The sequence below is a fragment of the Halichoerus grypus genome, chromosome 1 (assembly GCF_964656455.1).
Source record: "Halichoerus grypus chromosome 1, mHalGry1.hap1.1, whole genome shotgun sequence".
In the NCBI taxonomy this organism is placed as follows: domain Eukaryota; kingdom Metazoa; phylum Chordata; class Mammalia; order Carnivora; family Phocidae; genus Halichoerus; species Halichoerus grypus.
Genome location: NC_135712.1, coordinates 201,098,797 through 201,170,127, shown reverse-complemented (window position 1 = coordinate 201,170,127; position 71,331 = coordinate 201,098,797). Strand labels below are relative to the sequence as shown.

At 46.0% G+C, this 71,331-nt stretch overlaps 2 protein-coding genes across 6 annotated transcripts; one reads left to right on the top strand and one right to left on the bottom strand.

Annotated features, from left to right (window-relative positions):
• Positions 1-20,068: 20,068 nt before the first annotated feature.
• On the bottom strand, positions 20,069-28,586 carry LOC118545425 (C-C chemokine receptor type 1). Of its 4 annotated transcripts, XM_078078905.1 has the most exons (4): positions 28,241-28,586; positions 27,674-27,765; positions 26,644-26,808; positions 20,069-24,829 (listed from the first exon to the last, which is right to left on the bottom strand). In XM_078078905.1, the coding sequence occupies exon 4, from the start codon at positions 24,779-24,781 to the stop codon at positions 23,699-23,701; it is 1,083 nt and encodes a 360-aa protein (XP_077935031.1). In that variant the 5' UTR covers positions 24,782-24,829; positions 26,644-26,808; positions 27,674-27,765; positions 28,241-28,586; the 3' UTR covers positions 20,069-23,698. The 4 variants fall into 4 exon arrangements, with proteins under 4 accessions (XP_077935031.1, XP_035963530.1, XP_035963533.1 ...); XM_036107637.2 differs by lacking the exon at positions 26,644-26,808; XM_036107640.2 differs by lacking the exons at positions 26,644-26,808; positions 27,674-27,765 and having other exon boundaries at positions 28,241-28,585.
• Positions 28,587-51,960: 23,374 nt separating this feature from the next.
• Positions 51,961-71,131, top strand: LOC118545426 (C-C chemokine receptor type 3). 2 transcript variants are annotated; one of them, XM_036107641.2, is made up of 2 exons: positions 51,961-52,094; positions 68,142-71,131. In XM_036107641.2, the coding sequence occupies exon 2, from the start codon at positions 68,152-68,154 to the stop codon at positions 69,229-69,231; it is 1,080 nt and encodes a 359-aa protein (XP_035963534.1). In that variant the 5' UTR covers positions 51,961-52,094; positions 68,142-68,151; the 3' UTR covers positions 69,232-71,131. The 2 variants fall into 2 exon arrangements, with proteins under 2 accessions (XP_035963534.1, XP_035963535.1); XM_036107642.2 differs by lacking the exon at positions 51,961-52,094 and adding an exon at positions 52,713-53,387.
• Positions 71,132-71,331: the final 200 nt, after the last annotated feature.

Sequence of the window (71,331 nt, the reverse complement as noted above, 5' to 3'; positions counted from 1 at the left end):
CCATCTTCATAGCAGTGTTATTCATAATTGCCAAAGTAGAAAAAACCCAAATGTCCACAGGTGGATGAATGGATAAATGAAATGTGGTATATACATACGATGGGATATCATTCAACCTTAAAAAGGAAGGAAATTCTGACCCAGGCTACAACATAGTTGAACCTTGAAAATATTATGCTGAATGAAATTAAGTCTGACCACAAAAAACAAATACCATTTGATTCCACTTAAGTGAGGTCCCTAGAATAGTCATTTTCATAGAGACAGAAAGTAGAATGGTGGGTGCCAGGGGCTGGTCATGGGGACTTTTAAAATTTTACTCGTCAGTGTTTAATGGGTATACAGTTCATCAGGAAGATGAACAAGCTCTGAGGATGGATGGTGGTGATGGTTGTAGAATCGTGTGAAGGTACTTAATGCCACTGAACTCTACACATAAAAATGGTCAAGTGGTAAGTCTTATATATGTTTTATCACAATTTCTAAAACCTGAGAACTTGGGGCATTATGTTAGGAGACTCTGGAATTTATTTGAACCTTCTGTGTGAGCTGGCTTTGGCAGGGGGAGGGAGAGCACAGCCTGGTTTCTACCAAGTAGTGTGGAAGCCCAGGTTCCCCATTAGGCCTCTGTGGATACTAGAGGGGGTGAGGCTCCTCATTAGTGGGCAGAGGTGGGAGTTCCAGCCCCCTGAGAGGCTTCCACTGATACCCCTGGCCCAGAGGAATAGAAGTGCCTCCTTATTGCCCCATGTGGCCTCCACTGACAGCAGGGAGGATGGGGTGGTAGCCTCCTTACCCCTGGGCAATGATGAAAGTCCTGACTCTCCAGGAGGCCCCCTTTGTCAGGGTGGTGGGGAGTGGAAAGGCCACCTGGATCCTGTCAGATAGGGTGGAATTCCAGGATCCCCACATGGTCTCCACTGACACCTAAGGGAGGGGGGTCTCATGACAGCCCAGTGGGGATGAGAGCCCCTGCTCCCTGCTTGGCCTCCTCTGACCCCACCCCAGTAGGGGAGTTAGGGAGAGCAGACTTTGGCCAGGACTTTTTTTTTTTTTCCCTCCTTGCCTGTTGGTGTTTCCTGGTTGCCAGCTTCTTCAGCTTTAATCTGGGGATATATGAGTCAAAAAGAAAACCCAAGAACTCACCACCATGTCATTCCTGGAGTCCTGGCCTCCCTGGTCAGTCTGCCTTCTTCTCTACACCTTCCAGAATCTTCTGTCTGTCTTATACACCACGCCCTGGCCTTTCCATTGTACTTAGAAAAGAGAATAGGAAAAAGTATATTGACTCCATCTTCATAGACGTGGAAATCTCTTTAGGTGTTCGCTTTTTGTTAGGAGAGATGTGAGCCCACTCCGCGTGCTAGAGGGAGAGCTTGAAGGCACAAGACACTAGGGGTCTGCTGCTGGAGCCAATGCCGGGGGAAATGGGCAGGTTGGATCTGCAGACCACGAGAAGGGATTAACCTTGGGCAGGGGAAGGATAAACCCTGAAGGTGGAGATAAGAATGGGCAGAGGGTGCAGGGAAACGGAACGAGACAGATTGCCAAGCCTTGCTTTAGTGGCTCTGTCTCCTCCATGAAGGCAGAGGCTGACGGTAGAGGATGAAGGCAGAGACGGGCTGAGGGGCTGAGGAATAATGATGAAGCTTTGAAACAGCTGTGAGGAGTTTCAAGGAGACCTCTGCTTGCTCACATGTAGCAGGCTGGCCAGCCACGGTGATCACGGTGTCACGGATGCTGACATCACCAAAGGTGGGCTGTGTGCCAGGCCCTGATCCAGAGAGGAGCACGTCTGGGGGATTCCCACTTGGCGGTGAGGAAACCAAGCCTTCAGAGATGAGGTAACAAGCATTTCATGGCCTGAAATGGCAGAGCTGGGACTTGACCACATGGTTTCTAATTATAGACCCAGCTCTCTTGGGTGCTGAGGGCCCAGCTGACATTAGACACCGTGAATCTGTGGTGTCCTCACACCTGGGTGAATTTCTCTAGGAAGCTGGGCATAAAAACAGAGGTGGAATTGCTAGACAGAGTCCAGTTGGGGTTCTTCCAGGCAGATGTGTCAGAAGGACAGTGTGCAGAGGATATTGGCAAGAGATGGACTGAGGTAGTGATCGTGTGTCCCGGTTGGATCAAGAATTAAGTCGAGACAGTGAGGGGATGATAATAAGGAAAATGGCAGGTCCGAGTGGCCAGAACTCCTGATGGGGTGGAAAACAGGTGGGAGGATAAGGGTACGGGTATGAGAGAACAGGAACCGTAGGAAGTTGTGGTTAGAGTAGAAGAGGTTAAGTTAAAGATTTCTTGGTAAGGCAGATCCTGGAGGTGACAAGGTTTAAGAGTGTGGGTGGCTGAGGGTGGGGGAGGCACAGGATTTGAGGTCAAGAAGCTCAAGGGTGAAAGGTAAAGTCACTTGCCCAAGACGACACAGCCGTTCACTGGGAGAGGTGGGATTTGCTGAAGAGGATAAAGAACATTCGATGACTCTTATTCGAGCATAGTGAGGCAGACTTTACTCCAGGGGAGGCTATCCAGACAGATGTGATGGAATTTTGCAGTGAGGGAGAAAGATAGGGCTCAAGTCCAAATACAGCATGGGCAAGTGGGAGTTTAGAGTGGAGGAGCAGGGCAGGGGCAGGTGGGTGGAAAGTTACAAACAGGATACATCGGCCGGGGGGGGTTCTTGCTGAGGCAGTTCAGGGTAATCAGATGCCACCTGGGGAATGATGCAGCAGAGGGGCTCAATCAGATGTGGGAGGGTGGAGGTCTTTACTCAAATGACTTTGCAGTTCTTGCTCAAACTGGATCTTACAAGGAAAGGCACAGATGGGCCTAGGAGAAGGTCCAGGAGCCTGGCAAAATCCAGTCAAGCAGAGAGAGAGAGTCTTTGTCAGATTTAAACCCCACTGGGAATCCAGAAAAAGCTGTCGAAGAGTGAAGAGCAGGTGGGAATGATGGAGAGCAGGGGAGGGAGGCACAGGCCGATGGAGATTCTCAAAAGTGAGGCGTGTTTGTAAGCAGCGCTGGGTAGTGAAATCAGGATGGTACCGGGACTGGACCTCACATCTGTACCATTCAGTCCCAGCGCCTCTGTGGGCTGTGCCCTGCGCAGGAGCCACGTGCTGGAGGATGAGGACAGGCCGTCGCAAGCCACCTAGGTCATGTCAGCACCTTAGCCTGAGTGTTGGGTGTGGAGGGGAGGAACAGGGAGCAATGTGCATTTTAGAAAATGTAAAAAAGCAGACAACAACAACGAAAAAGCACAGGGACCAACTATATAAAATGCAAGACCAGTTGATAGAGGAGGATTATGTTCTCTTTCCTTTTCAGGAAGTTTCCTTCATCATGACCAGCTTACTGTTTTTACAACAAAATGTGGTTAAAGTAAAAAAGGAACAAGCATAGGGTTACCAAAATCACATGTTCCTGGCGGAAAAAAGTCATAGCAAAATGCAGAACACTTGGGTCTGTATCTCTCCTCTCACCCCAAGGGGAGCCTGCTAGGTGGGACTTCCTGCCATGCCCCAAGAAAGATTAGGGGACTAAGAAGGTGCATCAGCTCTAACTGGGGCCAGCCGCAGGTGTGGCAGGAAGGTGAGGGGCTCTGAGCACAGAAACCCATCTGCCTGAAGACAAGGTGTGAGCCAAGAGAGGCTCAGGGCTCTTCCAGATGGACATTAGCTGCAGAGACAGGGCAGCTTGACATGGTCAAGCTGGGACATGGTCCCAGATCAGATCTGGATAGTGGGGAGATGCCCGTCACAAAGCAGTGTTTTAGGGCAACTGGCAAAATGTGAATATGGACTATGGGTTGGGAAGCCACATTGGATGAATGTTAAATTTCCCGATTTCAATCATCAGTCTGTGCCTACGTAAGAGAATGTCCTTGCTCTTCAAAACTACATGCTGGAGTGGGTAGAAAGTCTTTGGGGATGCGATGTGTGCAACGTCCTCTCAAACGGTCCAGGAAAATCCTATGCCTATCCAATATGGAGGAGGAGGAGAATGAACACACAAAGGGAGGCAGAATATTAACAATTGGTGGACCTGGACCCAATGTTCTTTAAACATGAGTTTTTTGATCTATTCTTGCAATTTGGGTGTAAATGTGAAATTACTTCAAATGTAAAAGTTATGAGGAAACAAAGCAAGGCTCGGGGTTGGGTTGTTTATGGCTGGGGCTTCAACTTCGGGCTGAGAATAAGCTAAATTTATGAGGGGACAACAGAACCAATGCTGTTTTGTTTTGTTTTGTTTTGCTTTGTTTTCTTAAAAATCCTCCTCTGTGGAAGATCAACTTAAATATATTCTGCATCGAAAACTGGTGATGTATGGCGACTAACATAACATAATAAAATAAAATAAAATAAATAAATGTATTCTGCAGATATTAATAATTACTGACTACCATGTAGTTTTGTTTATGCTATCGTTTTCACAAAGTTTACATTATGTATTAGTTTTTGACCAGAGGCTTCCAGAATGATGAACTGGGAGCAGTTTTTCTGGAGTGTCCCTGTTTAATCAGGCAAACTTGTGCTCACAAGGAGCATTGCTTTTGGAGAAGGTGCAACCTACATGTGCTTTGTAGGCCTTGATGAAAGCAGCCCGTTCTGGGACTCCTTGGTGGGACTCCTTGGTGCCTGGAGCTGTAGGGAGTACATATAAGGAGCCAGTAGTCCTGGGAGGGGACGAATTGCAGATTTTGAAGGTTGAGAAGATCTGGCAGAGTGGCCCAGGATGACAGGAAAGGACAAAAGCTCCAAGGTCAAAGGCAAATTCACCAGGGGGAAGGAGATCGGAGGTTAATGCAAGAGCCGAAGGCTCTGGGGTGTGTGTGTGTGTGTGTGTGTGTGTGGTGTGTATGATTCTGGAATAGCATGCCGCTGAGACTAGCAGCCCTGGGGACCAGTGACCGTGGCATGGTGACAGTGTCATGTGTTGGGAACGATGGCTGAGCACGTGTGAGTGGAAGGAGCCACAGTCTTGGAGGCCGGTGTGTGGTACCTGTACAGCGGTCTAGATGGACCCAGAGCAGCCGGGACATCCCTTCATGGACAGGCAGGTGTCCCGGGGCTGAGCCCACTGGGCTCCCACAGTGACCTGTGGGGTATCTCTAGAACAGAGATGCGGCGTGGCCAGTGTGACCCTTTCAGCTCTCTCCCAGCCTGGGTTCGGAAGAAGGACGAAAGCCTTTCAAGTCCTCAGAGTTCGTGCCTGATTCGAGGGGGAGCCTCAGACAGGAGACACTGTGTCTGAGTCTTCTTGACTATTAATGGGGGAAATGCATATGTCCCAGGTGGTGGCTCATCCTCAAAGGAGGTCAGTTATCAGTTCTGTCCTTCCCCGCATGCATCAAGGGCATGGAGCGTATTTCCCCCACCTCCACGTAGGCTGGCCCTGTGACTGCTTTGACCAAACGTGGTGGGACTTCTGGGCCCTGGGTTGCAGGTCTGGCAACTTCTGCTTTCGTCTTCCTAGAACATTCGGTCTTAGTTGCTACCTCTGGAAGCCAGTGCCCTGCTGTGAGAAGCCCAGGCTAGCCGCACAGAGAGGCCACGCGGGGGACCGACCTCCTGGTGGACAGCCAGCTCCAACTTGCCAGCTATGTGAGGGAGGCCAGTTTGGACCTTCCAGCCATCCCCGCACCCTGGCCCGTACCTCATGAAGCAGAAGAACCCCTCGGCCACCTGCAGGATCCTGACAGATAATAGTTTGGTTATTTTAAGCCACGAAGTTTTAGGGGTTTTTTGTTGTTGTTGTTTTAGCACAGTGACTGCCAACACATACTGTAAGTGGGTCAGGTGAATGAGACCGAGAACGTAAAGAAGCCTAACTGAAGAGGTCAGTAAGAGCCGCTTAAGGCTCGGTGACAGATTGTACCAGTTTACTTACGTGCAAGGGCTCAGGACACCCCTGATCTCTGTTCCCTCGTCTGCAGCTTCCCGAACCTGGGGCTCAGAGACCCACAGGTGTCAGTGCTGGGTCCAGCTGCTTCCTCGTGTAAATGAAGAAACGGGGGCCCAGGGCAGGAAAGGGAACCCCTCAGGTCACAAAGCTGTTGTTAAAGCTACACGAGGGCCAGGCCTTCTGAAGTCCCCCTTTCCTGTCTCCATATCATAATCCGAAACATCAGCCTTATTATTGACTGCCACACGCCGTGCGCTCCAGGACCTTTGAACCTCCCTGTACGCTCTATAGTCAATACCCCGCGGTCAATACCCACCTCCCAGATGAGGAAACCCAGCCTCAGACCAAGGTCACACAGTTAAGAAAGTGGAGCTGGAATTTGACCTTGGGGTTCCCAGTGCCGACAGCACCCTCCCGTCTTTTCCTATGTCACAAGAAGGGGGTGTTCAGAATTCTGATTTCACAGGGTAGCTTGGGATAACTCGGGTTCATCCGAAGCCTAACATAGCTGGCTGCGGCACATCGCTTGTGGCATTTACACACCCCTTTCACCTGTGCCCCCCCACCTTCTCTGCCTTACAACGCCATTGTGAGGTGAAATGGGAAAGTCGTTGCTACAAGATCTGTGTGATTGTCAGTAAGTGTGACCACTCTCATTAAAGCAAAGAAATCATGGAGGCTCCTCGAAAAAGAGAGAAATACCATCAGTTCCACTTCTGGGCATCTATGCCAAGAAAATGGAAACACTAACCCAAGGAGCTATCTGCACCCCCATGTTCACTGCAGCATTATTTGCAGTAGCCAAATTATGGAAGCAGCCCGAGTGTCCATCAATGGATGAGTGGATAAGGGAGATGTGGTATATACACCATAAAATATTACTCAACCATAAACAAGAATGAAATCTTGCCCTTTGTGACAATCTGGGTGGACCTAGAGGGCATTATGCTCAGTGCAATAAGTCAGGCAAAAACAAATACTGTATGATTTCACTTACGCATGGAATCTAAAAATAAATGAATAAGCAAAACAAAACAGAAACAGACTCACAGATAGAACAATCTGGTGGTTGCCAGAGGGGAGGGTTTTGGGGGGAATGGGCAAAATAAGGGAAGGGAATTAAGAGCTGTAATCTTCCAGTTATAAAATAAATTAAGGGGCGCCTGGGTGGCTCAGTCGTTAAGCGTCTGCCTTCGGCTCAGGTCATGATCCCAGGGTCCTGGGATCGAGCCCCACATCGGGCTCCCTGCTCCGCGGGAAGCCTGCTTCTCCCTCCCCCACTCCCCCTGCTTGTATTCCCTCTCTCGCTGTGTCTCTCTCTGTCAAATAAATAAATAAAATCTTTAAAAAAAAAAATAAATAAATAAAATAAAATAAAATAAATTAAGTCCCAGGGGTGTAAAGTACAGAGTAGGGAATATAATAAATACTACTGTAATAACTTTGCATGGTGACAAATGGTAGGTATACTTACTGTGATGAGCATTTCCTAATGTATGTTAATGTTGAATCACTATTTGTGCATTGGAAACTGATATAATACTGTATGTCAATTATACTTGAATTACAAATAAATACATACAAGCAACCATTTGTACATAGGAAGACCAATTTAAAAGATATACAGCAAACTGAAGAAAAATGATGAGCTACTTGGCAAATGATAAATTGGAACTCATGTTTAATTGCATTGGTTTTAAGGCAAGATTTTAAGAAGGCTCCTTCTGCTTTGCTTTTCTTCTGCTTTTTAAGTGGTAAACATAGCACATTTCAAAGAAAGAACTTATATCTCCTGTTCTGCTGAAAATTCTGGTTGGAGTATGCGATTCAAATGTTTGTGTTGGCCAAGAACTCTGACTTCCTACCAGTTCACGTGTACAGTTTCCCTGGAGGGAGGGAGGGGAAGACGGTCATGCCTCGGTGACTCTCAGGTTCCTGTCCACCATGCCCAGGCTGCTCCCTGGGCACAGGGGAACATAGAGAAGGCCAGAAGAGTTGGAGTCCCCATGAGCCACAGCCTCCAGGCTTGGTGGACTTCTCAGAAGTCCCAGCAACGCTTCTGAGTTTCCCCATTCTGGGTCACATGTGTCTCAAACCTTCTCAGTCTAGAATTCTCCAGCTGTCCCCCTGCCCTCATCAGCAGGCGGCCCCATCATTTATTTCACCAAGAAATTAGAAGCCATCAGGATAAAACACTCTTAACTTTTGCTAGAAATCCTCCCACTTCACCTGAACCTTCACCCCTCCCAGCCTTGTTCTCACCGGGCTCATGGTGAGGGCGAGTCCTGCCTGTCCCTGTCCCCTCTGCAGACTCCGCCCCATCAGCTTTGCCCCCCACCTTCCGCCTCTCCCTCTCCGGGCTCAAGCCTCTCCCATTTCATGAAGTCTTTCCCTCGATCCCTCCAGGTGCTTCCCCATCTCCTGCCCTCCTCTTCACAGCTACACTTCAAGCCACCTGTTCCCCAGCCCAGTCCAATCTGACATCTGCATTCCCAGTTTTCCGCATCCCAGAGAAGCTCATGGCCCCACACTCCCTCTGCAAGCCTCCCCCAGCCCAGCTGCTCCGCTGACCCTACACCCTGTCTGCCACTCGTGTCCTGAAATGCTCTAACTTCTTACCTAGGAAACCCTCCTAGTGTTCCTCTGACCTCTCTGACTGTTCTTTCAGGCTTCTCCCTGCCTACTTCTGGAAAGTTGTTTGCCTTGGCTTCTGGCCCTATTCTCACTTGTCACAATACCTTAGTCAGGGTCCAGCGGGGGGCCAGGAAGAAACCGTACACGAGTGAGTCAGGCTGGATGGGAGTGATAGGGAGCAGTGGGGACTGAGGCAATTGGGGAGCACGAGAGCCTTGGAAAGGTGGTGTCGGCAACTTAGCATGAGCAGATGACTGCCAAGAGCAGGGTAGGCAAACATTTTTCTAAAGGGCCAGAGAGCAAGTACTGTAGGCTGTATGGGCCACGTGTCACCTCTGTCACTGTTCTTTGTTTTAACAACCCTATATATATAAAAAAATCTTAGCTCTACAAATCATACAAACACAAGCCAAGGTCAGATTTGGTGTGCAGACTGTAGTTTGCTGAGCCCTGGTAAAGAGTGAATGCAAGCCCATGGTGGCTAGACCTTCTGATTTTCCAGAGAAGCCAGAAATCCAGTTTTTGTTTGAAATCTTTTGGTTACCAAATGCTGACATTTAGAAGATCTTCTGGGAGCGTCTGAGCATCTTGCAGCCACTGGAAATGTGTCCACCCAAAACTCAATTCATCAGTACAGCCCCCCCCGCCCACCCAGCTGGGTTCGCAGTCTCAGCAAATGGCGACACCCTCCACTAGAAACAGACACCTGGGGGTCCCTGCCCTTCACACCCGCCTCATCAGCACTGTGTTGCTGATCCTTCCTCCTAAATTCCTATCTATCTGGCTCTATCCTCAGTGCCACTTCCCTATGTCGGACCACCATCATTCCATCCCTTGGGAACCACAAACTCCTCTTGATAAAGAGTTCCCGTCTCCTGTCTTACCCTCTCTTAATCCTTTTACAACCAAAATGTCTTTCTAAAATGCAAATCTGGTCAAGGCACTCCCAAGCTTAAGACTCACTTGCTGACTGGATAAGGTCCTAACCTTCAGTTGGTCTACAAGACTTTGGTGGTCAGGCTCCTGCTGGACCCCTGGTCCCCTCTCTCTCCTGGCTCATGCCATTCCACTGTGTGCTTCTGTCTTTGTTTGCTACTTCTAGTTCCTGAAATGAGCCAAGCTCCCTCTCACTTCCAAGTCTTTGCATCTGCTGATGTGACACATCCTTCACTCCACCCCACTTACTGCCATGTTCTTCCTTAATCTCAGCTCCTGCCAGCTGGTGCCCTTTCCTTCCTTCCTTCCTTCCTTCCTTCCTTCCTTCCTTCCTTCCTTCTTTCCTTCCTTCCTTCCTCCCTTCCCTCCTTCTTTCCTTCCTTCCCTCCTCCCTTCCCTCCTTCCTTCCTCCCTTCCCTCCTTCTTTCCTCCCTTCCCTCCTTCCCTCCTTCCCTCCTTCCTTCCTGCCTTCCCTCCTTCCTGCCTTCCCTCCTTCCTCCCTCCCTCCCTTCCTTCAATATAACAGCTTTATTGATATATGACTCACAGCCATATAATTCATCCATATGAAGTATAAAGCTCAGTGGCTTTTAGTATATTCAATGTTGTGCCACCATTTCCACAATTTTAGAACATGCTTATCATCCCAAAGAGAAGCCTTGTACCTATTAGCACCTCCTTTCTCATCAACAACCCTCCACCCCTGCCCAAGCCTTAGGCAATCACTTGTCTACTTGCTGTCCCTATAGATTGGCCAATTATTCTGGACATTTAGCATAAATGGAATCATACGATAAGTAGTCTTTTGTGACTGCCTTCTTTCACCTAGCATATTTCAAGGTTTCATGTATCAGAACTTCATTTTTGATTGCTGAATAATATAGCTTTGTATAGACATACCACATTTTATTTATCAGCTCATCATCCACAATGTTAATTTTATCTGCTGTTTCCTTGTGTTCTGGTATGTAATAGTCTTTGGAAAGGAGTCTGGTTTTTTTCAGGTCCTGTAGAGTGAAGGAGAGGAGGAGCTCTGCAACTCAGATATCCTTTGCAGAGAGATCAACTCAGGGAGAAGGGGAGGTAGAGGCTTGAAAGTAGATGTGGGTAAATCCAAATCAGTCAAGGGAGGAAGGGGACCCTTGGACCCCCAGCTCAGACCCTGTACCGCACAGGTGAGATGCATCCTTCTCAGAAAGGGAGGCAGCAGGATAGAATAAGAAGCAAAGGGCTCCACACTTTTAACTAAAGGCTCCTGTCAATAACCTGAGCAGATACCTCTTCCATATGAATATTCCTGTTGCTATTGAGTTATATGGGTTCCTTGTATATTTCAGATATTAACCTCTTGTCAGTTAGATGATTTGCAAATATTTTCTCCCATTCAGTAGGTTGCCTTTTCATTTTGCTGACTACTTCTTTTGCTGTGCAGAAGCTGTTTAGTTTGATGTAGTTCCACTTGTTGATTTTTGCTTTGCTGCTTGCGCTTTTCATGTCATCCAAAACATTTTTCCAAGGTCAACGTCAAGGAACTTTTTCCCTATGTTTTCTTCTAGTGGTTTTACAGTGTCAGGTCTGACGTTTAAGTCTTTAATCCATTTCAAGTTGGTTTTTGTGAGTGGTGTAAGGTAGGGGTCCAGTTTCATTCTTTTGCACGTGAATATACAGTTTTCCCAGCACTACTTATTAAAGTATTGACTATTCTTAACTCCCTTGTCAAATATTAGTTGATCATATATATGTGGGTTTATTTCTGAGCTCTCTATTCTGTTCTATTGGTCTGTGTATCTGTTTTTTTGCCAATACCATACTGTTTTGGTTACTATTGCTCTGTAATAAAGTTTGAAATCAGTAATTGTGAAGCCTCCAGCTTTATTCTGCTTTCTCAGGATTGCTTTGGCTATTCAGGGTTTTTTATGGTTCCGTACCAATTAAAAAATTTTTTTTTCTATTTCAGTAAGCAATGCCATTGGGATTTTGATAGGGATTGCTTTGATCAATCTGTAGATGACTTTGGGCAGAATGGATATTTTAATATTAGTAATTCTTCTGATCCATGAACACAGGATATCTTTCCATTTACTTGTGTCTTTAGTTTCTTGTACTTTTCAATGTACAGATCTTTTACCTCCTTGGTTAAATTTATTCCTAAGTATTTCATTCTTTTTTGATGCTATTGTAAATGGGATTATTTCCTTGGCCTAGCCCAAAGTGTGAAGATTTCCTTCTGTGTTTTCTTCTACAAGTTTATTATTTTAGCTCTTACATCTAAGTCTATGATTCATTTTGAATTAATCTTTGTGTATAGTGTGAGGTGAGGGTCTAAGTTCATTTTTTTTTTGCATGCACATACTGTTTTATGATGAGACTTTTTTTTCCATAATGTGAATATCGATATCAGCTTAATATTCCATTTCACAAACATACTACAAACACTGGGGACCTGGGGTGTGTTTAACAACTGGCTTTCAAAATAAGTCCTGACTGTAGCATTTGCCAATTTCCCTGGTGTAAGTGCTCCAACCATGTCTGATTTCAAGGTACTGATGTTACATAACTCATCACAGAATTGGGAAGAGATCGCACAGTTGGTTCTTATGAACTGTTACAAGTTCACTTATAGCACATTATGGGGTGGGTTTTTTTGTTTCTGTTTTTGTTTGCTTCTTGTTTGTCCCCTTGTTTACCATCAATATACAAAAGGTGTCCCCCCAAAACAGGAAGAAGCAGTCTATTTTATTCACTGCTATACATGAATGCTGGCCCTCCAGGGAGTTTCTAGTTCTCCCTCATGATGAGCACAGCTGTGGACAACATCCTTGCAGTTTTTCTGTGGTCACATTTAGTGATGCCCATTATATTTACTTTCAGGACAACTCTGAGCCTTGCTTCCTGGTGAAGATAAAGAAAATTGAGTTTTGACAAAACAGAAGAAGTACGAAGCTGCTTGAACTTCTGCAATTTTATAAAGACACGTGTTCAAAATTTAAATTACGGGAGTGACCTTCTCCTTTTTTTTCTCCCTTTTGGGAACCAAGTAAAGCAAATGCTGCAGGGTGAAAGAGTTGTCTTGACAAGGCACCAGGGTGAGGTCAAGTGTGAACGCCACAGTGCCTGGGCAGCTTCCTGAAGGTGTCTCAGGCATCAGAGTAACAGGAGGAAATCACTGGAGTGTGACATTGTTTCAGAGAAAATGCACCAAGACTTCCTTCTGAGGAAAACTTGTAAGAAGTGCAAAGAAAAGAAGGGGACGCTCTGGGGCAGATGTCTTTCATAGATGATTGTTAAACACCGTTTGCCACATCCTTACCTGCATTGGGTATTTTCATTTAACGGAATGAAATAAATTCTCTCCACTGCCTAATCAGGCAAAAGAAATATCTCATTTTCATTAACATTTCTCTTGTTACTATTGTGATTAGTATTTTCATATTAATGGCTATTGAATTTCTTCTATGACCTTTCTATTTATAGCTCTGTTCATTTCATAAAACAGTTGGGTATACAGAGTAATTATATGATAGGAAAATCTCAATGGTTTTCCTATCGATTTTGTAAGATTGCCTTATGTGTTAGGGGTTTTGACCTTTGGCATCTTTGTCTTAATTTTTAGTTTTGGTGAGTTTGTTTTTGTTTTTGATTTTTGCATAGCATCTTTGTATCACATGCTTTGCATTGTGTGTCATTCTACAAGCAGGCACATTTCTCCCTCAGTAAAATACTTCTCTTTTTTGAAATTTACTTAGACTGTCTCACACCTTGTATCTCCAAGTGAATTTTAGATTTGTTAAATTAAGAACCAAGACAAAATGCTCTGGAGGTTGAACAAAAGCTACAAAGTAATTTGGTGCTGGCTTTCCAAGTCTCTGGCCAAAATCATTTCACTGGGCCTGTTTTCCCCCTGTTGAACTGACCACACCATGCAGCTCCTGTCCCATCCTGGCCCGTGGAAGGCTCCAGTGCCTGTGGGAGTAGCAGGTGCTTCTTCCAGTGGTCTATGTACCCCAGGGGTCTGGCTCAAGGAGCTTGTACTGAACGAAGGGATGAATGAATGCATGTATGAGTAGTGGCATTTGGATGAATGAATAAACACATAAATGGATAAATGAAATTTACTGGGAGACCTTCTTTTCCCCCTTCAGTGCCCTATTCCAGGGATTGTTTCTTCTTGCTTTCCTACGAGGACGGGTAGCAAAAGAGACTTACAGGGTTTCTATAATTTAACTGTGTCCAAAACTTCTGCTGATGGCTAACATCTCACAGCTCCAGGTTTCCAGGGTCCCTGTGATCCCAAAGCCTTGTCACAAGGCAAGCAAGCCCACCCACCCATGGCGGCTGGAGGATGGAAATGCTCCAGAGGGAGGGGGCAGGGTAGCAGCTGCATGAAGCTAAAGCTGGAAGGAAACTCTAGTTGAGTAAGTGCACATGGGCAGGTGCTCCCTCCCATAGGGCATGGCAAAGGGATGGGGGAACCTGAATAACCCCCTCCTTCTTCCAAGAAGAACAGTGCCCAGGAGTGGGAACAGAATGGAAGCTCCACTGGATCTCCTTAGACAGTCATGACCCTTGTTCCTTTATTGCCATCCAGGTATCAGTCTTTACACCATTTCTTAGCTCCTACCACAGAAAGTGGGAATGGGAAATGAAGGACAAATAAAGATTGGACAACTTCAGAGCAGGAAAACCCTGCTCCATCCAGATTCTTGCATGACAGAAATCTGATTGCACTGAACTATGTCTGAACAGAGTGACAGATATGGACTTAAAAATCCATTTTCTTTTTCAAAATCTTATCCAGAGAATTTCATGGTAGAAGGTGTTAGTTATTGCACTGAGTTTGGGGTGCCTCATTAAGAGGAGGAGTGAGTGTGACAGGGAGAGAAATGTAAAATCAGCCAATATCAGGGTTTCTATTTGCCCCTGCCAATACTTAGTCCTCTACATATGGAAAAAATCAAAATGTATTCCATCTTGTTGATGTTTCTCACCAACACTTAGTTAATCACCTTTTAAATTTTTACTACATTTTCACATGTTGAATAACTTACTAAATGTGGCAAATAAATAAATAAATAATAAATGTATTTTCATTATAATAGCCATCCCTTATATGGTACTATGTGACAGGTACTATTCTAAGCACTTCAAAGGCATTGACCCATTTCATCCTCATTTCTACCCTATTAGCTAGATACTACTATTATCTCCATTTCAAAGGTGGAGTCTCTGAGACATTAAGCAACTTGCCATAGTCACACATCTGATTAAAGACCTAAATAAGAAATGGAATACTATTATGCTAAGAGGAAAAAATATATAGGAAAAAATGGAAAAACATTGGTACTTAGGGGAGAGAAGGAGTTCTTAAACTACATGTAAATGGCATAAACCAGAAGACAAAATTTCATGGATTTTATTACATCAAGATTAAGAATTTCTATTCAGTGGAAGATGCTATACATAAAGTAATACAGCTGAGACAATGATAGGAGTCATTTGCAAAGTCTAAAGCATAAGAAATTAAAATCCAGAATATACAAAGAACTTCTGCAAATCAACAAGAAATGACAGCAAACCCAATTGAAAAAATGATAAAAACAAGGAATTTACAGAAGAAACCCATAGCCTAGCAAGCATATAAAGAGATATTCTAATTCATCAGTGATTGGAGAAATGTAAAATGAAACAATTGTGAGTGTCCCATTACTTAGACTAGCAAAGATTAGAAAACAGTATAACACAGTATTGGTAAGGATGTGGGGAGAGGAACTTTCAGGCACAGGGAGTAGCAATGTAGACCAAACTCTTTTATGTCTCCCTTATGATCCAACATTTCAAGTCCAAGTCTGTATGAAGATATTGCAGCTTTATTTATGAGAGCACTGAGTTGGAGGCAATCTTGGCACCCATCTCTAGGAGAGTAGATCAGTAAAACATGCAAGTTACACTCTATGGAGAACTGTGTAGCAAATGAAAGAAATGGACTGGATATTCTACATAGCAACATAGATGAACTTGCAAACCACATACTGTGTTGAAAAACGATAAACATATCATTTGCCTAAATTAAAAATTGCATATAAAAACCAAAAATACCTATTCTTAATACATAAAAAAAAAAAAATGACATAGAATTACCAACCTTTCAACTTCAGAGTATATAGCTGAAAGAATTGAAAGCAGGGTCTCGAAGTGATATTTGTGCATTTGTGTTCATAGCAGCATTATTCACAATACTTAAAGTGTGGAGGCAACTCAAGTGTCTGTCAACAAATGAATGGAGGGGTGCCTGGGCGGCTCAGTTGTTAAGTGTCTGCTTTTGGCTCAGGTCATGATCCCAGGGTCCTGGGATCAAGCCCTACGTTGGGATTCCTGCTCAGCGGGAAACCTGCTTCTCCCTCTCCCACTCCCCCTGCTTGTGTTCCCTCTCTCACTGTGTCTCTCTCTGTCAAATAAATAAATAAAATCTTTAAAAGAAATGAATGGATAAGCAAAAGAAGTCCATCCATACAGGGAAATATTATTCAGCCTTAAAAAGGAAGGAAATTCTGACCCAGGCTACAACATGGATGAATTTGAGGACATTATGCTGAGTGAAGTAGCCAATCACAAAAAAGACAAAATACAGCACGATTCCAGATATATGAGGGTTTGGAGGTAGGGAGGAATAGGATGCTGTTGTTTAATGGGTTTGGAGTTTCATTTTTACAAAATGAAAAGAGTTCTGGAGATGGATGGTAGTGATGGCTAACACAACATTAAGAATGTATTTAATACCAGGGAACTGTACACTTAAAAATGGTTAAGATGGTAAGTTTTATGTGTATTTTACCACAATTTTTTAAATGGGGAAGAAAAGAAAATGATACATACTAAAAACTTTACCACCAGACCTACCTTATAAGGAATACTAAAAGAAGTTCTTTTGGTGAAGTAAAAGAATGCTAATTGACATCATAAAAACATAAAAAGGTAACATAAATTTCATGGTAATGGTAAAGATATAGTTAGATTCTGCAATATGGTAATAGTGGTGCATAACTCCCCTACAACTCTAGTTTAAAAGTTAAAAAAAAGTGTAGGGAAAAAAACTATAACTACAATAATTTGTTATTAGTTATACAATATAAAAAACATGTAAATTCATGTAAATTGTAACAGCAATAACCTATAATGTGAGGGGGAGGAGAAGTAAAAGTGCAATGTTTATGAATTCTATTGAAGTTAAGTTGTCATCAGTTTAAAATGGGGTGTTATTAGGTTAAGATGTTTTATGTAAGCCTTATGGTAATCACTAGGGAAAATCCTAAAGTAATTACACAAAAGAACACGATAAAGAAATCAAAGATACTGATACTCAAGGACATCAAACCACAAAAAAAGACAGCAGTATAAGAAACAAGGAACAATGGATCTATAAAAAAAACCCAGAAAACAAAGTGGCAATAGCAAGTCCTTACCTATCAATAATTAAACATAAATGGATTAAATTCTCCAATTAAGAGACATAGAATGGCTGAATGTATAAAAAAAAGGATCGAACAATATACAGCCTGCAAGAAACTCACTTTAGCCTTAAAGACATTCACAGACTGAGAGTAAAGGCACAGAAAAAGACATTCAAACAAATGGTAACCAAAAAAAAAAAAAAAAAGGCAGGAGTAGCTATCCTTCTATCACACAAAATAGATCTTAAATTAAAAATGTCAAAAAGAGACAAGAAGGTCATTATATAATTACAAAGCGGTCAATACATCAATAAGATAAAACAATTGTACATATTTATGTGCCCAACATCAGAACACCTAATTATGTAAAGCAAACATTAACAGAGCTAAAAGGAGAAATAAACAGGAATACAGTAATAGTTGGGGATTTTGTTGCCCTACCCTGAACAATGGGTAGATCATCCAGACAGAATCAATAAGGAAACAGCAGACTTGAACGACACTGTAGACCAAATGGACCTAACAGACATATACAGGACATTCCATCCAGCAACAACAGAATACAAGTGTATATGAAACATTTTCCAGGACAGACCATATGTTAGGACACAAACAAGTCTTAGCAAATGAGAGAAGATTGAAATCATACCAAATATTTTCTCTGACCACAATGGCACAGAACTAGAAATCAGCAACAAGAGGAAAACTGCAAAATTCACAAACATATGGAAATTAAATAGCACTGTCCTGAACATCCGATGGATCAAGGAAGAAATTAAAGGGAGAAATATAAAAGTTTCCTGAGACAAAAATGAAAACAACGTACCAGAACTTATTGGATATTACACATAAAAGGATGAAACAGAATCTCTATCTTACACCACTCACAAAAATTAACTCAAAATGGATTAAAGACTTAAATATAAGACCTGAACCATGGAACAGAAAACACTGGAATAAAGCTTTTTGACATGGGTCTTGGTAATGATTTTTTTTAATATGATACCTAAGCATAAGCAACAAAATAAAAAATAAACAAGTGGGTCCACAGCAAACTAAAAAAAGATTCTGCACAGCAAAAGAAACCATCAACAAAGTGAAAAGACAAGCTACAGAATGGAAAAAAATATTTGCAAACCATATGTCTGATAAGGGGTTACTATCCAAAATCTATAAAGAACTCATGGAACTCAATCACAAACAAAACAAAACAAAACAAGACAAAAACAAAAACAACCCAATTAAAAAATGGGCAAAGTACTTGAATAGATATTTCTCCAAAACAGATGTATGCGAGGCCAACAGGTGTATGAAAAGATGTTCAACATTACTAGTCATCAGGGAGATGCAAATTAAAATAACAATGGGATATCACCTCCCACCTGTTTTAAAAACCATCATCAAAATGACAAGAGATAACAAATGCTAGTGTGGATATGGAGAGAAGACAACATTTGTGTACTGTTGGGATTGTAAATGGGAACAGCCACTATGGAAAACATTATGGGAATTTCCTCAAAAAATTAAAATGGAACTGTCATATGATCCAGCAATTCCACTTCTCGGAATATATCCAAAGGAAATGAAAACACTAGCTCAAAAAGATATCCACACCTCCATGGTCATAGCAGCATTATTTATAATGGCCAAGGCATGGAAACAACCTAAGTGTCCATCAGTGGATGAATGGATCAAGAATTGTGATATATATATATTTCAGCCATTAAAAACAAGGAAATCCTACCATGTGTGACAACAAGGATAGACCTTGAAGGCATCACAATAAGTGAAATAAGTCAGACAGAGAAAGATAGATACTGTATGATCTCACCTATATGTGGTATCTAAAAACAACAGCAACAACAAATTCATGGAAAAAGAGATGAGACTTGTGGTCACCAGAGGCAGAGGGTGGAGAAGAGGGAATCGGAGGAAGGGGGTCAAAAAGTACAAACTTGCAGTTAAAGGGTTAATGAGTCCTAGGGATGTGATGTATGACATAATGACCACAGATAACACTACTGTAGGATATATAGGAAAGGTGTTAAGAGAGTAGATCCTAAGAGTTCTCATCACAAGGAGAAAATTTTTCCCTCTTTTCTTCTTCTTTTTTTTAAATTGTATCTGTATGAGAGGGTAGATGTTGGCTGAACCTATTGTGGTCATCATCTCACAATATACATAAATCAAACCATCATGCTGTGTGCCTTAAACATATACAGTGATTATATATCAATTATTTCTCAATAAAACTGGGGGAAAAAAACCATTAGAATGGGACTTCTGCTTTGGGTCATTCCATTTTCTTTACTCATCTGTTGATGGAGACTTCTGTTGTTTCCATGCCTTGGCTATTGTGAATAATGCTGCAGGGAACAGGGGAATACAGATGTCTCTTTGAGATAAGGATTTTGTTTCCTTTGGATATATATCCAGAAGTGGAATTGCTGGATCATATGGTAGCTCTATTTTTAATTTCTCGAGGAACCTTCATACTGTTTTTTATAGTGGCTCTACCAACTGACATTCCCACCAACAGTACACAGGGTTCCCTTTTTCCCACATCCTCACCAACACTTGTTATCTCTTGTCTTTTTGATAATAGACATTCTAATGGGTGTGAGGTGATATTTTACTGTGGTTTTGACTTGCATTTCCCTGATGATGATGTTCCCTGAGTGATGTTGAGCACCTTTTCATGTACCTGTTGGCTATTTGTATGTCTTCTTTGGAAAAATGTCTATTCAGGTTCTTTGCTTATTTTTAAATTGGGTCATTTGGTTTTTTACTTTTGAGTTGTATGAGTTCCTTGTATATGTGGGATATTAACCCCTTACGGATATGTGGTTTACAAATATTTTCTCCCACTCCATAGGTGGCCTTTTCATTTTGTTGATGCTTTCTTGTGCTGTGCAGAACCTAGTATCTTATGTGCCAAAAAGTAAGAAAGGATTCAAAAACTGGTAGAAAGAACCGCAAAAGGACATAGGATCCAGCTTGAAGGGCTCCCACTAGATAAATCTGGGACAATTTGTGCATCAAAGCAGTAAAGATAATATCAGATTCTATCCCATTAAGTAAAAAGGGAATCTATGAGGTCATGATGATATAAATAAATAAATGAATAAATACATAAGTGAAGGAGAAAAGATGCTTTTATTATACAGTGAAATGCCCACTAATAATGGGCACTTATAAATTCATAAGTACAATATACTTTACAGTGGAGAAACCTGGTGGAGACTTTCTAAAGCAAGCGATAAAGTTTAACATCGTTTGTGATGGGACAGGTTGGCACCAAATGCCTCCCCACATGATGCACTGAGAACAACACAGCATCACTTCTGTGAGATTCCTGCTCTAGTTGCATAACCTGACCCTAATCATCAGGAAACATCAGGAAACCCACAACAAGGAACCATCTGCCAGGTAACCGTGGCATTCAAGATGTTGAGGTCAGGAAGCACAAGAAAAGTCTGAAGAAGTGTTCCTGATTGAAGGAAGGCATCACAACTAAGTAAACGATTCTAGGTCTTGGGACTATGAAGGACATTATTTGCAGAGTGGGCTAAATTGGAAAGAAGGCTACAGATAACCTGGTGATATTGTGTCAGTTAGTTTCTGCTTGGATTATATGGGAGAGCATCCTTGTTGCTAGTAAAATCATTCTGAACTACAAAAGGCTGATGAGACATCATATTTGCACCCTGCTCTCAAGTGGTCCTGGAGAAAAATAGTACATTTATAACTATCTGTCTGCCTGTCTATCTTTTGAGACAGAAAGGGAGGGAGAGAGAGAATGATGAATTAGAGCAAATGTGGTAAGATGCTGACAGCTGGGGAATCTAGATGAGATATGGAAGTTCTTTGCACTCTTCTGGCAACCTTTCTGAAGGATGAAATGCTAGAACCAGCAATAACAAGGAGGCGTGGCGTGGCTCGCATACACAGGAGCAAGGAGCGGAGCTGGAGGCAGGAAGGCAGCTCAGGAAGGGCTGGAGGTATAACTGAGGAAAGGCTGGAGTAACTGAGGAGAGGCATTGTCAGGGGGCATCAGATCTCTTATCTGATAGACTTGGAGGAAGATCACCCAAGAAACAGACTTAACTACGGAAAACACACTGCTGGGGAGGATGGTTGGGGGATGGATGAAATAAGTGATGGGGGATGAAGGAGGGCACTTGTTGGGATGAGCACTGGGTGCTGTATGAAGGTATGGAATCACTCTATCGTACACCTGAAACTAATATTACACTGTATGTTAACTGACTGGAATTAAAATAAAAACTTAATAACCCACTTTCCTTGCTTTGCTTCATTTAATCTTCAGGTTAAATCTGCCCCACAGGGGTAGATACTTGTCTTATCCTCACTTTATAAAGAAACTGGGGGCTCAGAGATTCATCCATTCAACCAGCATTTACTAAGTGCTTACTGCAGTCCAGTTTTACCATGGCTACACAAAAAATGTTAAATGTGATTGCAGATGTGTGTGTGTGATGCACACAGGAAGGAGATGCACAGCAACATTAGTGTGCTAAGAGAGGCTGCATGAGGGTAGCGGCTAGTGACTACAAATGCTTCCAGTTTCTTCTTTGGCCTTTTTATCTGTTTTCAGTTTTTTGTGTTTTTTTTTTACAGTGAACATTATTGCCTTTGTGACAAGTTAAAACATAAGCATTATTTCAAAAATGGACCTGGAGGACATTATAATGACAATCTTTCTCATTGGGATATTTTTGGGGATCAAAGTGTTTCTTGATGCAGTCTTATTTGACCAAAGTGGTAGACAAATGCTTCTTAATTCCGTTATGCCTTTTCGCCACACCGCAGAGACGAACTGGCAGGTTTTCGAGTGGAAAGCTGACTTCCCCCTTGACTCCCAAAGTCTGGATTTGTCGCCATGTTCTGTGTGGAAACGTAAGCCCAGGGCAGTGTGACCGCCTCCTTCCCCAGACAAAAACTGTCCAAACCTTCATGATACCAGCCTCTTTACACAAAGAAAGCGTGCACACATAGTAGGTCCCTGACTGAAGGGGAGGGTGGCTGGATAAAAGCACAATTCTAGGGTCCAAAAAGAGAACAGTCAGCCCAATGATGTCACTATGTGTAAGATGGGACACCCACTCACTAAGGGTACTTTCTGACTGATGGGGTCCTTCCTCCCCTTTGCTGCCCAGGGCCACGGGCTCCAATGCAGCTCCATCCATCCCGCCTGGGGTCTCCGTGCGTCCCTATGCCTGCGTGCCTCCCAGGGCTCAGAGAACTCAGAGAAGTTGACACTGGTCACTGCTAGATTGAATTGATTTGTGCAAGCAATAATGGGGAAATGGGTAGAATAAATGAGGCTGTAATTCAGCACAGCCTTCAGAAACAGTGCTTTAATATGATTTATTCACCTGGGAAAGAGACCCCAACATACTGCTACTCAAAAACAAAAACAACAAGAGTACAGTCGAAGTCCATCTTTGTCATCGTTGTAAATACACACAGAAGAAAACAAACACCAAACTAAAAGAGAATACATAGAAGAGCGCACAGTCGTTGTCTTTGGGTAGTGAGAATTGGGTGCTTTGGGTGTTCTCTTTTTCCCTTTGAGTTTTTAAGCTGTGTTTTTGTTATTGGGAAAATGATTTTTAAAGAAATACACATCCTAGGGAAAAGGGAAGAAAGACATGATGACCAGGAGGTCCCTGGTGAGAGATCAAGTGTTAAGGACATTTAGGGGAAATATGTTTCTTTTAATTAAGGGTCCTCTCAACCTTCCACATTAAGGTGGGTGAGTCCCCACCTCACCCCCCCTCCCTCTCAGCCTCAGACACTGTCAGCTTGCACACCAGGTCATTTTTCCTGCGGATGGGTCCAACATAACAGCCAGAACTCTGATCCTTAAAACCAGAAGGCTTCGGTGGGGAAGCAGAACAGGGACATAGACCCTGTCTCCTTTTGCCTGATATTAATTTCTGCAATAAAGCCATCAGAATGTACTCCCGCCTCATCCAACTTACAAGCAAGGAAGATTCTGGAAAATACTCAGAAAGAAGAAACTGGTAAATGGAAATAAAGACTCCCTCCCCTCTGCAGCTATTTCAAGAAATCAAACGTATTATTCGCCCGATCTGTGTCTAGCCCACCACCTGAATTGTTTTGATTTTTGCAAATATAAAAATTCTCCCCAAGGGCTTTCTCCGTTCCACTGCCAAGGGCAGTTCCCCAATCCTATTTCGCACTAGGGCTCGAGTTGTTCCATCATAGAGTTCTCGGTTCCTCAGGGTTTCCAAGAGCCTAAACCCTGCAGTGGGGGTGGGGGTGGGGGAGTGGGGGGGAGGTGAGGTTGGGGAGGAGACTGCTGGCTCCTGACTGGCTCCCCGCTCAGAGTGGAGTCAGCAGGAAATCACTACTTCCAAGTTCACTAATGGTGGGGGCAGGGGCGGGGGCCCCCCGGGAGGCTCGGTGGTTCTATTTACAAATGGTAATGCTCCCAAGTCTGAACTCCCCTTTGGGCCCAAGCTCTTCCCTGGCACCCTCCATCCCGGTCTTCTGGAATGTCCCATTCCACTCCTTCACCTCCTTTCTACCACGGAGGAGTTCTTGGAGAGGACTCAATCGCCGCGGAAGTGATTTAGTCTAGACTGCCATTAAACTTCCGCACCCCCACGCGTCTGCAATTCCGTGCTGCGCCAGGTGTCCCAACGTGCCTCGGCTTGGGTCAGCGTGCCGGGCAGGTCGCCCTTGCTGGGTCCCGGACCGGCCTCCAGGGGCCCGAGTCAGAACCCAGCGGAGAGTTCATGCTCCGCCGTGGAGGGGGACACGGAGCTAGCCCTCTCGAGCCTGTCGGTGGAGAGGAAGGGGAGCGCTTTCAGCAGGCGCACGGACAGCAGCCGGCGGAACAGCTGGCGCAGGTACCTGCGGAACCTCTCCCCGACGAAGGCGTAGATGACGGGGTTGACGCAGCAGTGCGTGTAAGCGATCACCTCCGTCACCTGCATGGCCAGGTCCAGCTGTTTGCTCTGCCTGCACTCATCGGTGAAGAGGCTGTCTTGGAAAGCAGAGACCAGCACTGCCAGGTTGTAAGGGGTCCAGAAGAGAAAGAAGACGATCATGATGACAAAGATCAGACGGACGGCTTTGGCTTTCTTCTCGTTGGGTCGTTTGAGCAGAATCCGTATGATCTCTGTGTAGCAGATGATCATGACCAACAGAGGCAGAACCAGCCCCAACATGTTCAGTTTCAGAGCCTGGAACTGTTTCCAGGCTTTGAGGCTTCCGTGAGGGAAGTGGAGGCTGCAGGTGCTATGGGAGAACTCCTGCTGGATCTTGGAAAAGTAGAAGCCTGGGATGGAGGCCAAGATGGCCAGGCCCCAGGCGCCAATGCTGGTGATGATCCCAAAGATGACAGTCCGAACCCGCAGGGCAAACACAGCATGGACGATGGCCAGGTATCTGTCGAAGGTCAGCAGGATGATGAAAAAGATCTCACTATACAAGCCTGTGTAATAAAGCCCCGAGAGCAACTTACAGGTGCCATCACTGAAAATCCAGTCATCCTTTAGCTTGTAGTCAATCCAGAAGGGCAGCGTGAAGAGGAAGAGCAGGTCTGAAATGGCCAGATTGAGGAGGTAGATGCTGGTCATGCTCTTGAGCCTCTTGTACTGCATGAGGACCAGGAGCACCAGGATGTTGCCCACCAGGCCAATGATGAACACCAGGGAGTACAAGGGGGGCAGCAGCTGAGCTCCAAAGGCCCTCACCTCTCCCTTCTGGCATGGGGTTATGCCCTCATAGTCATATTCTGTTGTCATGTCATAGTCCTTTGTGGGGGCTGAGGTTGCCATCCTGGCTTCTTGCATGAGTCAAGGAAGATGGTTTCTGTGTACTTTGCCGGGAAAGGCAGTGGGCTGCGGACAACAAAGATGAGGCAGTGATTATAGGTCCTCAACCACCTGACAACTGTCTGCCGAGTACCGACTGTGTACCAGGCCCTGGGACGCAACCTTGAGCAAGGGAGATCTGGGTCCTCTCTGCCCTCATGGACCCTGTAGTCTAACAGAGGGCATAGGCAGTAAGCATATGAGCCCACCGATCGTTAAGTCAATTACTTTGGCACAGACGGAGGGAGACCTCGCCACACTGCTCCGAACCAGTCCTGCCCACGGTCTTCGCATTGGACTTAGTGCTAGACAACTTCCCCCGCCCCCCCCGCCACAGAGGGGGTGCCACTGTTGTTCCCCAGTTTAGAGGTGATGATGCGGGAGTTTGAAATGGTAAGGACACATATCTTTGAGAATGAGAGCTGGAGTTTCTTTTCACGTGCATCCCTGCCGCCAATAACGGAGCAACGATTTTGCACTGTGGGGTCTCCAGAAGGAAGCTGAGAGTCCAAAACTTACAAATGGATCTTCAGGGCTAGGGAGGCTAAAAAGGTTCTTAGCCAGGGATGACGGAGCATGGTGGGGGCACATGTAAATGTGTAGGGTTATTTTATTTTATTTTATTTTTTGGTTGCCATAGAGACTAGGGGATGCTACTGTCCGGTCATTCAGTAGGCAGGGCCAAGGATGTCCTGTAATGCAAAAATTATCTTACCCCAAAGACCCATAGTGCTGTCATAGTGAAATTCTAGAAGGCTAGCCCCATCCCTTAGTAGATGAGGACCCTGAGGGCACCAGAGTGGGTCAGCTTGGCTCATGCCATACACGTGGATCTACAGGTCACTCAGTAGACCTCCCGTGAGGGCCATGAGGAGGATTCAGAGGACAGTACAGTCTGGGAGGAGTGGGGTGACCTGATGGGAAGAAGAAGGGATGGGGGGGAAGGGGAAGAGCTCGGGACAGCCTCAAGCCATGAGGTATCGTGAAGCAACCAGGCGGTAGCTGGAGTTCTGCTGAAATATGCTCTTAGATATTTTTAACCAGGGTTCCCTTGAAACAAAGAAAAACAAAAAACAACCACTAGAGAGCTTGCCTTCAGAGGACTTCCCCAGCCCCCCATTTTCAGCGCTCCTTTTCAATCCTTTCCACTTACTACAGACACCTCCCCGAAGGGAGCATGGGCTTTCGTGCAATCTACCAGCTGTGTGACTATGGATGAGTTAACCTACCTCTCTGAGCCTCAGTTCCTCATCTGTAATGTGAGAAAGTAACGCCTTGCAGGGCTACGTAATGTATGAGAAAAACCACCCCCTAGTACCTGCTGGGCCCTCAGTAAATATTGGGGTTCCTCCTTCCCTGCACTGACCCTTCTCTGAGGCCAGTCCCCGGCTCTGATCCTATTCTGGCTGATGTACCTGCTCCCCCAAGTCCCCCCACCAGTTCTTTCTATAGTTAATCTGGAAAACGAATTCTGCTCGACAGTGGTGGACCGGGACAGTCCCTTCCACGCGAACTGCACTTGGAAATTTTCAGTAGGTTGCCGCCAGTTGGAAAAGTAGCCGGTACCTACATCATAATTCCCACCCTGAATCTGGAGTCTCTAGCACTCTTCCTTCTAAATTGCTTAATGAATGTTTCCTTCCTACAAAATTCACATTTCTGCAGTGGCCATTGGAAAGTAAGGCACCCGGGGTGGGGGAGGGGGGCAATGTCATACACCCTGGCTGGGGGACTGTCATTTCCAGTCAAATCCATCCCTATGGCTGACTCCTCCAGCTCTGGACTTGCCTCTAGCCCCCCAGCCCTCCTTCTGGAGGAACCCAGGCTGGCAGTTACTTAACCAAACTGTGTGGACAATTTCTGATTTCCGCTGCTACTGTCGGTGTGGACGGGTCGGCTTGGCAGACAGCATTTTTGGATGGGCTGGCAGGTTTATAGCAGAAGCTCCAAGCAGCTTAGAAGCACAAAGAGCAACTGGTGCATGACTGAGCCCAGGAGGCCGGTTTCTGGGGAATTTTGGCAAAGGTGAAGACAAACTGAGTCAGCATTGCTCGCGCCATTTGAACAGAGAATCGCCTTCACCAGCCCCCTCCCCCCATCCACCTCCAACTCCACTGACTATTTTGCCAACTTGCCAGGCACCACCTAACAACTCTGGGAGAGAGATGGCCTGGTGTGGGGCCATGGAGGGAGACAGAAGGACCCTGTTGCCACCTAGCCCCGCTGAAATCTGCTGCAAAGCCTGCCCCAAGGGCATAGGTCAGCTGGAGCCCTGGCGCCCCCCAGAACCTTGCAGTGGCAGCGTCCTCTAGCCTGGGAGTTGGTGAAGTCTTTGAGCGGAAAAAGCACAGTCTGCAGTGATAAGACACCCAAGCCTGGTGGTGTACAGGGGGCCGGTTCATCCTGGTTCATAGAGACCAATCCTGTGCATCTCTCCCCAACTCTGCATTCCGCTGGTAGGTAGGTTGAAATCAACCATAGTGCGGATATTTACACCATAGAAATCTACAAACATGAGAAATCAGGGCTCTTTTTTTTTTTTTCAAGAGAGCCAGTTGTTAAACATTTATTGGCCCTTCACTCCCCACAGTCTGCATAGCCTAGAGCTGTCCTGCTAGTCAGAGTGGGGACTCAAGGGTGAGAAAGTGATAACACAGCCTGGTGACAAGCTATGCAAACTTCTGAGAGTTTCTAACTCTGAAAATCTGGGCCACTCCAGAGTTTATGAGGAACAGTTGAAACAGAGACCTCCAAGTAGCCCCCATGCCCCTCTCTCTTCAGAGCAAATTCTGACCTGCCTCTTTGTTAGTAGAACAGAATGGTTGCATCCCAAGAGGACATCTCCCTGCCTTCGGGAGGGTAAAATCCTACCTCCTCCAAAGACAAATCATCAGGCCTGATTGTAAGGCTCTTCGGTTCTAGTCTTCTCAAGAAATTGGTCCAGTATCAAATCATCCTGGCATCTGCAACATTTTTTCTAATTAATATTTCCCTTTTGCTATAATTTCTTCATACACCATGTTTGGTTTTTGTTTACACAGGGCAGTTTAGCAAGTGATTTCCTCTTGAATGGTTTTTCACAGAGATCCTCTTGTTTCTTAACTGACTTTAGAAAGGCTGATTTTCTCAATCAGTCACCAACAACCATTCAGGAAAGCTTCCCCTCTTTAGCAAAAAAACCCATTTTACATCTGAGCACCCAGTCTTATAAATTCACCCCTTGTCAGTATTGCTATACAATTAATTACCTTACAGATGCATCGATGGGCTACTTAAGTGTTTGCTTGGGCCTTGAAGAATTCCTCACCTTTGAGGAGACAGACAGGTAAAGAATGTCCTGCAACACGAGGACCACAGTCCCACCTGGCTGCGTGCATGTCTGCAAACCAGCTTGCCCTCACAGTAACCAACAAGACAGAAAAGACAAGTGCCACTTACTCTGGTCCCTAGGGATTTTGTCCACGAAGTCTTTGTTTCTGGAGCTTTTAGAATCTTTATGAATTCAAGGTTCAACGTCCTGATTGAGCAGGAAATCCTCAGCTTCCTGTGTGATGATTGAGGACTCCAGGGTTCACAGTCTTTCAGAATGACAAGAAGGGGACAAAGTTCTTCGTTTTGTATCTAGTTGGGTGTCCGTGAGTGGCCACAACACCCGCCAGTGGCTGTTCCTCGAGGCTGGGTTTGCTCGAAGGATTTTCTCTGCTCACTCAGCTGTGCTTCTCCCTGGGGAGCTCTGCCTTAAGGGGACTGGGGTGGGTGGGGTTGGGTGGAGTTGAGTGGGGGAGAGGTGGTATGAGGTGTTCCCAGAATTTGTGAAGCAACTGAAGGCTGAGATTATGCGTGTGTGTTGAGGGTTGAGGGAAGGCGGGGCATGGAGGTCTCGTGGTCACTGAGTAGCCTTTTTTTCTTAAAGCTTGCAAATGGAAGGGTTTAAACCAGAACCCCAGATCCTGTTCCTCAAAATGAGCTGGCTGATAGCCCAAGAGAGGCGACATTTTCTCTTTGGCGCCTCCTAAGTCCTACACCTCTGACCGTTTGCTGTCTCTCTCTGCACCCCATTCTCTGCCGCACCAAACGCCACTGAACAGTTTCACCTCAAGGAACCTCCAGCCTGGAGTGAGCCCAGGTCTCTGGGTTGGGTTTCAGCCATTCCTTTCTTTCTTTTTTTAAATTTTTTATTGTTATGTTAATCACCATACATTACATTATTAGTTTTTGATGTAGTGTTCCATGATTCATTGTTTGTGCATAACACCCAGTGCTCCATGCAGAACGTGCCCTCCTTAATACCCATCACCAGGCTAACCCATCCTCTCACCCCCCTTCCCTCTAGAACCCTCAGTTTGTTTTTCAGAGTCCGTCGTCTCTCATGGTTCGTCTCCCCCTCCGATTTCCCCCCCTTCATTCTTCCCCTCCTGCTATCTTCTTCTTCTTTTTTTTTTTTTTTAACATATAATGTATTATTTGTTTCAGGGGTACAGATCTACGATTCAACAGTCTTACACAATTCACAGCACTCACCATAGCACATACCCTCTCCAATGTCCATCACCCAGCCACCCCATCCCTCCACCACTCCAGCCATTCCTTTCTGATCGCAGGTTCCTGTTTTATGCTCTGGTCCAACCAGGGGCCATGGCCGAATCCCAGCTCTGTCCTGGAGATAAGAGCAGATCACTCTGCCTTCATAAGTCTGGGCTCCCACTCCAACAAATGAGAATGCTGAACACTTTTTTTTTTTTTAAGATTTTATTTATTTGACAGAGAGAGACACAGCGAGAGAGGGAACACAAGCAGGGGGAGCGGGAGAGGGAGAAACAGGCTTCCTGCGGAGCAGGGAGCCCGACGCGGGGCTCGATCCCAGGACCCTGGGATCATGACCTGAGCCGAAGGCAGACGCCCAACGACTGAGCCACCCAGGCGCCCCATAGAATGCTGAACACTTCCGCTCGTATGCCCAAGGTCAGCTTGTAGGTGAAGGGCATCACAGAGCGCCTGGCCCAAGGGAAATTGTCTGATAAAGGATGCTTCCTGTGATTCTCCCCACGGCCGCCCACACCTGCTCTGCCACTTGCGTACCCCTCGGATTCCACTTCTTTTCCATAACGTGGGACCCCGCTAGTCTTCTTCACAGATGGTGCAAAGCACCGTTTCAGAAAGGAATGCCCATGTGCTTTGGAAACGTCACTTGTGCCTTCAAGGCTGTTTCCTCACCCGTAAAATGAAGACTTTAGACAAGGTCTTCAAAGGAACATCCCGTGAGTTTTCTGGGCTCGGGTCTCCACAGAGAGATGGGGGAAGAGGGAGGCCAAAGGTGACCAGACCAACAAAGAGGGATACGGGCCTAAGAAGTTGCTGCTTTTATGCAGAGAGCAGGGCGCGAGGAGAGCGCTGTGATGAGCCCGGCAAATCAGATGGTCCTGCCTCACGTCCTGGGTCCACCTCTTGGTAAATTTGGGTGTATTACTTACGCTTTTGATCGTCTCCTTCCTCTTCTGTAAAACGACGCTAATGATGCCAGCTTTATAGAGGATTAAATGAAGATATGTACATGCCTATGAATGAATGATTTGGTGGAGTGCTTGAGACGTTATCGATGCCTGTCTTAATTTGGGTTTCCCCGTCAGGGGTAAACCCTGGAGGGGAATGCAGATGCAAGTAGTGTATTTACAGGCGATCCCAGGAAGCACTGCAGGGGAGGGGAAAGTGGGCCAGGGAAGGGAATGTGGTGATGAGGGGAGCATTGTAGAAGGCAAGTGGCACCCAGGCCTACTGGGGAGCTCAGGGAGCCCCCCCGAGACACCCCCACTGTGGGGCCAGAGGTGAGGAGACCGGGCATGTATCTATCAAATCTCTACCTGCCCACCATCGGCGGCGGGCTGCTTCTCGCTGGTTTGTGTCACTGAATATCATCCCCAGGAGATCCTTCTCCACCAGCGCGCAGGGCTGGCCATTCAGGCAGTGGCCGTAGCCCTAGATGTAGTGGGGACAGGTGGAAGTATCAGTAAAGCGCATACCCCAAGATTCTAACCTTGACTTCACCTAGGTCTCTGATTCCTTCATTTGGCACCCCCTTAATTTGTGTCAACCCCTGACCTAGCCTGCTGACCCTCTGCTTTCATCTCTCACGCTTCCATTGTGTGGAATTTTGACATCTGATGCTGACCTGGCCGTTCCTGCCGCTCCCTTCCTGTCTCAACCTCAGTATCCCAGGAATCTCATGCTTTGTTTAATCAAGACAGGGCAAGGCCAGGCTCCTTGACCGCGTGGAGCCTGGTTCTCATGGAGGCTCACCCTTCAGGTTCAAGTGCTACACCTGTAGGTGAATTTCCAAGAGGGAATAGCAGTGCCAGGACCACGGAGCTCTCTCTGCTGCCCAACGTGTCGTCTTCTCTCCCCTCTGTTCTGCTTGGCTGCCCCACTGTGCTGGGTCATGTCCCAGTGCCAACGAGGGTGTTGGGCACACCCATGACCCTTCTCGTCCTGCCTGAGTCATCCAAGACGTCACCTCCTCCCTGAAGCCTTCCCATTTTGCAGCAAGAAGTCATCCAGAAGGGGCAGATGCTCGAGCTCTGAGAGTTTTATGTTTTTTTGGGGGGGGGTGGAGGTCCCTTTATTTACACCTAATTGCATATGTTGGATACTTTTGACAATAAACAGCAAGGCAGTCCCCTCAAAATAGCTCAAAAAAAAAATTAAAAAAAGAATAGAAACTATTCTTTTCTCACAAACCTAGATCTTAGCTCTGATTTGTTATTAGTCTCTAACATTCCCTTGTAACAATTGTCAATGATTTCACAATCCACACGTCTCTGTCTGCAGCCCGATGCCCTCACACTTAGGGGCTAAACATCACGATGACATTGTGGTGTGAATCTGTGGGTCTCATGGGTGTCCCCTTGTGGCAGTAGGTGCTGGTGCTCCATGGGGGTGCCCCAGTTTTCCACACGGCCTCCCGTCCTCTGGCTTCCTTGCATGGGGGGAGGGGGGGTCTCAGGCATATGCAGGGACTGCTGAGCGTCTTCAGGCACAACATCAGAAGTTACCTGATGTCTCCTCGGCAGGCACCTGCCAGTCACAGCAAGTCACAGAGCCCAGCCGCCAACCAAGGAGTCGGGGAATGGAAGGACTGTTTCAGCTGGAGTCGTCGGGTCACGCTGTAGAAGGCCGTGTGTGCCCCAGAACCAGGAGGGCCTGGAAGCCCTGTTTTACCTTCCTCCGAAGTGCGGGTTTCCTCTAGCTCTGGGGCCAACGGGTTCCTTGAACTCCTCCCCCCTCGGCCATGTCTTCCACGTTCCCCAGCCGCTCACCCCCGTGATCCTAACTCCTGGCTCTCACCATCACACCATCCGCGGCCCTTCATACCTCGGTCCCCAGCAGCCCAGCCTCTGACCCCACTCCCATCTTTCCTCCCTCCTGCCACTCGGCTCCCGTGGTTCCTGGACCCCAGTGCGTTGTCAGCTTTCCACAGACCGTCCGCCACCTCCTGTCCTTGCTGTCCATCATTATAGTCCCTCCCTCCCATCCTGTCCTGGGCTCCTTTCTGACCCTGTGGTGTCCGCCCAGCAAAATCCAGGCCCCGGGCAGAGCCAGCTCCGCAACCCCACCCACAAAGTTGAACGCGGCCGGAGGGAACCCCGCAGGCATCCTGCCCGGGACGTGCTAAAGGAATGACCGGCCCCATGGGAGGGTCCACGGTCACCCGTGGACAGTATGGTGGCGCTATGACTTTCTGACGTGCTCAGACCAGCTCTGCTCCCGGCCCGGAGAGGGCTGCTGGTGTCCCCTCCAGGCATCATGACCTCTACCAGAAGACAGGGCGGTCTCTTCCTTTTGTCAATTTAGAAGAGAAAGGAAGCTCCGACGAGTTCTGTGAGAAAGCAGCCCCTGGAGAGGTCGAATCTCTCCAGGGCGACCAGGGGCAGCCCCTCCCCTGGCATTTTCCAGGCAGGGCCTGGGTGAGGCAGGCCACAAGAGGGAGAGCGCCTCCTCGCTGTTCTGTCACAGGGCGATGCTAAGCAGGAAGCAAACACTGGAGGGCAGGGTTTGAGAGCTTAGAACCACCCAACAATGGGAAGGAAGAGCCCATGATCCCCCACCCAGCCTCTTTCCTCGCCCCGTCCCGCCCACCCGACGGCCAGGTCTCGGGGGAGAGGAGGCTGCTCGAGAGCCCCCGGAGCCTGGCCGCTGGGCCTGCTGAAGCTGCTGACCAGACCACGGCAGGTTGCAGGGCTCAGCGCCCACGAGAACTGAGTAGTAACTCACTGTCGGGAGGCAGGGGGGCGTGAAGAAGGCGATCATAACCCTTCGTACCTCAGCTGCAGACAGTGAGGTGTGTGCACCTGTCGCCTCTTCTATCTCGTCTGAAAGCTGAACCCTGTGGTGGGCTCCTGTGGGCACCGGTCCCTTCCCCCCTTCATCTATGCCCCACCCATGACGTGCCCTCTGTCTCTGTCACGCCCAGGGTGGTTAGGGGCCCCGGATGAGTGAGGCAGGGCCTGGAACTCGTGTTCACTCCAGGGGAGGTCTGGGAGCTGGTTAAGAACAAACATTCTCAGACCCCACCCCGGACCTGCCGAATCAGAATCCCCAGGATCGGGTGTTGGACCCAGGAAGCTGTAAGCCCTCCGGGGTGTCTTATTCATGCTGGAGTTTGAGAATCGTTGCTGGATGTTTGCTGATTAATGTGTGATGGCAAGACCTGAATCTGCACCCAAAAATGCAGACCACAGGCCCACTGAAGGAGAAACTGCGTTTTCACCAGATCCCCCCAGGGATTTGTTTGCACATCACGGTGTGAGACACCCTCATTCAAGGACGTCACGGTCCAGTGGGATATCTGTGTAGGGTTGAAGAGATGCACAGAGGAAGGGGGGTGGAGTCAAAAGCATCCTACAGAGACGTTTACACCTCGTCCAGGCTAGAGAAATGAGTCTGTTGCAGGACCAGGGACAGGAGATGGGTGAAGGATGACCCTCAGGGTGTAGACGCTCAGTAAACATTGGGTGACTGCTTGATGCACAGAAGGAACACGCTAGCTGGGCTGCCCAGATAGACATGACTTCCGAGCCCCATCCTGAGGCTTAGTGGGGACGCCCTGGGTCCTGACCTCACATCTGGTCCCTACACTGTGTTGGTGAGTTTGAGGAAGGAAGTCATGCCTACCCATTGCTGGCGGGAGTAGAAATCGGGTACCTCTCCAGGGAGGGATGTTTGGCCATGTCTATCAGAACTGAAATGTGTGCATCTTTCATTCTAATTCCACTTGTAGGAATTTATCTTACAAATATTTACACTGGTGGCCGAAGACACAGGTGACAAGGATGTTCCCTGGGGGCTGGTTCAGGAATATTGTGCAAACTTCTGTGTTGGTACAAAATGCTCCCAGGCTGGAGGGACCCAGCGCAGGTCGTGTGCAGGATGCTGCCAGTGGGGGAGGCGCTGGTAGGGCAGGTGCCATGTGTCTGGAAGGAAGCACAGAGAACCGCTAATATTCCTGGTCTCTGGTGAGGGAAACAGGTGACGTGGGGAGAGACGAAGCTTCGTTTTCACTGTATGTTATTTTGTACCTCTTGGCTTGCATCTGCCGGGCAGGTCTCAAAAGGTGCTCCAAAGACCCGTAGGGGTCTCCCAAACCCATCCAAGGGGCCCCTAACGCTTTCATTTTTCCAGCTATATAGCTGTGTGCAGCTGGTTTTCCTCCACAGACTTCAGCCGAAGCAATCACAACAGACGGGGGCCGAAGCAGCTTTGGGGATCCGGCCACTCTTCCCACTGACATTTTTTTTTGGCTGGGAAAATATAATTATTTTCATGAAAGTATTATTTATGTTATTATTAACAGTTTTCATTCGTGTTATTTTAAGCGAATTACTGAAAACTTTTTAAGTTCTCAGTTTTGATTACTGTGACAGTAAATATTAATAACCCGTGTAAATAAAAAGCTCTTTGGTATCTGCAATCACTGGAGAGCGTACACGTTCCTGAGACAGAACCCCGGGTGCAGGTGCGGGGCAGACCGATACAGTTATGTTCTTCTGAATCCTTGACTCCACCCATTAGTAGTTAGGGACCCAGGGCAAGTTAACTATTTTTCTGAGCCTTGCTCTGTGTGCATTAATAAGATGATGCACATAAAGTATTTAACACATGGTATATACTCAAAAAACACTGTTATGACGGGTCCCTAAACCCTGCAGCCGACTCAGGGTACTCAACTGAACTTTCAGTGACATTAAGTTGGCAGCTTGACCTTGGCCCCACCGAGAGCCTTCACACCGGGAATTGGTCAACACTACAACGTCAATGCTTTTTACATTCTTCCCTGCCAGAGAGCTGGTACGGAACCAGCTCACCACTGCAGGGCAATGACAAGCCATGCACATACGGGGTGGGGCCGGGCGGGGGGCGGAACGTTTGCACGGCTTTAATCATACCTCTTTGAGCGCGTAGGGACCTAATAAGAAATTTTGTATCTGAGAGCATACAGACCTTTGGTCTGGGCAGAAACTAGCTTTTATTTGAATGTCTGCCCCTTGCACAACTAGCTGGGGCCCAGTTCCCTAATCGCAGGGGGATTCCCTCCCATTGGAGGTGCACCCACCCACACCACAAGACTACCACTCATCAGCCTGGTCGTCTCCGTGGAGGGAGGCCCTGGCCTTGCCCACTGCCCTGTGCGGGGTGGGGAGGGGCTCTGGGTCATGTCACACACAGAAGTTCTAGCCCTGGGTTTGTGCCTCTGGTCAGGATATCTTGTACCCACGTTGTACTTCCCTTTTCTGGACTTTCTAGTCTCCTTCCTGTCTTCCTTTTTCTTCTGTGGGTTTTTGCGGGGGGAGTGAGGAGGGGCTGGTGCTATTGTGTTCTGTTTTCTGGCCTTCATTTTTGGTGTTTACTCTGCCCACTAGCACCAGCTGCCAGCTTCCCTATCATTGAAGAGCATGTTTAAGTTTTTTCGTCTGCGAATCTTGTGTTCTTTCACCCCTTGCAGACCACGCCTCCCCAAGGTCCCCAAGGGCAGCCAAGGGGAAGGTCCATGAAGGGAAGCATCTTCCGTCCTCCTTTGTCCTGCACCAGCATTTCCTCTCCCAGAGTGCCCCCAGGGTGCCCCCCAGCCCCAGCTCCAGGGCCTCCTATGCCCCCCCTCCTGCTCCAAGGCCTCCCCCCCAGCATACCCCCCCTACCTCCTGCTCCAGGGCCTCCTCCCCCCCCAGCATGCCCCCCACCTCCTGCTCCAGGGCCTCCTCCCCCCCCAGCATGCCCCCACCTCCTGCTCCAGGGCCTCCTTCCCCCCCAGCATGCCCCCACCTCCTGCTCCAGGGCCTCCTCCCCCTCAGCATGCCCCCCACCTCCTGCTCCAGGGCCTCCTCCCCCCCCAGCATGCCCCCACCTCCTGCTCCAGGGCCTCCTTCCCCCCCCCAGCATGCCCCCACCTCCTGCTCCAGGGCCTCCTCCCCCCCCAGCATGCCCCCCACCTCCTGCTCCAGGGCCTCCTTCCCCCCCCCTAGCATGCCCCCACCTCCTGCTCCAGGGCCTCCTTCCCCCCCCCAGCATGCCCCCACCTCCTGCTCCAGGGCCTCCTTCCCCCCCCCAGCATGCCCCCACCTCCTGCTCCAGGGCCTCCTCCCCCCCCAGCATGCCCCCCACCTCCTGCTCCAGGGCCTCCTTCCCCCCCCTAGCATGCCCCCACCTCCTGCTCCAGGGCCTCCTTCCCCCCCCCAGCATGCCCCCACCTCCTGCTCCAGGGCCTCCTTCCCCCCCCAGCATGCCCCCACCTCCTGCTCCAGGGCCTCCTCCCCCCCAGCATGCCCCCCACCTCCTGCTCCAGGGCCTCCTCCCCCCTCAGCATGCCCCCACCTCCTGCTCCAGGGCCTCCTTCCCCCCCCAGCATGCCCCCCACCTCCTGCTCCAGGGCCTCCTTCCCCCCCCAGCATGCCCCCCACCTCCTGCTGCAGGGTCTCTGCACTTCACAGCGCTACTTTCTGATCTTTAATTCCCACTTGGAGCATCCTATCCTCTTTCTGATGCTTCCAGTCAGGCCTGTTTCATGATGTCTCTATAAGGAGGACCCAGAGTCCCTTCAAAGGCCTTTACAAAGATGGCTGTTGGGGGGCCTCCCCAGGTTGGGTGAACTTGAGGCCCGTTGGGCCTTTCCACCCTGGGCTTTCATTTTTAGTGGTCTCAGTTACACGGAGCTCTGGGGAGGGACTTTCCCCGGGAGAAGGGGCAAAGACCTCCAATCCTTCTTCCTGGAGCTCAAGGTGGAGGGGGGAGTCTGTCAATATGGCTCACTGGGGGTCTAAACAAATTACCACTGGGAGACAGAGACAGAGTCAAGGGACTGCCCTCCCCGGAGCTGTACAAGAGTAGAGAGGACAGTGGCTCTGGCTCGAAGGGCCATGACCTCCTGGGCCCGCCAAGACCCAGTCCTTTCAAGAGCAGTCTTGGACCCTGGCAGAGGCTTCCTCCAGTGCCCTGACACTGAAGGTCCTCCTGAGGTCTGGGCAGGAGAATTCCTGTTTCAGAACGGTGAGGTTGGAGGAACCAGGACTGGACTGTGTGCCAGGCCATCACCACGGATCCCCATCAACGCAGCAGCCCCGCCCCCTCCCCATAGCCCCAAAGCATGGCCCCAGGCATTCCTGGGTGGGCAAGGTAGAGGGGAGTTGATGGGGGTGTCACGGGGACAGATGGACTTCTAGCCTGGTTGGGCACGTGAGGGATCCGGCATTCCAGTCTGGGATGTGACGGAGAGGGACTGACAGCCTGGCTGTGTTGCTCTCATCTCATTTGTCTCTCTCCTGCTGCCGCCTTGCCATCCAGAGCACCAGTCAGGCAGCCTTAGGCTTCCCCTCGAAGGGTGCCACCAGGCTGGTGGAGAGCTCAGGAGAAAAGTCTCCAGGGTACCCTTCTCCTGGGCCCCTGCCTCAGAGAACTGGCTCCCCGGGGCCTAGGTTCTACCTTCTCACTGCACGTTGTTCCTGCCTCCCCTCATTGTCCAAGCATCTCCCAGTGAGCAATAAGCACCCCAGCATGCCAGACTTGGATTCGAATGATGGCTTTATCAGATGCCAACAGTGTGATCGTGGACAATTTTCTTTATCACTTGTCCAAGCCTCAGTTTCCCCATCTGTAAAACAGGGATAATAGTATTTCTTTCTCTGGATTGTTGCAAGAATTAAATGTGATTTACTATGTGCCTGGCACTTGGTGGGTGTTCAGCCGATGGGAGCTATGTAGCTCTCTGTCTTCAACCCAAGCCTCAATCAAACCAGCAAATGTGGGTGGAGTGTCTCCTGTGTGCAAAAAAACCATCCAAAGACCCCCTTTCCCCCACCTCCATGCCGAAAAGGGGAAGGAGAGAGTATCTCAAGGAAGTACCTTAAAAACTTCCTTCCTGCATCAGCCCAAATTAGCATATATGGCGGTGCATGCCTTCTTTCAAAACTTGGATTCTGAACTTATTTATGTATTGACTAAGACACATGATTTTATTATATCATGGAGCCTGTATTACGTCTTTTCTTTCCGACTAGATTGTGGGCTTCTCAGCAGCTGGACCCATGCTCCGTCCTTCCGCGTGGGTTTTGCACGGTGCCCAGCACCCAGCTGCACGCACAAGAGGTGCTAGAGATCCAGACCTGCTCATTAAGATGTGCTTTTGTGTGTGCACGAGACCACAGGTGAGGGTGGAGTTTGACATCTCTTGTCCAGAGTGACATTGTCAGGCATCTGCTTGAATAAATTCATTTTCCCTTTTCATCCTGCCTCAGTGTCGGGAGTGAGAAATCTTCCTGCTCCTGAGAAAGAGGGTGAGGGGAGAAGGAAAAAATGGGAGAGACTTGTGTCCCGTGGCTGGCCCAGAATCTAGCTGGGCGGGGGTGGGCACGAGGCTGAGACCCTGGCAGAGGTATTGGAGAATGACTGGTGTCCCTAGCAGGGCCCAGAAGCTTCAGCCTGGGCATTGTTGCAACTAGAATCAGCATCAAGTGTGACTGGGGATGCCAGGAGCTGGGTAGAAAAGGGCAGGGGTGCCCATATCCAGAAACAGGCCGAGATACCTCTCTTGGAGGAGGGACTCAGAGACAGAATAAATTACAGACTCCCAGGAGTCAGTGAGGAAATGATAACCTAATTTTCTTTTAGATAGGCAAAAGACTTCATAGAAGAGGATATCCAATTAACCAACACATATGGGAAAAGGTACTCAATATCACTAATCATTTGAGAAATGCAAATTAAAACCACAGTTTTAGATAAGTAGTTTAGAGATAGCAGCACATACCCACTGGGATGACTAAGTAAAGAAGGAAGGAAGGAGGGAAGGAGAGAAGGATTCCTAACAGTCAATACCAAGTGTTGGCGAGAATGTGGGTCAACCAGAACTCTCACGCACTGCTGGCTAAAGTATAAATCGGTACAACCACTTAGGAGACTGTTTAGCGGTATGTAAAGCGAAACATATGGCTTCTCTATGAGCCAGGAATGCTACTGCAAGCTATATACCCAAGAGAAAGAAGTGCATATGAACCCAAAAGATATGCACAAGAATATTGCTAGTAACTTTATTCAGAAGAGTCCCAAACTGAAAATCCCAAATTCCTATCAACAATAAAATGGGTAAATTGTGGTATATTCATATGATGAAATGCTACACAACAATATAAAAGAATAATCTGTTGCGACTCTGTACTATATTACCTTTCTATTGAGTTCAAGAGCAGTCGAAACTAATCCATGGTGATAGAAATAACAATTACCTCTGTGGGTACTGACTGGGAAGTACCCACTCGAGGAACATTCTGGCTTCTGGCAATGTCCTGACTGGTGGTTACAAGGGTGTATACGTCTGCAAAAAACTAAGATTAGTGTGCTTCAGGCATTTTACTAGATGCATCCTGCATTTCAATTTAAAAATCTTTAAATTTTTATTTTGAGATAAATCACCCAGAATGTGACTGCTGGGCTGCACTGTAAGCACATGTTTTAGTTTTGTAAGAAACTGCCATCCTCTTTTCCAGAGTGGCTTTGTTATTTTATATCCACAAAAGCAATGTGTGGGTGATCCAGCATCTGGTTTTGTCACTGTGTTTTATTTCAGGCATTCTGACAGGTATGTGGTAATATCTCGCGGTAGTTTTCATTTACATTTTTCTTTTTCTTTTCTTTTTTTTTAAGACCTTATTTGACAGAGAGAGAGGCAGTGAGAGAGGGAACACAAGCAGGGGGAGTGGGAGAGGGAGAAGGAGGCTTCCCAACGAGCAGGGAGCCCGATGCGGGGCTCGATCCCAGGACCCTGGGATTATGACCTGAGCCAAAGGCAGAAGCTTAACGACTGAGCCACCCAGGTGCCCCTTATTTACATTTTTCTAACGCCTAATGATATTGAAGATGTGTTCATGCGCTGAGTTGCCATCTGCATGTCTTCTTCCTAGAAATGCCCGTTCATGTCTTTGCCCGTTTTCTAACTGGATTTTTTGCTTTTGAGTTTTAAGAGTGCTGTACATTTTAGATACAAATAGTTTGCTGGGTATGTTGTTTACAGATATTTTCTCTGAGTCTGGAGCTTCTACTTTCATCTGTTGCAGAGAGTCTTTCACAGAGGAAAGGTTTTCATCTTGATGAAGGCTAATTTTATCAGTTTTTCTTTTTACGGTTGGCGCTTCGGGCGTTGAGTCTAGGAACGCTTGACCTTGGCCCAGACGCCAGAGATTTCTCCTTTGTTATCTTCTGGAGGCTTCTAGTTTTACATTTTACAATGAAGGCTGTGGTAGACTTGAATTAATTTTTGTGTAAGATGTGAGGTTGAGGCTGAGGCTTATTATTTTCTTCCTGCCCATGGATATCTACTTGCTTCAGCGCCATTTGTTGGAAAGGCTGTCTTGGCGCCTTCGTCAAAAAGCAGTCGGGCATCTTTGTGAGTCCAATTCTACATTTTGTGTTTTTTTTCATTGATCTATCTGTCCCTCTGTGAAAACCACACTGCCTGGATTACTGTAGCTCTGTATGACATCCCGAAATCAGATAAAGTGATTCCTCTGGCTTTAGTCCTCGTTTTCCAAAATTGTTTTTAGCGGTTCGAAGTCCTGTGACTTGACATGTAAATGTAAGAATAATCAACTTATCTATGTCTTTTTCTTTTTTTTTTTTTAATTTTTTTATTGTTATGTTAATCCCCATACATTACATCATTAGTTTTAGATATAGTGTTCCATGATTCATTGTTTGTGCATAACACCCAGTGCTCCATGCAGAACGTGCCCTCCTCAATACCCATCACCAGGCTAACCCATCCTCCCAACCCCCTCCCCTCTAGAACCCTCAGTTTGTTTTTCAGAGTCCATCGTCTCTCATGGTTCTTCTCCCCCTCCGATTTCCCCCCCTTCATTCTTCCCCTCCTGCTACATTCTTCTTCTTCTTTTTTTCTTTCTTAACATATATTGCATTATTTGTTTCAGAGGTACAGATCTGAGATTCAACAGTCTTGCACAATTCACAGCGCTTACCAGAACACATACCCTCCCCAGTGTCCATCACCCAGTCACCCCATCCCTCCCACCCCACCCCCCACTCCAGCAACCCTCAGTATCTATGTCTTTTTCTACAAAAAGACCTTGATGGGATTTTAATCTAAATTGGTTTAAACCTATAGATCAACTGGGGGGAAAATTGACCTCTTTACTATGTTGAGTCTCCCAAACCATGAACACAGTCTGTCTCTCTCCATTTATTTAGGTCTTTGGTTTTCTTCACCAGCGTTTTACAGTTTCCAGCACCAAGTCCTGCAAATGTGTTGTTAGAATGATATCTAAGTATAATCTAAAAGCCTTTTGGAGCAATTGTAAATGGTATCGTGTTTTCAGTTTTGGTTTCCAAGTGTCCATTAATATATAAAAATGTGATTGATTTTTGTTTGTTAGGGCTCCCCCCACCCCCCGCAATTTAGCTAAACTCTGTTATTAGTTCTGAGTTTTTTGGTAGATTCTTCAGAATTGTCTCTGCAGATGACCATGTCATCTTCAAACAGGGACTACATTTTATTTTCTCCTTTTCAGTTGACGCACCTCTTATTTCTTCCTCTTCCTTATCGCTGGCTAGGATCTGTGGTTGGGTAAGAGTGGTGAGAATGGGCATCTCGCCTCATTCCTGATGCTAGAGGGAGGCACTCAGCCTCTCACCAGCAAGTGTGATGTAGTCGCTTGCTCTCTGTAGTTGCTGTTTATCATGTCAAGGAAGTTTATATTCATAGTTCACTGTTTACTATGAATGGGTGAACTATTTTGTCAAATGTTTTCTCTGTGTTACTACTCGGCAAATGGACCCATTTCCTGTAAGATTTTGCATTTATGAGCATAAGGTTGTTCATAGTGTTCTCTCTTGATCCCTTTTTCGGCTGAAGAATCTGTAGTGATATCCCCTCTTCAGTCCTGACATGGATTCGTGATTGGTGTTTTCTCTCTGTCTCTGTCTCTGTCTTTCATGTCTTGCTAGAGGTTTACCACTTCTAACAATTTTTTTGGGAAAAAACGGCTTTTTGTTTCACTGATTTTGTGTGTTGTTTCTATTTTCAGTTTTATCAATTTGTTTTGTCCTTCTTCCTACTTCCTTGGGGTTTTTTTGCCCTTTTTCTACTTTCTTGAGAAAGAAACTTAGATTACCAATTTGAGACTGTTCTTTTCTAACCTAAGCATTTCGTGCTGCGTGTTGGCCCCTCAGGGCTGTCTCAGCTGCACCCTGCTGATCTCGACTCATTATATTTTTGTTTTCATCTAGTTCTATGTATTTTTTTTATTTCTTTTGAGACTTCCTCTTTGACCCATGGATGATTTAGAAGTGCATTTTTAAATTTTCAAATGTTTAGAAACGTTGCTTGATTCATTTTTAGTTGATTCCATTTTGGTCTGAGAATGTATTCTGTGTTATTTCAATCTTTTTAAACAAAATTTTTGAGGCCCTGGATGTGGTTTATCTTGGGGAATGTTCCATGAGCACTGGAAAATATTGACTAATTGTGAAGGCATTGAAATCCTATATTAATTCCCTTCCTGGCCAAAGTTACCTGCAGGGGCCTTTTTCATGAGCAAACCCTGACTGATATAGGATGGTTATATCCCACACCACACAGCAATCCCTCCTGAAATCCCTTCTGCACTTTCTGTCTTCTTTTCCCAAACTCTTTCTCAATCTGCTGCGCCATTGCTAAGTGTCCCTTCCCTTTGGGCTCTACAAGGCCTTGCCAATCCCCTGGGTGCCAAGCCGCATCTTTCTTCCCAGACCTCACATCACACCCACTCCCCGTGCCACTTGATCCTTCAGAAATCTTTCCTCTCTCAAATTAAAAAATTTGCACCCTCCTCGCCCCCATCATCTCATTAAGAACCTTCTTTGTGACTCATCCTCCTTAGAATGCAGAGGGGACTGTAAGTAGCGAATAAAACTCCCCACCTCTGGGGCTGTGGTGCACTTGTCTTCTTGACCACCTGCCCCGAGGTCTAAGTTGTGGGAAGCTTATTCTAGAGTCTAGAATCCTTCTAGAATCTTTGAACAACAACAGAATCTTGATATTCTTGATGATCCGGGTTATTTTGAAACCTGCTCCCACAGGAGTGGGAAAAGGCTGTTGTTGACTTGTTCTCCTCATGCTAATAGCAGAGGCTTAGGAGTCCAGAAGGATCGGGCCACAAACCTATTCTCTGCCACTGGGTGGCCGTGCTGCCCCGGTGGGTCATGTAATCTCACATGGCTTTCATCCTCACCTGTAACTTGGACACCTCTAAATCGTGACGAGAACCTGACAAACCATGGTAAACACTTGGCATGAGACTGTTCAAAAGAGGATAGTTCTTCTCATCGTGTGCTGTTTAGGTGTGATGGTGTTGTTGTCACACCTTGCGTCAGTATCTCTTGCTCCTTCTTCTTCCTCGCTTTCCTTTCACCTTCAGAGAGCTGTATGCAGGCCCGAGAGAGTTAGTAACTCCTGGGCACACCGATAGACTACCCGTCGAGCCTCTCTTGCATTTACGTGTGGTCGTATCACTGAGTTCTAGCCCGTGGAATTGGACAAACACGATGTGAGCAACTTCTAGGCCTGTTCTGTTCATACTCTTTCCCCTACCTCTTGGGTGAGATGGCTGTATACACTGTGATCTTGGTGCCAGCTAGAGTGATATGTAAGGTGTCTCCCTCCCTGAATTAATGATTGGAGGCAGACCGCCACCAATGAGTGATCCTGATTAGCTACACATGATCCAGAAATCCATGTCTAAGCTCATTACGCATTTTGGAGTGTGTTTGTGAGTAGCTAGCATTTTCTTTCTTTCTTTCTTTTTTTTTTTTTAAGATTTTTATTTGTTTATTTAACAGAGATAGAGAGCACAAGTAGGCAGAGAGGTAGGCAGAGGGAGAGGGAGAAGCAGGCTCTCCACTGAGCAGGGAGCCCGATGCGGGGCTCGATCCCAGGACCCTGGGATCATGACCTCAGCCGAAGGCAGACGCTTAACCATCTGAGCCACCCAGGCATCCCTAACTAGCATTTTCTTAACTGATGTAGAAATTGGTACCTTGAAGTAGTGCCATTCAAATACCTCAAATATGTCGTATTGGCTTCATGTTCAGGCAGCGGGCTGCAGAGAATATGATCTTAAGAACTGGAAAGATGTGGTGGCTTGGAGTTGGGGGCAGAGGGGGGATGGACAGCAAAGGGGCACAAGGAATGTCTTGGGGTGATTGCAAATGTTCCATATCTTGACTGTGGCAGTTGCTTCCCAGATACATACGAGTGTCAAAATTCAACAGATGGATGCAGTTTATTGTCCAAAAATGGTATCTTAATAAGTTGATGCAAAAAAGCAACTGCCATCTGTAGTAAATTCCCTATCTTCTATCAGGTTCCCAGACCCTTGAGGTGAGGATTCACATGCGAGTAATTTTTTTTTTAATTTAAATTCTAGTGAACATGGAGTGCAATATTGGTTTCAGGAGTAGAATTCAGTGATTCATCACTTACATACAACACCCAGTGCTCACTGTAACAAGTGCCCTCCTTAATCCCCATCACCCACCTAGCCCACCCCCCACCCACCTCCCTCCATCAACCCTCAGCTTGTTCTCTGAGTGCTCTCAGAAGCAACCAGAAAGCACGGGAGTGAGAAAGCAGGACAGGTCAGGAGGAAGTCAGCACGAGTGACCACAGGCAAAGCACCCCCTCCGCCCCATGTGCATAATGTGCACATTTTCTTCCGATTGTTTTTTAAGGAATATAGAATTAAAGCACAGGTGTTCGGATATAAAAGTCAGCGGCTGGATCTTGGGCATGGGCTGCTGGAGTGGGCTGGGAGTCCAGGCCAGGTGCACACTCCCCCAGCCCAGCCCTGTGCCACACCCTGACCTCCAGGGAGGCAGCGATTGGGGGGGGTGTGTGGGTGGGGCTGGGATCCAGTGCAGGGGGGTCCAGGCCCAGCCCCACTGTGTTCTGGCTGTGTGATCTTGGGCTCATTGCTCAACCAATTCACCTCAGTTCCTCCTCTGAGAAATATTAAAAACAAACTCACTTACCTCACAGGCTCAAGGAGAGACCTTTTACTCAACACCAAGTGCGTGAAGCCCTTCGAAGAGGCCCTGGTGTAACACAGGTGCTCAGGAAAAGCTTTTTTTATTATTAAACCATCATTTCTCTGCCCCTCCTCCCCTCCCCCAACTTCCCCACCGTGAACAACAGCTCCCCAGCCCTGTCACTCATGGCCGCTGTGAGTCCCTTATGTCCTCTTGCATTCGGGACTGACGGGCCCTTCCTCCAATCCCCACACTGGCTCTTTTATCTTTTCCAGAGCAGAGACTCGGGCACATTTTTTAACTCAGGCAGGATTCGCACCTTGCCAAACAGAAGCTCAACACGTTTAAAAAATAGATCCAGATAAATCTTGTTCTGTGAGAGCGAACCATCAGTCCTTTCCACCCTGATGTCCCACTTCGGGTGTCCTTGCAGCCCTTGGGGTGCCTAGACACCCCCCCAGACGCCATACTCCTGGGTCGTGAACAAAGCAGAAATGGACTTTTCTCGAATGGGAGAAACATTTCCTGCTGCTGTTGGGAGAAAGAAATGAGCACGAGGATCTATAATCTACCATCCCTTCTAACTCCTGCTTCTCTTGTCTATTTTATCTATTTTCTCCCTCCTCCTCCTTCTCCTTCCACCTCTTCCCCTTTCCCTCCCGCCTCACATTTCCAAGGGCAGCCCGTCGCAGAGTATAAGGGAACATGGAAGAAAGGACTTCACTTTCTACTCCGCTGACATTATGCAAGTTTGCTCCTGCTTATTCAGGGGTGTATTGTAGCCCATACCCCGGGGGGGGGGGGGAGAAAACTGTATTTTCTGCACCATTTCTGAATCATTGCATGCTTTTTTTCTTCGCCATCCTATTTCTTTACTCATTTTCACATTAGAGTTTTGATGTTTACACGGATGAATAAAAAAGAACAGAGCGAAACACACAAAATGGTTAGAGGGACGGTAGCGGGACCCCAGAGCCTCAGGAATGGCCCGTCGGGGCCCCGGGGTCTGTTTCCAGGCTAATCGGAATACGCAGGTAGTGCTAGTCCAGATCCCTGAAAAGCGGACACCAAGGAGGTTTTATACCTGTTAGGGTTTGTGAGGGGAGGCGCCGTGAGGGGAACTGGGGGGGGGTGGCTGGGAGAGCTCTCAGGCCCCCCGCGGAGCAGGGCAGGATGGTAGAAGCGCTCTGGCCATCACGTAGAGGCAGACGGAGGGACGTTTAACGTCCCACTGGGGAGCCCTCATTCTGAAGTCAGCCCAGAGGAGAAAGGTGTCCCAGGAATGGGCCTGCCTCAGCATCCCCACGGCCCTAGGTCAGGGGCAGATGGGGACCATGGGACGTGGGGGCTTGGGGCAAGCACAGCGCTGGCTTCAGAGCCTGGCAGGGGGCCATGGTCGATCCCCCAGTCGGAGGTGCGCCGGGCATGCTCACGGCCACCGCATCGGGGTGGGGTTTGCTCCAGCTTTGCTTTAATTCTGGACTTGAGTTGGAGGCCAGTGCTGAGGCTAGACTCTGCTTTTCTGTTTTCTGCACATCCCGCCAAGTCCACTGTCTCCCCAAATCACAGCTTCCACGCGCTCACTCCAGTCTTTCTTGTGAACCGTCTAGGAGGGGCAGGTCACGTCTGTGAAGGCTTGCTTCGGTAGATTTTTGAGCTTCACAGAAGGGTGGTGCGCTGTGGATGGAGGGAACTCGGAGATAACACTGGACCACCAGCGAGCCGCCTACCTCAGCCCTTCCACTAACCCCACTGGGAAAATGTTGGCGACAAGAGGTGTGTGGTCCGAGCTCAGCCTCTGTGCCCCAGGTGGGCCCCAAGACCCTGTACCCAGGAGCTGGTGACCGGAAGCTGGGTGAAATTCAAGGAAGCTCATGCTCTCTGCTGCTCTGGCAATCACTTCCTTTCACACGCTCCTGGCTGAGGTTGACCTGACCTCTCCTGCGAGGCACTTCTGGCCCTCTCCTTGCGTCTGAAGGTTCTTGGTTTGTTTGTTTCTCCCGCCCTTGCTTCTATATTCCTAAGCTGTCCTCTGTTGGGTTTGTTATGGTGGGGGTGGTGGTTTGGATTGTTTTTCCTCTGAAATGTTTCTGCTTTAGTTTATGTGACATTTAGAATCTGGATGATCACAGGGCATTAGTGTTTGGGGTTAGGTTTTCCTGTGAGTTTAGTGCCTTGAGTGGCCTGAAGGAAGCACCAGAAGTCTCTTGCCCCTCCTGGGAAGAGTCAAGACAGAGCAAGCCCCTGTGGACCTCAGGGAAACCTCCTTGGGTTCTGCCTGTACATTTGGTCACAATGTCATCCTTGTGGTCAGCTGAAGTGCAGTGGGCACCTGTCCTTCAGATGGTGGGACTGCAGGAAGAGAGAGTACTCAGTGGGTAGTCTACACTCCAGGGTGGAGCCCGGCTCTGCCCTTCACCTTCCCTGTGGCTTTTGCCAAATCCCTTGACGTCTTTCAGTTTTCTCATCTACAGCGTGGGGTAACAAGAGCATCCCTGCCAACGTTATGGACTGCTCTGGAGACTCCCTGTCAAAATGATAGAATGGGCCAGAAAGCAGTTTGCAGCTAGCTGCCCTGTGCTGTGTCCTTGTGCTGAACAATCATCAGACCAGCATCTCCCAGAGCTCCAAGGAATCCCAGTCTTAAAGAATGTGAACAGGTGTTATTTGAAAGAAAACAATTTTTTTTCTACATTAAAAATAAGTTTGGGAAATGCTCGGTTAACAAAATTTAAACTGGTTCTGCACTAGAGGATTTCTCAGAGACTTCCATGTACTGTGGATCTCCATGAGTGTTTTCCAATAGTGTATGAGAGGATCTTCGCACCCTCTAGTGGAAATGCCGTATGAGATAACACAGCGATTCCTGGAGGACATAGGTGTCAGATTTGGGGCCAGCTCTCACGCTGATGCCGGATCATAGGAGACAGCAAACACATTGAGAGAGATTAGTTAGTTTAACCAACAGATGGGTAATGAGGAGCTACAACTTGTAGGATCTGAGGTTCTTGGTACCAAAACAAGCCCAGGAGAATCCTGGATGTGTGAAGAATCTGACCGAGTTCTCCCAGAGTCACCGTGTGCCCTTCCACAGCCCACACAGGCTCCCAAGTCCTGTTTCCATCAACATCATATGTGGTTGTGTTTATCCTCATGTAAATTAACCCCCATCATAACTTTCTCTAAAGCTTAATGTCTCAATTGATGAGGAAACAGTTCCCTGACCAGAGCCCCCAGTGGAAGGGCTCCCAAGATTCGTCTCTTGCCCATGGAGCGTGCTGCGGGGTCCCTCCCCAGAGGATCCAAGCCACTGCTGGATTCCACACACCCCAGCAATGCCCCCCAAACTGTTTAGACCTCTTCCTGTCAGCTTTCCTCTACCACCATTGCCAGCACTCGGCTTGTTCCACAAGGTAAGGAAGTTCTTCGGTTGCTTAAATCATTCCAGAAGAATTCTAAGTCCACAGTGAAGGGGGAAGACAGAGCTCAGGGGTGGTTGGCCGCATACTGGACAGAGGGCCCACTCCCTACCCAGCCCTATCCCTGCCACCCACCCGCCTCCTCCTGAAAGACACTTGGGTGAACACCCAGCTTCCATCCCCCCGGTGCAGGAGGTGCAGTGACTTTTGGATTTGGAAGGTTTGGAAGAACAGCAAGGAAGCCTTGGCTCAGCTCCGTGGAGCTGCCCGTGGCTCTTCGTGTTGCCTTTGCCTCAGTAGATAAAGCATCCAGCTCTGCGGTTTGGCGACCAGGGTCATTGTGGCCCCTTGATGTCTTCACTTGCCCAGAACCAGAGAGAAAAGGGGACAGGTGGGGAGTGCAGGGGTGCTGACTTCTCTTCAGATGATGCTGAGCACCAGAAAACTAGGTCGGCCATAAGTGCCGCAGAAATTCATTGGAGGAGGTGAGGACCAAGCACCTGCTATGGGGTGAGACACTGTAGTCCTGGTCAGCACTGGTTGGGCCTTTCCCACAAGCCGGCACCGTGCAAGGCACTTTCATGGGCCACCTCGCCTGAAGCTCCTGCCCATGTGTGCTGTTTGCAGACGAGGAAGCCAAGCACAGTGCCAACCACCTGGACTCCGAGTCCAGGCTTTCTAAGCAGAAAGGGACATCCTCCTAGGGGAGCTGGACCTTGACTGCAAGAGGGGGTGCAGACCAGCAGAGGGGAGAGAGGGCGGGACAGCCTCAGGCAGGTCTGAGTCCCCCATGGGGCTTGAATGGGAGATTTGGGGGCAGAAAGAAAGATCTGAGAAACACCACTGGAAACCCTGGCATTTTCCAATCCAGCTTCCCATCTGCAGAGAGAGTTGTCCTTATTCTCAAAATTTGCATGACTGTTCTACATGGATGGCTGTTTCTGTGATTTGTCCCGCATAACCGACCACCTGGCCCTGCACGTACACAAGCAGGCTGAGAAATGTTGTTTATGAGACTCGTGCTATGTCACTGACCTTGGGGGCCTGGTTATTTAAAATATATTATCTGGCCTCCAGGTCAGAACTGGCTCTTCTGTTCTGGATGCCAAGAACTACAAATCTGGTCTCACATCCCCTCCTGCTCCAGGCTGGGCTGGCCCCCCCCAGAATGGAATCCAAGAGTGGGGTGCAGACACACAGAGCCCAGGCACCTTGAAACTATGATAACATGATAACATAGAAAGGCAGCTCGCTCCAAACTGCAAGTAGGCCAACATATGTTTAACTTCAAACCCTCTCATTTACCCTATAAATATGGCCCTTCTGGGAATGGTCACTGGGAAGTCTCACCTGAGGGGAGGATGCTCCGCCCAAGCCTCTCTATCTGGACTCCAGCCTGGCTGTCTCCACCTGGCTTCCTCAGCTGAAGAGGCGGGATGTAGTAAGTACCCGATTTGATGTAACTTTGCCTTGTTCTCATTTATTACCTGCTATTCCCTTCATCTATGTGTAGATTGTTTTCCTCTTCTGTTTCTATTAGGTTTCTATAATAATAATAATATAGTTTTCTTTCCTTTTCAAAAGTGAAAACACAGCTGTTGTGAACCTTTTCCCCAGAACATTTACAAAAATGAGGTCCTTCCTTTACTCTTTGACTTGTTCAATGGGTATTCACCCAGGCCATTAGTGTGCAGGCGAGGGGAGGCAGGGTAAGCTGTGGGGGGGCCTGGCCCCTGGTTTCAGGGACCCAAGCTATGCGTCCCCAGCTCCTTCAGGGGGCTCCTAGGATGGGCCCCCCTGGCAGGACACCCTGTAGAGACTTCTAGTTCTCTGGGGCAGAAATCTGCCTTCTAGCAGCCTCTCCACCTTGGCCTCAGAGAGCTGAAGGGAAAGGCCAACTCCATTATAATGTAAAACAACTTCCTATCTTCTTCTTCAGACTAGAAGCTTCCAGTTCCTCTAACTCTTCTCTGGCAGGGCTTCTAGGACCCACCTGACACTGAATGCTGGCTGTCAAGCTCCCTCAAACTCCAGCCTCCAGGATGCCCGTGAGCCCTCTTTGGCAGAGTCCTTGCTTTTCCCCCCATCTCTATCCTTCGAAGCATGTAGCACAGCCCTGCATACATAGCAGATATGTGATAAACACTTGGTGAACTTCATTGACACGTCCACTTAGCCAGTTTATCGGAGCTCTTCCCACAAGTGTTGGGTGACATGTGCTCTGTGCCCAGCATCAGAACAGGTCCCCTGGACACATCAGCACACAGAGCAGGCATGTGTCACAGTGGTATTCTACCCAGAGCTTATGTTTGTTTAGCCCTATATATTCCACAGAGCCTTTTCCCATATTCTAGTTGTTTCCATGTCTACCCTATGATTTATAGATGAGAAGGTTGAGGTCCAGCAAGACCTAATGATGAACGCAAGCTCATGCTGCTGTGGGGGCCACAGCTGAAAGGTATTCTTGGCTCTTCTTGGGTCATCTCCACCTTGACTCATCGAAGTCTCCTGTTGAGTTCTGTAGAATAATTTGGTTATCCCGCAGTCTACATGGTTCCTTTCACAGGAAAATTCGGATTTCATTAAAAAAAATCCTTTTAGTATTGGGATGCCCGGGTGGCTCAGTTGATTGGGCATCTGCTTTCAGCTCAGGTCGTGATCCCGGAGTGCCAGGATCAAGCCCTGCGTCAGGTTCACTGCTCAATGGGGGGTCTGCTTCTCCCTCTCCCTCCGCTCCTCTCCCTGCTTGTGCTCGCTCACTCTCACTCACTCTCTCTCAAATAAATAAATAAAATCTTTAAAAAAAATTCATTTTAGTATTGAAGAGCAATTGACATACTATTAGTCTCAGGTGCACAACATACTGATTCAACAATTCTATACGTTATAATGCTCACCACCATCTGTCAGATGTAGTCACCATCTGTCATTCGATTGATTTTACTTTTTACCCTGCCTCCCCTGGGTCAAGGCAATGCTTATTTGAGAACTATCTCCACCTTCTGAAGAAAAAAAAAAAAAAAAAAAAGAACAATGCCAAGAGAATGCAGAACCCTTAAAATAGCTGTTGAACATCAACAGAATTCATCTCAAGGATTACTCAACTGCTTTAGAATGTCATGTCAATGGTAGAAAAGAAGAACTGTACCAAACTTGATATCTTCTGAAAACTTGCAAAACTGAGCAGCTAGTCTGTTTAAAAGAGGAAGCCGTATTGTTTCCTACCTTACTAATGTCTCTGATCAGATGGTATCTTCATTTCATGAGTGGCGAGACCTTAGCTGTCACTGGATGCATAACGGACTTTGCTAAAGTAGCAGGTACTGCTTGTCTTCTTTTCTGTTCTCATCTGGGCAAGAACTTATTAAATGCAATAGATGTTGTTAGTTTAGACGTTATTTCCGGGTAAACCGTCAGGTTTCTAGGAACAAGGAGTTGGAGAGAGGGGTCTAGGCAGGTGGGAGCAGTACCTCCCAGAAGTGCTCTTGGATTGAGGAGGCAGAGGAGAGGGGCCCAACTGCGATTTAGTAGGTAGTGTGGGGCCAGAGTGGGAAAGTTTGTTGTGGCATATGTCCATTTTCTTATTGCTTTTCTCCCATTTTCCTTTCTTTTCTCCCACCCATTACCACGATGTGCTTGCTTCTCCCAGTCATCCCGACTTGGCCCTTTATACCTCTTTAGTCAACATGCACGTGGCTGTGCCCCCGGTGTGTTCCCTGTGCTTTCATAAATTCTCAACTGTTGAGAAGGTGACCACTCCAAAAGGATTACACTTAATAGTTTTGTGTTTATGGATATTGACTTGTAAGAAACAGTCAGTGAAGATAGAATTTACATATGTATGTGTTGTGTATATGCATTTATACATTACATTTGTATATAATTTGTGTGTGTGTGTGTGTTTGTGTGTGTGTGTGTGTGTGTGTGTGTGTGTATTTTTAAAGTGTTCATTGAAAATCCACTCTAAGACTATGAGATGAAACAGTTAATCAACGGATTTGGTCTTTGTGTCTGGATTTACAAGGTTGACTGTTTGTTTTTCCTGGACCTGTAACTAGAGGACAGGGATAGAAATCCCTCCTAATCTTTTGGGAAAACTTGGATTGATGGGGATGGAAGTTAACTGTTGTTTGACAAGTGTCTCCAGGAAGGGTGATGGGAAAATGGCGTCTTTGGTGTGTGGAAGTGATAGGAGTATTAATCTGTCACTCTTTTAAGAAGGTGGTAAGGATGACATTGAACCATGCAGGGTGAGTTATTTCTCCTGGGGTAAGAATTATATGACTCAATAAGAAAAAAGCAGATGTATCTAGCGGAATGAAACGGGTAAAGGGCACAAACCGGTAATTCACAGAAAAGGAAATATGAATGACTACTAATCACAGTTAAAAAAAATTTCTCAGTAATTAAATAAATATTAGTTACAAAATAATGACATCTCTTTTGCCCATATAATTGGCCAATTTTTTTTCTTTTCTGTCTTCTTGGTGTTGATGGATGCTTGCTGAGACCCACACCATCATCTATGAGTGCCAAGAATATATACACTGCTACACACTTTCTGGAAGCAATATGGCAAAAATGCATCAACAGACTTAGAAATATGATCACAGGTAGAAATTGTGCTATGGGAAATTTACTTTAAGGAAATAATTTTAAAAATAACAAAGATGTTCATTGCATTATTTATAAAAGTGTATTTCTGGAACAACTTGGTCACACAATGATAAGACAATGATTATATAACCATGAATATCTATACAATATTTTGGAGTCTTTACAAATGATACATTTTTAAAAATATTTATTTGGGAGAGAGAGAGCATGAGTGAGAGGGGTAGAGGGAGAGGGAGAGAGAATCTCAAGCAGACTCCACGCTGAGCATGGAGCCCAGGACCCTGAGATCATGACCTGAGCCGAAACCAAGAGTTAAGAGTTGGACGCCACCCAGGTGCCCCTACAAATTACATTTTCCAACAATTATTAACCACATGGAACAAGGTGCAGAATATACAACTGAAAATACCAGAATACAAAAAAATGATATAAAAGTGTGATATCCATTCTAACAAACGTGGTACCTAGAAAGGAGGCAGAGTCAGCAGTTCTTTCTCCATGACCCAGGTAGGGATGGTAGTACCAGTGGCCAGGAAGCTGAGCCCTCCGGTCATGCTGAACACCCCCCAACCACGTTATTTTGACCACATAGTCATGCCTTACCTATGAAAACATACTCTTCACAATCATCTCTTTCAACTAAATAACATGTCAGCCTGTATCCAACGAAAATTCAACCACATTTGAAACACCTGATGTTGAAATATAAGGAGCAAATCTAATCTTTTACAAGGATGTTGGTAAAAATATCCAAAATCATTTGGCAGGTGGATAAAACCAAGTCACTTAAAACGAAATGACCACATTCCAAGAGGGGTGTAGCCTTTGCTCTAGTAACTCATGATAATTATGGGCCGTTGTGAAATTCTACCTGCTGCCCTAACATACAGTGCTGGGATGTGTCTGCAGCTAACAAGAAGATTGCATTAATCATGATTTCAAGCTTGGGAGGTTCTTGTGTGTTGCCAGGGAGGGAGCTTCCTGGCTCGCCAGGCAGCCCATTCTGAACCTGGTAGTTCCTGGCAAGTCCTTCCCCATATGAATGTGGTCTCCTCCAATGCTGTCAGATTGCTGTGCTCTGGGGAGTCTACCTCCTCTTCTGCAGGAAAAGCTATCACATCAGTCTATCTCAAAGGGACTCTTCCATCTCAAAGGGACCCAAAACATCGCCTAATTCAAAGATTAATTAAATTGAATTAAAAAGATTAGACGGGTGCCTGGGTGTCTCAGTCAGTTGGGTGTCTGCCTTTGGCTCAGGTCATGATCCCAGGGTCCTGGAATCAAGCCCCAGTTGGGCTCTTTGCTCAGAGGGAAGCCTGCTTCTCCCTCTCCCACTCCCCCTGCTTGTGTTCCCTCTCTCGCTGTGTCTCTCTCTGTCAAATAAATAAAATCTTAAAAAAAAAAAAGAAAAAGAACATCATAAGGAGGGGCACCTGGGTGGCTCAGTCGTTAAGCGTCTGCCTTTGGCTCAGGTCATGATCCCAGGGTCCTGGAATCAAGCCCCAGTTGGGCTCTTTGCTCAGCGGGGAGCCTGATTCTCTCTCTCCCGCTACCTGCCGCTCCACCTGCTTGTGCACACGTTCTGTCCCTGTCAAATAAATAAATTAAATCTTTTAAAAAAATAAAAAGATCAGAAAACTTTGGTCCAGACCAAAGAGATACAAATACTGGCAAAAAAAACAAAAACAAAAACAAAAAAGAGGAACTAAAATTAATCTGAGAATTAGAAGACTTGTATTTTTCATACAAAACATTCCGAGTTCTGTCAACTATAGCTGATGTTCTGATGTTCCTGGACCTTTATCATCCTAGGCTGTCCCGTACTCAAGATGGGTACTAACCCTCTTAAAATGGGGTACCTGGGACAAAACATCGTATTTCCAATGTGCAGTCTGCACAGTAAAAAGCAGAGTGAAAATTATTCTGGTCCATCCTTCTGTCCATTTCAGAAGTCTTTATTAAGCAGCTATTGTCAGGCATTATATGGACACTAGTCCCTGGCTCCACACTGTCCAGTATGGTGACTACCTGCCCCATGTGGCTACTTAAATTTAAATTCACTGAATTTCAATAAAATGAAAAGTTCACTTTCTCAATAGCACTAGCCACATTTCAAATGCCCAACAGCCACTTGGCTAGTAGCGCCTTGTTGAACAACACAGATACAGAACATTTACATCACTGCTGAAAAGTTCTATTGGACAGCACAGTGCCAGATAATTATTTTTTTTCTGACTACTCTAAGTTCTCTGTAAAACAAAACAAAACAAAAAAGAAGTGAAAAGGGAGGAAGGCCTGGCTTAATGTATAGGCGGGAAGCAATTTGAGTAGCTAGTTGGATGGGTAATTGGATGGATAAATGAAGGGGAGCTGGGTAGAGAAGCAGATGGAGAATCAGGTAGGTAGATTTCTCTTGTTCTGGATGATCTACTAATACAGACTAAAATTGAATTAGCTTGCTGTGTCACAGTGTTGACAATCTTTAGTCTAGTCCTAAATTCCCCCTGTTCTTCTCACCTGAGCTTAAGGAGGTTGGAGGGTATGTAACTCAGAGACAGAAAACAGATTCATAAAATTTAGGAGAGACTTCATGTCACTTCATCCAAGAGTGGGGGAGCTTTAAGAATCACTGGGGCCTGGATCCCACCTCCAGAAATTCTGATTTAACTGCTCAGGGGTACAGCCTAGCATTGGGATTTCAAAACCTCCCCCCATGGTTCCCATGTGCAGCCCGGGCTGATAACCACCACTGGAGTCAAACTTCTCACTGTGGAAATCCCCTTCTGCAATGTCCCAGCCTCTGCTTGGATGCCTCCAGGCACAGTTTGCTTAGCAACTCACAAGGCACCCATTTCATTTTGGGTAATCCCGTTCAAGCTCTTTCTTATGTAGTGTTTGAACTTGCCTCTTGGAATGACCTCTTGCAGGTTCTGGAGGGCACTGATGTGAATCACGTTCTGATTCTCATCTACACACCAGTATCTTGCTCTCTTTCCTACGTGCAGTGTCTTTTCTCTTGGGTGGATGGACGCCTCTGTCTCCTTCAACTCATCTTTATTGGGTAGGGTTTTCTCTCCCCTACATTTCAGTCGGGCAACTATCACATTAAATGTCTTAACTGGGACCTAGCACAGTGCTTTGGATGTAGTCTCAGACCACTTGAAAATCCCGTCATGTGCTAACCTGTAATTCTAGTTGACCATAAAGTTAGCATGTGATGGGGGTTTTTTAATTTTTATTTATTTATTTATTTATTTATTTATTTATTTATTTATTTTTTAAAGATTTTATTTATTTAGTAGGGAGAGAGAGAGGAAGCACAAGCAGGGGGAGTAGCAGGCAGAGGGAGAAGCAGGCTCCTTGCTGAGCAGGCAGCCCGATGTGGGACTCGATCCCAGGACCCTGAGATCATGACCTGAGCCGAAGGCAGACGCTTAACCGACTGAGCCACCCAGGCGTCCCTAATTTTTATTTATTTTTTTAAAGATTTATTTATTTATTTTAGAGAGAGAGAGAAAGCACAAGTGGGAGAGGCAGAGGGAGAGGGAGAGAGAATCTCAAGCAGACTCTGAGATGAGTGTGGAGACCGACACAGGGCTCGTAACACTGAAATCACGACCTGAGCTGAAACCAAGAGTTGGACGCTTAACCTACAGCACCACTCAGGTGCCCCTGGGTTTTTGTTTTTTTAAAAAAAAAAACTTCCTGTGTAAGATCATCAATTGCAGCATTATTTGAAATAACAAAGAGTATCTGTTTACAGAGGATTAGCTAAATAAACTGGTATATCCACACAATGGATTCTCGACAGCTGTAACAAAGAATAAGAAAAGCTTCTGTTGTGAGGTGGATAAAGCAAGGTGCATGATGATGAATGTAATGTTCTGTTTTTATGCAACTAACAGGGTAAGAGATTAAAGAATATATTTATATTCGATTATAGTTGCATATGGAAATGTTTCCCTCCCAGGCAAAGAGTGGGCGGGCTTGTGGTCAACCCAGTGTAAAATTTTGGGGGTTCCTACACTCACATTCCTCAGCTGTGAGGCAAGCCTGCTGTGTGCAGTGGCCTCCTGGGCCACTCCACATGGCCCCCCTGCAACTTGGCAGCATGGAGAACCAATGAGGACATCCAGCCACATGCCTGCTGTGCCGTTATAAGTCCTTTGTCCTTATCTAATTGTCATGTGCCTTCCTCTGGTATCTGTGAAAAAGTGGCAGTCTTGCTTGTTAGCCTGCAGGTAGGGTAAGATCTTAGACCCTTCACAGTTCTTGATGTGGAAGAGGTGTACAGGGATGAAGTAGGATGAGACTTCTTATTGTGTATCTTCTCATAGTACTATGTTTTGAACCCTTTGATTGTGTGTATTACCTACTCAATCATAAATAGCATGTAATTTGAAATAAAAATGTTACCCTTGTGAAGAAAACAATTTCTTTCATATAAATATAGATTAAGTTAATGGAAGTGTTGTATGCAGATTACGGGAAGTGATCATTTCTCAGCATCCTGAGGTGGTCAGAATGAAGTGCCCAGTAGAACTCCCCCTGATTCCTGGTTGTCCTCAGTTTTCTGGGAATTCATCCATCTATCTGTTATCTATCTATCTATTTATCTATCTATCTATCTATCTATCTATCTATCTATCATCATCTATCTCTACCTATCACTACCTGTCGTCTTTGTGAAAGATAATCCGACCTCTGATTATCTTTCCATTGGACATGTCAGTGAGTAAATGGATTAATATAATTCGGGGTTCCCATTAGGTTCTTTAATTTCGTTGAGATCCAAACTTGTTTGTAAAAATTCAAACTCCTCATTTAGAGTAACTAAAGATTTTAATGAAGGCTGAAAAGTCCGGTTAAAACATATTATCAGATGCCAAATCTTTGTAGGTTTCCTAGAACCTTGGGTAATGGACTACCGACTGGATATTTGTAGAAAGATAAGCATTTCTGTTTAGGTGGAAGAGACACTTGTTCCTCTGAAGTCATATTATATTACGTTGGACAAGAACCTAAGAAATTTTGGAAAGGCCTGAGAACTTGAAAGATAAAGAAGGTCAATGGGTGGGAGTGGGAGAAGAACTGACATACAATTGCCTGTCTCTATGTTCTAGATGTTCTCGCATGTGTTAGTTCATGTTATCCTCGCACCACTCTTCCCTCCTTGACACCTTCTTCGCTTGGTTTCTGGGACACCAGCTCTTTTGGTTTTTCTCCTACTGTCCACTCCTTCTGAGACTCTCTTGCTGTGTCCTCCTTGTTCCTCTGACCACTGATTTTTGATATACCTGAGAAAGCCACCCTTTACTATCCACACTCACTTCATGACTTAAAACACCATCTATAGGACAACAACTGTCAACTTTAGATCTTTAGCCAAGAGCTCTCCCCTGGAGCCATATATCCAACTGCCTACTTGCTAGATGTCTCCGCTTGGATGGCACACAGGCATCTCGGACTTGACATGCCCCAGCCTTCTTTATCCCAGCTGATGGCAACTCCATCCTTCCAGTCGTGCAGGTCAAGACTCTTGGAGCCTCTAAGCCTTGACCATTTCTCACTCACATCCAATCTGTCAACACATCCTTTGGTGCTACCTTCTGCATTATGCTGAATCTGTCTACTTCTTGCCTTTCTACTCCTACTACCATGTCCAATCCAGTATCACATCTTGCCTAGATTATCATGGCAGGCTCCTTACTGGTCCCCTGTTTCCAAATTTAATTCCATAGTTTATTCTCCTCCATAGACTATTCTCCATAGTCTATTCTCCACTCCCGCCAGAGCAGTTTTATAAAATGTAAATTGGATCATGTCACACCTTCAATGGAAACTCTCCATTGGTCCTCACCCCATTCAGAGAAAAGCCAAAATTCTTCAGTGGCTGCACAGCTACACTGAACCCCTGCCCACCACTCCCCCACATCTCTCTGACACTTTCTCTGGATACTCACCCCTCACTCCACCTCTGGCCACACTAGGCTTCTTGCTCTTCTAAGAACATATCCAGGCACTTTGCCATCACAGGACATTTGTACTTGCTATTTCTCTGCCTGGGGCTCTCATCCCTCAGATACCTCTCCAATTCATTCTCTCACTTCCCCCAAGTCTTTTCTCAGTGGGCTCCTTATTGACCACCCCCCCGTCCAATTTAAAAGTGCCCACCTCCAACCCCACCTTATTCCCTTTCCCCATCTCCTACTTCATCTCTCTCTGTAGCACTCATGACCATCTGAGACCCTGTAGTTTTTAGTTATTTATTCTCTGTGTCCCCAACTAGAAAATAAGTTCCATGAAGTCAGGAAGTTTGGTCTGTTCTGTTCTGTGACGTTTCCTGTGTCCCCTTGCCTATCATAGGTGCTAATATGAATGGCTGAGGAGCCCCATGAGGCAGTAACACTTCTCATCACCATGTTGCACCTAAGAATTCTGAGACACAGAGAGGTTACTTGTTCTAGGTCACATAGTCATTTCTTCAGACACAGTAATGAATCATTATCTTACACTGAAGAGGACGAGGGATACATAAGAAAGAAAATCTTATAGTTATGGATTCCCTTGGCACCAGATACCAATGAAGTCAAAAGTATCTAGGGTCTTGGGCACAGGACTTGATCTTAACACCAGGTGGTTCTTGCAGGAATGATCACCACTAGGAGTCATCTGTGGGCAGGGCTCTTCCAGATGGGCAGGTAGAGTCAGAGTGGCAGGCAGTGACTTTACACCTGCTCTCTTCTCTATATTCTTTGGATGATTTATCAAGTTCCCCTGAGAGGCTGATCCCCTCAAAGAGACAAAGCACTCACACATACACACACAAGAGCATGCACACACACACACGCACGCACGCACATAAAATCCAGATTAGTGACTTCACTAAACTGGGATATCATTCAGCTTGTGGTTTTCTATCAGACATGCCTGATTTTAACCGAACTCCGCCTATTGTCAAGGATCAGTACTCTCCGTTAGCAGCATAACGGATTTCCATTTTAGTGGAGTTTTGTTATAAAATGGATCTTAAATTAGCAATATCTTTTTTCACCCATCTGACTAGAGCTTGTTGATATTTACTTCTAAAAGCATTCAGACAAGCCTGAGAAATATTGCAAATGATCAGCTCAGAGTATCTCTGGCTTTGGCTGCATAGATAGACTCCAGGCTGTAGCACTGATGCTACAGGGATGTGGGACTGGGGGAGATTTGGGGGGTCATGACTTTCACATACGGTAAACGTCCACAGTGAGGAAGTGATGCCGAAACTGGGAAAGGTGTTCGCTGTCTCACCGAAGGTCCCCACCCAGTGAGTGGATGCTGATGGGCAGGTGTGGCTCTAGAGAGCCTAGGTTTCTTTGAGTCAGGAACACATGGGCTTAAGTCCCAACTCAGCCATTTGCTCTCTGTGTGATCGTAAGTTATGGAATTGCTCTGAGCTCAGTTTTTCTTTTTCCTGAACTCAGTTTTTTTTTTTTTAGCCATAAAATAAGAATAATAAAAACATCTACCTCCCACAGCTGTCGTGATAAGTAAATCATATGAAATAAGTTTGTGGGAAAAATATTAAACAGGTATAACTCAAAAGAAATGTTAATTTTCTCATCCCCTAAAGACCCCAAGTATTCAGAAAGTCTCCTATTTTTACTTTTTTTCAGGCTTATGTCCAGTGATTTAGTTTTTAAATTGCCATCCACTCTTGGAGAGCCTTACTGAAATTCTTAAGAGCTTTGATCAACATTAGACCATCCTAGAGGACAATGAAGGGACTGTTAATTAGTCTGTGCTTCGGGGTCTTTGAAAGACCTGGGGGGGGGGGATCATGTCCCATTAAAATCAGGAACCACTGTTACTTAACATCATTGTGTAAATTTCATCCAAAGCAACAAGGTGAGAAAAACAAAGGAGGAATATGAACAAGGAGGTTATAATTAATGTCAGCCCTGTTTCACAGCTAATGTGATTATCTATCTAAAAGTCCTAAAGGAAATTATTTTTAAAAATCAGTAAGGTGATAAGCTTTTAAAAAAAAAAGTAATTTTCTTTCCTACATATCAACCATTGATTAGAAAATTCATTAGGGAAAATAATATCTCATTCGTAGTAAGTAAAAAACCAAAACCAGATAGATAAAAACAGTAAGAAATGTGCAAGACTGATAACTAAAAGAACTATAGTAAGTACAGTAAGTACACATATCATGTTCCCAGATACAAAAACTTGATATTGTAAAGTTAACAATTCTCCCTAAATTTATTTATAAATGTAATACAATTCCATTCAAAATTATGTCTTTATAAGTAATTAACCAAATGATCCTAAGGTTTATCTAATAGGACAGAAGCCTCTACAGATAAGACACATTTGAAAATGAATAATGAAAGAGAGCCACATAATCAGACAATCTACATAAAAGACCTAATACATCCAAATAATGAAAAGAGTGTTTCTGGCACCAAAATCGGAGATCAGAGGAGTGGAATGTAAAGTACACAAACAGAATCAGGAATATTAAAGAATATATAACAAAGGTGATGTTTTGAGCCTGAGTGGTTATTCACCCATTTATAGAGAAGGGAAATGGAAATGCCTTTCATGCCATCGATCAAACTCAATTAAAAGTGAGTTAGAGGGGCGCCTGGGTGGCTCAGTCAGTTAAGCGTCTGCCTTCGGCTCAGGTCATGATCCCAGGGTCCTGGGATCGAGCCCCACATTGGGCTCCCTGCTCGGCGGGAAGCCTGCTTCTCCCTCTCCCACCCCCCTGCTTGTGTTCCCTCTCTCACTGTGTCTCTCTCTGTCAAATAAATAAATAAAATCTTTAAAAAATGGATTAGAGATTTATATGTAGGAAATATTGAACCACAAAATACCAGACTATATATAAACATTCATGCAATCTTGGGATGTGGAGGTCCTCACTAAATGGAACCCCAAGGCAATGACAGTGTGGGCTTTAGGGCAAAAGGACACAGGATCAAGTCTCAGCTCTGCCGTGCACAGAATAGCCTCAGGCGAGTGACCGAGCCTTGCCAAGCCTCTGTCTGCTCATCTGTAAAATCCGGGGATATACAAACCTACCTTGCAAAGTTGTGAGATCAAACAAACATATGTAAAGTGCTTGGCCTAAGGAAGACTCAATTATCATTGACTCTTACCTCACATTGGTTTATGTGTAAAGAAAGTAAACTTCCTGAACTCAGAGACCATTTTCTTCCCACTATTTTGTCCCTTCACAGGTGGTTGTCGACAATAAGGAAAAAAAATGCATCAAAGAGTTTGACCGTATTATGCATTATTTGATCCAGGCTGAAAAATGAGTATTTCTTCCATTCAGAGGCACTGTGTGGGCTGGTGCTCGAGATGAAGGAATTGGGGTCACAGCTCACTGGTTTTATTTGGGATGTCTTTGGAGTTTAACAAGCGTCTCTGAGTTGACTCATTAGGAGAAGCTCCAGCTTGCATCTGGGGAGGTGTTCGAGGGTGCAGGGAAGTAGTCTCCACTTCTTCAAAGGCAAAGAGGTGTGAATTACTGTAAACCCATGTTTACTCAGGGACATCTAAACGCAGAGTCCAGTCACATAGGTTGAATATCTGGGGCAGCAAGAGAAGAGCAGGGCTCCGTGGTTATCCTCCAACTTCAGCATCTGCCAAAAGCACTAAGACTCACAGAGTAGGAAGGAGGAAAATGGGGGGGGGGCGGGTGACAGTGTCACAAACCAGATAATTTGGAAACATTCTGGGAGCCAGTGTCTACACAGCGCACATATCCACATGCAGGTGGGCGCCAGGTCATCTGAAGGGCTTTCCAGTCTTCCGTGGAGGCTGGCCAGTTCAGGTCTCAAGACCTAAAGAGAAATCTCTAAGAGAAATCTCCCCTCCCCCAGTCTGGTGGTTTTACGTTAATTCCACCCAAGATCGACGAGAACCAAACATTAAGATCTTTAAAACAAAATTCAAATGCTCTACCTAGTGTGACTTCCACTCTGAGTTTCTTAGATCTCAGTTTGCGGTTTCAGGTTCTGATGACTAAACTCTTCATCTTGCAATTTGCCCACGTTTTCAACCCAGTTACCTTTAGAAAATGTGTTTGCCAGATCTCCAGCAGCACCTGCTAGAAGGCACTCGCTTTTCATTATAGTTTAATGGCTAAGCAAATATTTAAAAATTCCATATCTTGCAACTTTAAACATGATCATCCACTTCCTTTCTACAACTGTTTTCATTATTTGCCCCCCCCCTTTTTTTTTTAAGAGAGGGAGAAAGTGGGGCAGACGGAGAGGAAGAGAGAGAATCTTAAGCAGGCTCCACACCCAGCACGGAGCTCAACACTGGGCTCAATCTCAGGACCCTAAAATCATGATCTGAGCTGAAATCAAGAGTCCGACACTTAAGCTTAATGGACTGAGCCACCCAGGTGCCCCTCCAAAACTAGCTTTTTTTTTTTTTTAGGTTTTATTTATTTGAGAGAGAGAGAGAGCACGTGTGAGAGAGCATGAGCAGCGGGGAAGAGGCAGACGGAGGGAGAAGCAGACTCCCTGCTGAGCAGGGAGCCCAATGCGGGGCTCCATCCCAGGACCCTGGGATCATGACCTGAGCCGAAGGCAGACGCTTAACTGATTGAGCCACCCAGGCGCCCCTCCAAAACTAGTTTTATTAATGACTACATAATAATCTATTGTCATAAGTGGACTACAATTTATCCAAAGTCTCCTTCACTTGTCAAGCATTTAAACTGTTGCCATTTCATTGTTTCTTTCCATCATGAAAATGAGGCCACAATAAACATCCTGTTTTGGTTTGGTGGATTTCTTCCCCTTAGGGTAAATTCTTCCGCTCTAGAACCCCTGGATCAAAGCCATGTGTATCTTATTGGTTCTTGTTCCGCACAAGATTTCCTAAACTTACCGAACCAAGTTATGTTGCATCAGGAGTGCATAATTGCTCCAGGGTCACTCCAACCTCACTAGCACTGGGGGGCATCATTTACTTTTTTTTTTGATGATTAAAATGGCATTCCAAACTTCAATCTATTTTCTAAAGAAGCATCTCTAGGGGTGCCTGGGTGGCTCAGTCAGCTAAGGGTCGGACTCTGGGTTTCAGCTCAGGTCATGATCTCAGGGTCCTGGAATCGAGCCCCGCGTCGGGCTTCCTGTTCAGCAGGGAGTCTGCTTCTCTCTCTCTCTCCCTCTGCCCCTCCTCTCTGCTCATTCTCTCTCTCAAATAAATAAATAAAATCTTCAAAAAGAGAGAGAGAATTATTTCTAATTCTAGATGTTTATTCTCAATTCAGCCTTGCAACATTCATTAAAATTTTAAATTGGTGAATATAGAACTCTGTTTGTTCCCATAGAGAGGTATCCATTACATATTACACACTAAAAATTGAAGATTTGGGGGGAAGGGGGCGGGCTCCTCTCCTTCTGACTCCAGGAATTGTGAGAGAAGAGTCAAAGGTCACAAAAGGAAGCAGTCATGCACATAGGTTCCTATCTTCCCCACCCAGGCTTTGACCAGAGGTGGGGGTGTGAAGCGCTGTTTGATAGACTGAGGGGGGCTCTCCGAGAGGATGTCTCTCTGCAAGTCACTTCCTTATTCTCATGGATGGCCAGCACGGTTAAGCTGGTGGGCAGGCAGAAAAATAATTTAGTTTGTACCCTTGAGTGTCCCTTAGTTTGTACCTGGCATGGACATGGAGTCAAGGAGCAGTATGTCTGTCTAGGTGCCTGCCAGTTCTGGAGAAGATGCTTAGCCTGGGCCCTAAGCCTGATGATGTGGCAGGAACAGAGAGGGTCCTCCATTCCAGCCAGAGCTGGAGAGGTCACTGTGCCCAGGCACGACTAAGAATGAGTGGATCATGAGGCCGTTAGCTACGAAGCAACAGATGCCAGCCAAAAGTTCAGGGTTGGGACTGGGTCGTCCTTCCTCAGCAGACACCAGTCACATAAATAAGACCAACAGGAGACCCTCTTCCCCCTCTGCCCATGCTGGCCCCTCCCCCATATCTCCACTGCCATCTTAGAAAGGACCAATGAGAGAAGATAAGAAACCCAAATTAAGAAGCTGGGAATGTAAAGAGGATGAGCAAAACCAAAGTCATCCTTCAAATGAATGGGTCAGGCTAAGATTAAACCACTTTGGACTAAAATTGTGAATCCTTTTTCCTGCTTCCCAGTGGAAAGTTGGTAAGATCTAAATTGTTTTGGTGACTAAAGGAACTTCATCATGTGGCACAGCTGAGTTGTACTGTGAGCAATTTTAGTGGACCAGCTAAAAGAGTGTGAACTCATTTTCTTGGTAAAACTTGTATCCATGTATGCATATCTGCATAGAGAAACATTACTAGTGGTAAACTGCATGAGGGAATTTGGGGTGGTTTTTACTTTTAGGTTTTTTGCCTTTCTTTATTATTGGTTTGTCTGTTTGTCTGCTTACTCTTATTGTACCATATTTCCAAAATGCAAAAAGACATTTTTAAGAGCTTAATTCAAACCTCTTGACTATTTCAGACTGAAATATTCATTTTGATTTGGACCAAAAACCATTTCAGTTTTCATATCTTGGACCCATGTAACTAGTAGTCAAGGACTTGGCTTCTGACGCCAGAGAACCTGTATGTTTTCCTGTGCGTTGCACTCTAGAGTCCCCAAAAAGATTCTATAATTTTATCATGGTCATGTTGAAAGTGACACATGAATTAAAGACATGATCATCAAGTCGAACAAAACCTTAGTGATTTTTTTTTTTACTTTGACTTGTTTTTAGATCCGTCTCAGAGAAAAGGAAAGATAATGAAATAATTAAGTGGAGGCTACTATACTTTTGCTCTCTGGAGCAAGCAGCTCTGTTCTTCTTCTTTTTTTTTTTGCTTTAGCCACTAAAATTTAGAGAGGGATGCTCTCTGTGATTGTGAATATGTAACAGACAAAATAATGGGCATTTTTTTCTCAGCGACTGTGAATTATGCCATTAGGAATGAGAATGCTGATAAGATCATACAAATCATTTGTTTTCAGTCCCATCTTCCACCTCAAAAGCCTAGATGTGTTATTGATCAGTGGGATGTACTAGGGCAGAGTCACAGAAATAGATCAAGTTCTATCCAAGAGACCCAACTTCCTCCCTAATTTTATATGAAATGGCTTCTCGTTGCTTTTCTTTCAGTCCCACTTCCTACCAGTTTTAAAGTTTTTTTTTTAATCTTATTTGATCCTGAACATAACTTCAAGTGGTATCATGATCCTCATTTGGGGATGAGTAAATGAGGCTCAAAGCTAACTTTTTGCCCAAGTCCTGCAGCTGGTGAGAAGAGTGGCTGGGAACGGCTCCAGCCCACATCCATTCTCTCTTTGACTACACAAGACCCTGACGGGTGCTGACCACTGGGGTCCCAGTATTCTATTAAGAATCAAAGATAATGCCTTACCATTGGCTCCAACAATTGCATTACTAAGACTTACCTTGAGAAATGCCCATTGACCTATATTCATGTCCTCACACTTGTCCCTTCCTCAGAGAAAAGAGAAAGTCTGTAGGACTTCTTCCAAGGAAACAGTGCCGGGATTCACTGTCCTCTGTGGAACTCCTTCTTCTCCAGTGAAGTCTGTAATCTTTTTTTTTTTTTTTTAAAGATTTTATTTATTTATTTGAGAGAGAGAGAATGAGAGAGAGCACATGAGAGTGGGGAGGGTCAGAGGGAGAAGCAGACTCCCTGCCAAGCAGGGAGCCCGATGCGGGACTCGATCCAGGGACTCCAGGATCATGACCTGAGCCGAAGGCAGTCGCTTAACCAACTGAGCCACCCAGGTGCCCCTGAAGTCTGTAATCTTAAGAAAAGCAGCCACTGGCCTTAGGGATCCTAGTTTAAAAAATACCAAATCTGCGAAGAAATTCCATTGGCCTATCCCTCCCCCCAGTCCCTTTATGAAGGAGGAACTCCAAGGGGTTTGCTGTTGGCACAAGGCTGGCTTATCTCAACATTATCAGGAGCCGGTAAAGGGAAACAGCTTAGAACTGTAAGTATTACACTAGTTAATAATAATTATGATGGTGAAGTCTTCAAAAGTTAAACTTGAAAATGACTGCGTTAGAATCTACTGAGAAAAAAGTTGTTCATAGATACTGAAGACCTAGCCTGAACTTTTATATTTACTTGTTAGAGGATTTGGGGTAAATTACTAAATTTCTTCAAGGTTCAATTTCCCCATGAGCTATGATGAATAGAACCTTGTTAAGGGGCCACAGAGAGAGGAAGTTATTTGTAATAATAACAATCGCTATTATTATTATTATTATAAGCGTTTGGTTTTTAAATAGGGAAGCTGATTTTGAAAGTCATATATAAACTATAAAACATAAAATTCAAAATGCCTGGAAAGATACAGCAATAATAATCAGCATAATATTATTGTTCTCATTCCCCAGCCTGCTTTTCCTGCCATGTATTTCCTCCAAATGCTTGCAGAAACCAACATCCCCATTCTTCACCACCATCCGTCACATTTCTGTTTCTTTTCCCATTCTGAATTGTGCTGACTTTCAAAACTTCACGTTTTTTGTTCCTGGCACCTCTCCCCACCCCAGCATCTCCGACATAACCTTTGAAATACATGCTGAAGAAACTTTAAATGTCTAGGCTGTTTAATCACATGTGGTTTCGTGGGTAAAAGGATAAATCAATGGGTGTGGCTCACCAAGAGTGATTGTGCCTAATTGTGTGGTTGGTGTTTGTTGTTGTTTTTCTATCACAGGGACAAAATAATGGAGGCCTTCACGGCTGTGATGAAGACCATGGATGAGTCTGTTGAGACTACAGTGTTCGACTATGAGAATTCACTGCCATGTGAAAAAGTCAACATCAAGCAGCTAGGAGCCCAATTCTTGCCCCCACTGTATTCCCTGGTGTTTGTGGTTGGTCTGCTGGGCAATGTGGTGGTGGTGGTGATCCTTGCGAAATACAAGAGGCTCTGGATTATGACCAACATCTTTCTGCTCAATTTGGCCATTTCTGACTTGCTCTTTCTATTCACCCTGGTGTTCTGGATTCACTATACTGAGTCGAATGAATGGGTTTTTGGCCCTTCCATGTGTAAGCTTCTCTCTGGGCTTTATTACATGGGCTTATACAGTGAGATCTTTTTCATCATCCTGCTGACCATAGACCGGTACCTGGCCATCGTCCATGCCGTGTTTGCCCTTCGAGCCCGGACTGTCACTTTTGGTGTCATCACAAGTGTTCTCACTTGGGGCCTGGCAGGGCTAGCAGCCCTCCCTGAATTTATCTTCCATGAATCCCAAAAAGAGGCCCAACAGTTTGTCTGCTCGCCTATTTACCCAGAAGACCAAGAAGACAGATGGAAGCGTTTCCATGCTCTGAGAATGAATATCCTGGGTCTCATTCTGCCTCTGCTCATCATGGTTGTCTGCTACTCTGGAATTATTAAAACGCTGCTGAGATGCCCCAGTAAGAAAAAGTACAAGGCCATCCGGCTCATTTTTGTCATCATGGTGGTCTTTTTCATTTTCTGGACACCCTACAACCTGGTCCTCCTCCTCTCGGCTTTTCAAACGATCTTCTTTGAGACCAGTTGTGAGCAGAGCAAACAGCTGGACGTGGCCATGCAGGTGACGGAGGTGATCGCCTACACACACTGCTGCGTCAACCCCATCATCTATGCCTTCGTTGGGGAGAGGTTTAGGAAGCACCTCTACCACTTCTTCCGCAGGCACGTGGCCACCTACCTGGGCAAATACATCCCATTCCTTCCCAGCGAGAAGTTAGATAGAGCCAGCTCGGTATCCCCATCCACAGGGGAGCAGGAATTGTCATTTGTATTTTAAGACCGATGTGCTGGATCCATGAAGCAAACACGTTACGTCAATCACATTGACCTCAACGCCAACCCTTTAAACTTCTAGCTCAATGCTGAAACTCTTAAAGACATTAAAGTATATACACAATGGTGTCAGTATATGCGGGTGGCCCAGGCATTACCAGGGGTCGCTGGCTAGTCAGTTCACTTACTGTTGACCTCAAAAGACAGAGCTTTTCTTGGTTCTCTGAAGAGTTACATACATTGTAATGTCCCCGAATGTTAGATAGTTACTACACGCAGCTACTAACAGGTAAATCTTTTTAAATTTAAACCTTAACTTCAGCCAGCTATTGCATAAATGAAACATATTTCACAAAATACAATATATCAATCACAATGCTTTTAATGTGTCTAGCTCTCTCCTTGCTTGATGAAAAGGCTTTTTTTTTTCAGTGTATATATACTCCCAAGCAGCATAATGGCATGTCACCCTTGTTCCGAGAATTCTTTTCTTTTTTTTTTTTTTAAGGATTTTATTTTTAAGTAATCTCCACACCCAACGTGGGGCTTGAACTCACAACCTGGAGATCAAGAGTTGCATGTCTCCACGGACTGAGCCAGCCAGGTGCCCCCCCCCAAGTATGCTTATTAGTGAATGGATTTCCTGTTTACACCAAATGATCAGATTTTGTATGAGCAACTCAATAGAAGAAGAGCAATTTGGTATTTTCAGCAGAGAGAATAAAGGCCTTGCTTGCAGAAACTTTTTGGAGCCCTGAAATGTGCAAACACTGTCCTCTTAACACCAGGCTCACCATTCATCCAACAGCTGTGTATTAGATGTTACAGACAGGATGCACCAACATTGATTTAAGTTAAGTGAAGGATGCACAAAGTGTGTAAGATAAACATAATCCTTGCCCTGTAAAACCTCCCATCTGGTAGGGAGTGTGAGACAGAAACAAATAACTCCAGAACAAAGAGAAACATACTCAATGCTCTGCCTGGGCCAGGAAGGGAGAGACCATTTGTAGCTGGAATCTGAGGGAGGAAGACTTCATGGAGGAAGTGGCTTTTGAGCAGGTCTTTGGGAAAAAAAGGGCAGGATTTGGAAAAGGGGGGGACTCGGGAGAGGCACATGAAGCCAGTGGAATGCCCAATACAAAGGTGAGGGGGGAGGGCATGAACATGTGTGGACAGGAGGGTGGGGTGGGCAGGTTGGGATGGGCCATGGAATTCAGGCAAGCATCTTGGGCTTTGTTGGGAGGACAAAGGGAGCTACTGAAGGGTTTAGAGCAGGGGAGAAGAATAATCACCATGGTGCATTAGGAAGATAAATCCGGTAACACAGGATGGAGTAGGGACCCCAGAACCATGCAGGGAGTTAGTTAAAAGAGAAAGGTACGTGTGAGCAAGGAGAGATCAATGGCTAATAAAAGAGGTGCTAGAAGAACCAAGAGACAGCGGTGAAGGAAGAGTCAAAGTCCAGGGAACGATATGGATTTGACTGAAAAAAAAAAAAAGCAAAGACAAAACAGAATGTATCCTATGCTAAAAAAATAAATAAAAAAGAGATAAACACAGATAATTCACTGTGCTTGGGTGCATTGCCCATCCCTTAAAGGTTAGGAAAGAAAACAGTAGCGTTTGGTTACCTTTAGGGAGGGATGAGGGTGGAGAATCGGACAAGTGTGACTTTTCTCTGAATACCTTTGTGCCTTTTGGCTTTTGAACTATGGGAACATGTTACCAATTAAAAACATAAACAAAACTTCAGAATTATGTATTTTAAAAAAGAAGCTAGGTTGCTCTTCTGATGTGGTATCCATTCTACCAGCCATAAGGGCATTGGAAACTCTGAAGTACCTTTTGTCTTTTTTGTGGTTCAGTCAGAATGTAAATAAAGCAATCATCTGAAGACTTAACTATACATACTGGTTTTCTCTTGTCTTGTGAAGCAGTGTTTGTCCTTAGGTGAGCACAAGTGCTGGATATTGGTACTTGGTCATATACCCAGGTGCCTGAAAGCTTTTAGGAGCTTTGTGACCCACACAGAATGGCACATAACCAAATCATGGATTCAGTGTGCTCGTTTGGCCCTCCAGCCCCACGCTGTCCAATAGAA

What these genes read in the sequence shown, in the direction of transcription:
- LOC118545425 (XM_078078905.1), bottom strand. Translation starts at nt 24,781, where the DNA reads ATGCAAGAAGCCAGGATGGCAACCTCAGCCCCCACAAAGGACTATGAC.
- LOC118545426 (XM_036107641.2), top strand. Translation starts at nt 68,152, where the DNA reads ATGGAGGCCTTCACGGCTGTGATGAAGACCATGGATGAGTCTGTTGAG.